Below are 72089 nucleotides of genomic sequence, written 5' to 3'. Positions count from 1 at the left end.
TAGAGACAGTTTCTTCCTTTCCAAACTGCCAATTTTTTTTTTTGCTTTTCCCCCATATTATAATAGTTAGAACTTCCAGTACCGTACAGATTAAGACTAATTACAGCAGACATACTTGTCTTGTCCCTGGTCATAGAGGAAAATGTTACTGGGAAAGTCATTTACCAATTTAGTATGATGTCAGCTGGAAGTTGTTCTTTCTTTCTCCCTCTCTTTCTCTCTCTCTCTCTCTCTTTCTTTCCCTTTCTTTCTTTCTTTCTTTCTTTCTCTCTCTCTCTCTTTCTTTCTCTTTCTTCTTTCTTTCTTTCTTTCTTTCTTTCTTTCTCTCTTTCTTTCTTTCTTTCTCCCTTTCTTTTTTTTTAGATGTTCTTTAGCAAATTACTTTTCTGGGTATTTTTTATGAATGAATTTTGACTTTTATCAAATTTATTTTCTATGTTTATTAATATGATCATCTGCTTTTTCTTCTTTAATCTGTTAATATGATGGGTTATGCATATGGTTTTGAGTGTTGACTCAGAATTGGGATAAAGTACACTTAGTCATGGTGTTAAATTCTTTTTATACATTTGATTTGCTAATCAAGTTAATGCATCTAAGTTAATGAGGGATATTGGTCTGTACTTTGGATTTTTTTTTTTGTATTCTCTTTTCTGGTTTTGGTATCAGGGTGATTCTAGTCTCATAAAGATTATGCAAAATTGCTGTTAATCCTTCTTTAAATGTTTGGTAGTCTGCTCCAGTAAAATCATATGGGCCTGAATATTTCTTTTTCAGGAAACTTTAATTATAAATTCAGTGATTCAATGGTTATGGAACTATGAAGGCTGGTTATTTAATCCTGCTTGAGTTTTGGTCATTTTTGGCTTGCAAAAACCCTACCCATTTCTTCTACATTTTTGAATTTATGAGCATTCAAGGAGTTCAGACATATGAATAGTCTGCTGCGGTAGGTAGCCTCCCAGATGAACCTCAATAATTCCTGCCTCCTGGTAGTCACACCATTGTGTGGGGACTTTGCACATTAGACTAGAGTTGGTCTGGGGACAGAATGTGCCAGAAGTGATAGTATGTCTCTTCCCACATTAAATTGCAAAACACATCACAGCTTCTGACTTGGCCCCCCTCTCTGTACCTACTTCTCTCTCTGTCTCTTTCCCTTTCTCTCAGATTATGGCGTGGAGGCTACACCTTATGAGCAGCTTGATGGAGAGGCTCACATGGCGAAGAAATGAAGAAGACCCTTGCCAACAACACACACGTGTGTGTGCCGTTTTGGACAGAGATCTGGCAGCCCAGTCACGTTTTCAGATGCCTGCAGCCCTGGCCAGTGTCTTCACCGTATCCTTATGGGAGACCCTGAGCCAGAGCTACCCAGCCGATCTGCTGCTGGACTCCCCATTCTCAGAAACTGTGTGGGATAATCCACGCTGTTTGGGTACTAAGTTTTGGAGTAAACTGTTCTGCAACAATAGAAAACTAACTAATGGAATTCCCATTAATGTATTATGATATTCATACCACTGTACTAAAATAGCTTCTTTTCCTCCACATTTATTCATTTACTTATTCATTCATTCACTCATTCATTCATTCTGCCACTTAATAAATTTCTACTATACACCATGGATACATTATGTAAGGTCTGGGGATATAAACAATGTTAACAGAATATTAGTCGTATGTTCATGGGATTTTTCTCCTCTTCTCTCAGCCTCATATTTAGGGACGACAGGTGAGATTGCACACACATTCTATAGATAATTGCTGAAAGTTACAATTGCTCCTTTCCAGGGCTGACTAAAGATAGTACAACCAGTCCTCAAGCCAGTTAGCTTCTAGGGAAGCATTTGTTTTATAACTTTTATAAAACAAGTGCAGAGAACAAAGAGGAATTCATAAATTAGAAAGAGTTGTTAGACTAGAAAGAGCATGGGGGAAACCCTCTGGCTTTGTCTCTCTCCTTCCTGTGGAAGGGGTTTATTCCTCCATCTCAGCCCTACTGGAGACAGCTTCTAAAGAGATGCAGTTGAAGTTCCCCAAGAAGACTGACAACCTGTTCAGCAGCTTGATGAAACTGACTGAGCTGTAGAATTTCGTATGCTTAAGTCAAAGCAGCTGCTGACCTGTGAATGGTCATCTGGATGTGACGTACACGCATTCAGGTTTCGGGGTACATGCTGGTATGGAAACCAACACCTGCTTCTTTTTGGGATTGTTCCTAAGGCAGCAAACTGGCCGGCATGGGCTGCTACTGGAGAGGAGGGGATGCAGCAGGGGCCAGACGGCCTTAGTGCCTGTCCATGAGCTTCTTCCCCTTTTACTTAAACTTTCCTTTCTCTCCCCAAGAAGCCAGAAGAAGCAGACAGGGGAGTAAAAAAATAATGGATAATTAAATACCTGCCCCTGCACACACACACACACACACACACACACGCACACACACACACACGTTCTCTCAACAATAGGTAAGCCTAAATTTGGTCAGAGGGAAAAAGTAAACTGAAAGTTTTAAACAGAGTTTAAAATGCCTGAAAGTGACCATGAGCCCATGAAATATGCTTGAGCTATTTGACTCCTCTGAGAAAAGTTGTTAGAAAAATATTTTCTATCCAAACTCAGTTCTTCAATAAGCAAGTTAATCAAAGATGAATTGAAAGTAGAGACCCTTTTCTTCCAAAAGTCTGAAATATTTTTATGTTGGTTGTGCACTCCCATGAATCCATGACAAGGGAAAAAGGACTTACATAATTCTTTCATGGCTGTGGACTTGATCCAGAGATAGAGCAGAGTTCAGAGAGGGCAGAATATCAGAAGAGGTGGGGGGAAATTGTCAAGGGAAAGAAAGGCCGAGAAGAAAATAGCACTGAAAAATGGGGAGCCAGAAAACCAACCTCTCCTGAGTGTTGTGGGAAGCCACCTCCCAGGAGCTGAGGAGTCCTGTCTCTATTTTCTAGTTCTCAGCTGCCAAGTGATAGACTCCTCCCCCTGCCTTAGCATCAAGACACATCCCTGTCACCCAGGCATTGGAATATTGGGTTTACATCTGTATATCCCTAATGGTTGCCATAGGGGAGGGGAGGGAGAGGGGGAATAGAGGAAATTATTATTTCTTAAATCTTACAACCAAGAACCTGGGGAGAAGCAATTTAGAGCAATTTTACATGATCTCCTTAATACTGCAGAGAGAACTCAGGGTCTGAGTCTCTCTAGCTCGAAAACCTTTTTCACTAACAGAATCCCAGGGGTCCTTTGCATCTTACGTAAGCCCAGAAAAGAGGTTCATATTGCATAGAACCTCATAAGAGGATCAGCTGCCAAGTTGCTATGATGATGAGACATCCCACTTACAAGAAAAGACGTGACCCAGGTCCTAAGAACACAGACGGGGTACACTGATTGTTCACTCAATCCCATTGGCCTGGAGGGAACAAATCGCCTTTATAAATTACTCACTGACTACAAGGGAGTCAAGTCAGCACTGAGTGAGTTTGGCTACGTTTTCACTAGGGCTTCACATGGTGTCTCTGAATCATAAGACCCTGAAATGTACAAGACTGTTTATGACATTGTACCCAGATGTCAACAGATATTTCTTCTGTTTTTTAAAAGTCTCCTCGAAGGTGTCTTATATAATCCTGACTGCTCACTTCTGCCTCTATAATTCAGGAAAAGAGCCACTCTATTTTATTTTTAAAGTTTAGATTTTACAGACTGTTTTAGAGTAAGTCTGACTGGGGGCATTTTGGAACAGGGTGGATTTATTACGCCCAAGGCACACAGAGAGTGAAGAAGATTGGCCTCGGTAGGGACTTACCCATTTACTTTATGTGTAACTTGTAACAAGCCACTGAACCCCTATGGCCCTCACTGTATTCATCTGTGAAATCAGTCAGTAGCATCTCCCTGCTCATTATAAAGGACTGTTACGAAGGTTCATCAGTTAATATATGTACAAAACTTATCATGTCTTGCTGTATGGCTCTGGTGTCCTATTTCTGGTTTCCTGCCCACTTCCCCAGATTAATCATAAACTCTACTTTCATTACATAATCAAAGAAGAGTCACCTCAGGCAGGGAAGGAGACGACATCTGGTCCTCAGAGCATGGTCAGTTGAGAGAAGAATCCAGTTCCCTGACACTTAGACTGCTCATCAAAGAGGAGAAAGCATCCACCCTGCATTCAGCGCTCCTCGTAACAGCCTCAACCTGCCTTTTCCACCCAAGTTTTCTTTGCCCCGCTCTCCCCAACTGAGTGCTGTGGACGCCAGTTGGACACTCAGGATCTGTGTCCCCATCCTGCCCTATGTCCCCGTGGTAAAGAAAGTGCACGTGTTCTCTATACCCTTGAGCATCTGCCATGAGAAGTCACACAGCAATGCCTGTGTCAGTGACTTGGGCTGTATCAGCACCTATCTTGTCTTCCCCTCTCGTATATTGTCTCCCTGATGAAAGAGACCATGTATTATGGTTGGTTGTTTTTTGTTTGATTGGTGTATTTTTCATAACATAAAAAAAACAACATCATGCATATGCTACATGCTTGATAAGTGGTTTTTAAACAAGTGAATGAATGAATGATGATGTGTTTGTTTCTTCCACAAATTCGTATAAATGCAGGATCTGCTATCTGGCCTTCATCTCTCAGGGGGGAAGACATGGAGAGAAGTCTTCTCTCCTTTTCTACCCCAGAAGCTTGCTGAGGAAGCACGTGGCCCAGAACCAACAGGGCTGAGAGGTTCTGGGAAGAGCAAACTTTATCCAAAATGAAGAATTCAGAGGCTTATCCCTCAGCCCTCAGTAATAAACCCTTCAAACCCTGCATTCCTTTTTTATTATAAACAAGAAGTTATTCTCTTAGTATTTGAACATTCTTCAGCTATCAGGAGGTCATGAGAAGCCACGCACAAGTTGTTCCGTGCAGAAATCTGCCTCTGCGTGTTTCGCTGAGAAACCAGTCTCCTGAGCTCAGGGAGATAGATGCCCATCTCTGACTTCATTCAAATAACCACAACGAAACCCCAGGTCGCGAGATTTAACCTCGCTTGTGCTCAAGTAAGCCCTTTGCTGCTCGTGGAATTCAGAGTATTTCTACTTCAGAATGCAGCACGTATCTAAGAGGAAACCGGGTTGAACTTAGCCTAGAAGAAGATGCCACCAAGGAGATCTGAATGGAGAAGGGGGTTCTGACCTTTCCCAACACTCTACATTAACAAGGGAAACAGCAACAGATAGCAACAAGTTATGTGATTCCCTGTTTCCCTTGCGGTTGTCAAAGGTACTGCGTCCTCTTGGTAGTGCAAGTTTGAAGACTTGGAATCTCATTTTTAACATTCGTCTTTACCTCGCTATTAGTCTGTCAGGTTATAATGACTTTTCCTTCAAAGTTGTCCATGAATTCCCGCTTCTCACCTTCCCATCCCCATCCATGGGGATGGCTGCCTAGGTGCACAGAAGCTGGGCACAGACCATTGCATTTCTCTGGCAGGCTTTTCCCCTCACAACGCTGCCCTTCCAATCCATGCCGCGGAGAATATTCATACTGATATTTGTAAAACGTCTTTCACCGTATTTCTTCATATTTAAAATGCTTCAGTCCCACTACCCTTATTAGGGATTCTTACATACTTCCTCCCAAGTATTTCAAATCGCCAGTACAGGAAACCCTTACCTCTGGTTCTGTCCAATACGTCTCTGAACTCTCTTCTTTTAGATTTAACATTTAAATCTAAATTTCAATGCATGCTACCTCAGCATTGGACACTATCATATACCAGTGTGCATTTTACTGTACAAATAATGTCTTAGATTACTTACCAGTTAAAGTAGTTACCTCTCCTCTCAAAAAAATAAAATAAAAAATACACTGAATGAAACTGATGCCAAATGGGATGAGCCATATTTATTTCACAGGTTTATTTTCACCACTGCCACTGTCTTCTTCCTTCTCACGCACTCACAGGATGCAGGAAGAGCCAACCCTGCAGCCAGAGCCTGGGTGCCCCAGCTCAGAGCCAAGCAGCCCTAGCTCCCATCCTCTACCTTCTCCAGCTGTGCTCCCCGCTCCGGCCAAATTCACCCTCTCCCCTTCTTTTAAGGGGGGCCTCAAAATAAGATTGTGCTTGGTCCTTTCACCCCATTTAATGATGACATCTACTGCCCTACCGACCTAGCACCCCATTAGGAGTCTTTCCTCAGCTCCATCTGAGCTTCTTTGCAGAGTGTTCCTCTGTGTGCTGACCCCCAGGGGTTGCATCTCACTCACTGACACGCTGCTCTGGCCGCTGTGGCTGCGGCCTGCAACCCTGTCCTCTGTGATGTCTGCTGCGGGTGAGAGACGGAGTGCTGGCGTCTGCCGAGTTGCTGCCTCTGAATTCTCAGCACAACAGAGACCTGGCTGTGACCGTCACCAAGGCTGGACTACAAACCAGGAGATCACTTATGGCCTCTTAAAAGGTATCCCAACTGCTCCTAGAAACGGCTCTATTCCTAGAGACAGTCCTCAGTTCAGATTTCTTACCATTCCTGCCTGCTTCCAATCTGGAGTCCAGATGTCAGGGATTACTTAACCATAGAACATGGATTTCCAAAGAAAAAATACTTTTCAGACATAGGGCCAGTTTCAGATAGATTTAGGAAAGCAAAAGTCAAACTTAATCACCAGAGCATTTAGATTCTGCTGTTACAAAAAAAAAAGTCACAAGTCACAGTTGGCTATAAGAGTAAAATCTCTCACAAACTGACATAGTAAAATAAAAAGAAAATCAAACACAGCAGAAGTAACCAACACGAAATGAACAACGGGGAAAACACACAGTGAGAATCATTGTGGGTCAAAGCCTGCTAAAAGAATTGCCTTAAACTTTTTACTAGAAAGGAAGTAAATTAAGCTTTGAAGAAATAATTTTATACAAGCAAAAATAAGTAAAATTTCACATAGTGTTGAAAAATCAAAATATCTTCACAAAACAGATTTGGATTTTTTAAATGGGAAATTTGTACTTTGTAGAAATTAAGGCCACAAAAGATAGAACACAATTGCATATGATTAAACTTGATTTAAACAAAAATGAGAACTTCTTTGTAAAATTTACACTAAAAAGAATTTAGGCAGATAAAAACAATTGCAGTAGAGCAAGATAATTTTTTTTAAAATTTGAAGTGATTTAATTCTAAATAGCAAATTGATGAAGGCATAAAGTTCCTTTAGTGCAATTTTACTGTGGAATATTTGACCAGTAAAAAGAAAAAACTGACCAGTGTTAACATATGTAAGCCGAGTGAGAAAATACACTCAGGCTAGATGCAGGCCTGCCCACTGGAGTGAGCACAGGGCTAACCGCAGGCTGCCACCTCAGCGGCTGCTGGGGTCATCCTGTCATCCGGGGCCCATCCCCAGAGAATACCCTCAGATGCCAAGCTTGCATGCTAGTAGATTTGTTTTCAGTTATAACATGCACACACACATAAGCACGCACAAATCCGGTGCGCTGTGTGGGTTAATGCAGCTCAACAATATGACCTGCTGAGATGCAGTGGAGATCCCTTCTTCCTGGAAGTGGAGTCTCATTTGCCGGGTCTCACAGCTCGGCAACTGCAGGCGGCTCCAGTACAACGTGCAGCGAGACAGCTCTTCACCAACTCTCTACACGCAAGAGAAGAGATGGAGACGGGGAAAGACATAGTGGTGCAAAGCCTGGCTTGGCAACTGGAGGAGTGAAGTAGAAACACTGGGTCCTCTGCTAGAGCTTTTGTAAAAAAAAAAAACAAAAACAAAAAAACCCCACAAAAATTGTCATAGTCATTCACTCTTAGCAAGCTCTGAAGGCCAGAGATATTTTTCTGCTGTCTTTCTGTCCACATGTGAAGCTCCCAGTCACTTCTGGGTCTAAGTGACCAGAGTCTCACATCGCACACAGCCCTCACCTTGGCATCCTGCCCAGGCCTTCCTTCAGCGATACTCCCCCCCGCGCCCGGTGACGCCCACGGCTCTCCCGTTTCTCGGGACTATTCCTCACGCAGCTCTCACAGGGCCGCTCAGATCACCTTGCTTTAGATGCATGAGTCCCCGCTGGAGTTCAGACGTCTTCTGCAACATCAGTGCATCACCTCTCTGGATGGATTTGCATTGTAGTAGGGGACTCTGGGGAATATATGTCTTACTGATTTAATTTTGTGTTAATTTAACTGCATAACAGTTTTTGGAATTAACATTAATGGCATGCCGATCATATCTGTAGGAGAGATGAGGTGTGCAGTAATCGCTATGTTTAGATGATAGAATATACAACAAAAATGATTCCGGCAAATATATGTGTATATACATATTCATTCTGTGTGTGTGTGTGTGTGTGCAGAGAGAGAGAGGCAGTACTATTTCACCCCTTGACAACCAACAAAAAATTCAATTCCCAGTGAATTAGATTGTAAACTAAGTGTTAAAGGTAAAAAAAAAAAAATAAACATTTTAGAAAAACATCTTTATCACCTTAGAATAGGCAAATATTTCTTAATCAGGACATAAAAGTGCTCAAGATAAAGGTAAAAATCATAACTTGCACCATAGAAAAATTAAGAAGTTCTGGAGTTAAGATTCATTGAGCTAAGACTTCTCCCAACTTTGATTCTCCCAATTGTAAAATGAAAGGTTATGTTGCATGCCCCCTAAGACCCTTCTATACCCTGAAACTACAGTTTACATTCATCAAGTAATTCTGAAATGTATTAAAAATTAACAAATTCTGAAAATTAAGAAATTAAGACCCAACTAAGTGAAAATGCAATTTACAGACTGAGATCAAATATCTATAAGAAATATATTACGCGAAGTGCAATTTGCCAGTCAGAGAAAGACAAGTGCCATATGATTTCACTCATTTGTGGAATCTAAAAAACAGATTGAACTAACAAGCAACATAGAGACAGACTCATGGATGGAGAGCAGGATGACAGTTCTGGGGAGAGTTGTATAGGGGAAGGGATCAAGAAAAAAAAACAGGAAAAGAAGAGAAAGAACTCATGGACGCATACAACAGCATGGTGATTGAGGGAGAAGGGGGTGAGTAGAGGTGGAAGAGGGTATGGGGCGATAAGTGGTGATGAAAAATAAAATAAAATAAGATAAGATAAATAAATAAGAAAAATGATTTATATCAAGAATATATTAAGGACTCCAACAAGTTGATAAGAAAAAGACAAATTAGCAAACAGAAAAACCCACCAAATTCCTGAATAGACATTTCATGAAAAGAGACATCAACACCACCAATAATCATATCAAAAATTATTTGGCCTCATTAATCATTGGTGAATACTAATTAAAACCACAATGTGATACCACAATGCATATACTACAATGACTAAAATAAAAAGTGTGAAAAATACCAAGGGTGGCAAGGAGATGGAGCAATCAGTTCGCTCACACACATGTGGTGTGAGATTAAGTTGATTCAACAGCATTAGAAAGCTGGGGAGTTGTAGCTGCTGACATTAAACATGCCCACCACTTATTACTTAGCAATATCAGCATTAGCTGCATACCCAAGACAAACGCAGACTGACATTCACCAAAAGACATGCACTATCATGTCCATAGTAGCATTGATCATAAGAGCCAAAGCTGGAAATTATCCAGATGCCCACCAACCGTACAACAGATAAGTGAACTATGGTATACCTTGTGACATGAATATTAAGCAGCAATGAGAATTAATGATCTGTAAATTCATGAAATATGAATGACTTTCATAAACATAACATTGAATAAAGGAAGCATAACCAAATTTGTACATATTGATTATTTCATATATAAGATCTAAAAAAGAGCAAAATCATTGTTGGAAGTCATGATAGAGGTTACCCAAAGGGAAATGGGCATTGACTAACAAGAAGTGCACAAGGACTCCTGGGATGCTGAACATGAACAGGTGTGGTTGATAAAAAGAATTATCAACTTATGTGCTTGGAATACCTTTGTTTATTTATCCTTTTGGTGCTGTAATTCAATAAAATGTTTGCAAATATTAAAATAAATTTAAGCAGGAAAAATATAAAGACCTTTACTTAGGCACAAAAATTCATCACAAACTGAAGAGATATCGGCTTAATGGCAACACATGGGAAAAGGTCTAGGGGTTTTCATTGACTACAATCTCAATTCAAGATTCGAGTGGGATGTGAAGTCCAAAATTACAATAAAATAATCTGGTTCTTTAATACTGGAATTAAAAGCACTTAAAATGCAAATATTCTCACGAACTCTATGATATAACCTTTTAATTGTGCATTTGGGAAAATCAAATCCCAGAGAGGTTGTAGCACAATCCTGTTTAGATGAAGTTTTTAAAAAAGGTGTGGAGCTGTATGTGCACCATGCCTTCTGACTCCCTCGCCCAGAGCACGCACATTCTTTTAGTTTTATGGCTCCCAGACCTTGCTGAGCATAGGAATTATCTTTGGGAAGTTTAGAAAAAGAATTGAGAAGCTCCAGGTCATCCTGATATGTTTTGGGGACCACTGTTCTAGTCTATTCCAGACTGCTGTCCTGGAAAAAGAAATGTCATGGTTTTTACTCATTCCTTTATTCACTGTCATTAATCCCTGGCTGTAGTTTCTATTGCATGCAAGACAGGTTGTTTGGCAGTAGTTAAACAAATGTTAAAAGTACACCATACCAAATTTCTAGTCTGAGTATTCCCTTCCTTCTGCATATTTAATATTCTAAAATTATATCCTAAATGGGAAAACACAAAGCTGTTTTCAAAAAATGAGACAAACAACACTGTGGTAAGAAAGGAACTAGGGTCTTGGTGTTTAGATGTCTGTGTATGGAACGGGAAGGAACCCCGAGTCACTGGCACAGGACTCCTGGGAAGGAAGGGGAGGCTGAAGCCCAGTGCGGTAGTCAGCCAGGCCTGGGCCGCAGCAGACACACTGTTGGGTCACTGATGGGCTGGTCTATGGGCTCAGTGACTGGCTCCTGCTATGTTAGTCACACAGCAGAAACGGAGACAAATAGAAGCCCTATTTCAGGACTGCTGAGAGTGGGAAGGGGGCTTTTAGGGGCGAGGAGGGGAGGGCAAGCCCAGCGAGAGCCACAGACAGAAAAGTTTCCATACAAGGCATGTTTGTCAATAATTCTAAAGCACATGAAGACAATTACTTGGAAAAGAGAGCCAACAAAATGAGTCATTTCAGATGGAAAGTTCAGAAAATCATCAAAAAAATAGAAAAGTGTGTAAAATGATATTAACATCATTAAGATTGTTAAAAAGCTAAAATTTAAAAAATCATTAAATAAAAATAGTATATGGAACAGAATAGATTGGGCACTGACAATATGTGGTGTGAAAACCAACCAACGCAAAATCTTAAAAATGAAAACCATAGTCATTAAAATAAAGACTCCACAGTGGGACTCAAGTCTAAATTAAACATGGATGAAGATACAATTAGTAAACTAAAAGCATGGGTTATTTAATAAATGGCACCCCAGAAGCTGGCTACCCCACATGTATAGCCCACATTCCATTCAATATATAAAGTAGTGGTTGAAAGATACAGATTTTTACTCATAAATAAAATAATTAAACCTTAAATGTTAAAAAAAACTGAAATCTACTAGGAGAAAACATAGGTATATACTGTTAAGATTATAGAGTAGTAAAAGATAAATGAAGCCAAGTATATGAAGTCAAAATGAGAAAGAAGGCTGAGAAACCTGTCCACTTTACATTTAAAACTTCTGCAGAAAGAAAGCAAACAAACTTGGAAAGTCATTGAAAGGAAACGTGTTCAGCATATATAATTCTATCTTGAAAATATAAAGAGAACTCTAAATCGGTAGAGAAAAGAACAAGGAACTTAATAGAAAATGAGCAAAGTCTTTTCATGTGCCATTCACAGAAAATGAAAGCTGAGTGTGCAAAATGCATATGAAAACACACTAGACTCTGCAAGTAATCAGGGAAATTCAGAATATGAGACGCTCCTTGAAACCTACCAACCAGCAAAAACACCAATGTTTGGCCAAGAATGTGGGAAGGTAGGGATTCTTACATCATGACAGTTTAAGTTAGCAGAGTCATCATGAAGGGCAATGACAATATTCAAAACTTACATACCCATGACCTAGTCATCCAAGATGAGAGTATTATATTTGCCCTAGAAACTGAGCACACTTACTCACCAAGAAGAATGTAAAATTATATCTCAGCATGTCTAATATTACATTGTTTTAGCAAAAAAAAAATGAAAGAAATCCAAATGTCAGGAAGTAGCAAAGATGATGATGATAGATAGGTGGATAGATATTAACCAATGATGATGGATGGACTGACAGTGCTGTATTCATACAATAAACACACAGCAGTTAGAGAGTAATAGATTAAATACCATATTTTTGGACTATAAGACGCACCCCCCCACCCAAATTTGGGAGGAATAATGGTTGTTAATTCTGCTATTGAGTTTTGTTTACATTTACATTGGTGAAATATTGTTATTTATGTTATTCTCCATTATTTTTTGCTTCAAAATTTTTCCCCTATTTTCCTCCTCTAAAACCTAAGTGGGTCTTATGGTCCAAAAAATACAGTATGTATTATCATGAATACATAAATATACTATTGAATGAATAAGCATGTTAGAAAACTTTATATATATGTATATTATATTTCATTTAAATAATGCCACAAAGGAATTATATAGCTTTGCTAATATATGTAAACTATACTTACATACATACATACATATGTATACACATACGAGTGTATAATATTATATTTAAAAAGTAAGTATATGAAATTGGAGACACAATTCTTAATAGTTAGCTCTGGAAGGAAGGAAAATACAATTAGGGAGGAAATAATAGACCTCAGCTTTACCTGTATGGTTCTTTTACCTTCAGTCAATTCTCAAGAAATTATTAAAGGACATGAACAGTTATTCCAATTTCGTGATGGATAAGGGGGTATTTATTAATTAACCTTTACTTTCTTTTTAAAAATCTATTGCAGTAACACTGGTTAATAACTATGCGAATTTCATGTGTACAACTGTCTAATACATCTGTATACTCCACTGTGGGTTCACCACCCAAAGTCTAATCTTCCATCACCATATATTTGTCCCCATTTTTAGGGAGTGCCACAGGGTTTTCCAAACTAGAACATGTAGGAGGGACTTTAAGAGTCAGCGTGCATACAAGCAGAACAGCCAGCATGGTGAGGGGTCCCCAGGAGCAGCATACTTTGAACGAAAGAGGGGGAGTCGACACTGGAAGAGCTGTCACGGACTTGTCCTTTTTTGGCTTCAGGGGTTCTAACTTCAATCTACATACAGAAATTAAAGGCAGGCAGATTAGGTTCAAATTGAGAAATGAATTTCTAGCAATCACAACTTTTGAAAATGTATTTGGCACTCTCAGGAGGCAGAAGATCCTACCGTTAGAGTCAGCCAGGTCTAGTGTGGGTGAAACTTGTTATGAACACAGCTCTGAGACACACTAATACAATACACTCCTTGGGTTGAGGTGTGTTTAAGGTGAGGATGACAACAGTGGTGAGGCCGGTGACTTTCGCAACGAGGCCATGTGTGAAGCCCAGGAGACACTACCTCCTCTAATGCTTAAAGTAACCCTAGAAGTTGGCACTGCCTTACTGTCTCCATCCTACAGATGAAGGTAAATATCGCCTCTGAGGCTTTGAATCCAGACTATTTTATCTCTAAGGTCTGAATACTTCATTACATTTCCTGACTCTCATTATAACGTCACGATTTCTGAAACTAAAGAAATGGCTTTGAATGGTGAGATTTAAGGCATCCATGAGAGAGACGTTTGGAAGATGTTTGGGCCTATGCAGGGTCCCTGAAGGCAAACGTCTTATGAGTGCCTTTCAAATAGTCATACTTGGTCTCCTAAAATTTAGTTTTAGTGCTATCAATGCAACTAATTCTACAATATAATGCGAATTTGTGAGAAAAACTGATAAAATGATGGAGGGGTATGTGCAAGAGAAATAGTAGTAAAAATAAATAGATAGAAGAAAAAAGTAAAGTCTAGCCCTGGAGACTTCCAGCATGTGTGTGAGTGTGTCTCTGTGTATGTGTGCACCTGCCTGTGCTCCACCAGTCGATGACCCGATGACCATCGTGGCCCAAATGTTCAATGTCCCCATTCCAGTCTTGTCAGATGCTCATTCTTTATCACTTGCAGCATCTGTTAAATATTCTTCTAGCCTCAAAAAAGCCCTTCCCACGCAGCTAACTGCCAGGCATTCATTTTATCTACATCTGAAAAGAAAGAAGTAGATGACTCAAATATGCCAGTATTTTAATGTGTGGTGTGAAAGAAGTGTGGGTGTCTGCAAAGCTCAGTTTTGCTCCCTCCCCCAGGCTGGGGAACCTGTGGGGGATGACACACAATTTGTCCACTAAGCCTCAGTGTCTACCCTGGTTTAAAAAGCCACTTCCCCGAAGGCCCTGTGTCAAAGCCGAGGAGATGGATTGCGAGGGAATTAAGCCCAGACGAGAAAGTATCTATCATTGGGCCGACATGGCTCTACGCATTCCTCACAGAGAACATGGAGGATTAAATGGGTTCTGGCTCAGAGTTCGGGGTCAGGGGTCATGCCCACAACTAAATCTGAAGTGTGTTGTGGGGTGAGAGATAAAACGGTGGGGAGCGAGGAATGACAGCATGCTGACGTGGTGGCTGTCCTGCCTCAACCGCATCCGGGGGTGAGCCTGAGCTAGTTTTCCAGCAGAGCCTGAAGGAGGACACGATGAGGAGCAAGAACGACGGTCTGAAGCTCCCCGGACAGGCCTGGCCTTCCTCCAGACAGGATGCCCCATCTAGCCCCGTTTCCTGCCTTCTCTCCTCCTTGCCTCTCTCATATCCATCAGGACCGAGAGGTGGAGAATGTCGGAGACCTTTCACGTGACTTTTCTAATAAAGCCATAACCAAAAAATATTTGTATATTTTGTCACTGCTACGTAGGAATGCACAGGTGCATGGAAATATAATCAGGATAGGCACTGGATCTCAATGCTGCTCTCAGAGAAGTACACCTCCTGACACCCATCCAAAGAAGCCCCCTCCCCGGAGCCAAGAGAGGTAGCCATGAAGAAGGTTCAGGAGAATTTGCATGTTTGTGCTGTGTTGGCCCTGGATCAAGCTTTACTGCTCTAATGTTTGAAACGGCCAGTCAGCAGGGATTTCTACTGAGCAGAGAGAGTAATCAGGGCTGAAGGGACTGAGGAAACTTTATGTGTCTGAGCAGGATAAACTAAGAGAGGAAAGACTTCTTGAAGCTTAAATTCCTGAGCCTACAAAAAGGATCTTCTCAAATTTATGAAAACTTTAGAATTGTGAGTAACAAGTTCTATTGAGTCTCTGTTCCCAGATCTTTATTACAACTCATCTCTGAACTCAGTACCCCAGTAAATTCCATTTGAAACCAGCAACAGAGCATTTGCATACAGAAAGTTTGTTCCTAGGCTGGGTACATACTTGTGGCTACCTGGGAAAAGATTTTAGCTACAACAGTCTAGAGCTCCGTAGATCGTCTCCTACATAGTGCTCATCACATGCATGGGGTGTGAACTCAAAGTGTGGAGGAAGGAGAATACTGAGGCTAGGAGAAGCATTGAAAGATACCGGCACTCGTGAGTGTCTCAGAGCAAGGACACTCTGAGCCTTCATGTTCTCATTTGCAAAACTGGGATAGTAGCACCTATGCAATCATCTTGGTAAGGCAATTAATTGATGGAACCAAATAAGGTCATGGTGGTAGTCCACTGAGACTGCTATAACAAAATACCATAGCCTGAGTGGCTTAAACAATAGACACTTATTTCTCATAGTTCTGGGGCCTGGGAAGTCCAAGATCAAGGTGCCTTGTGAGAGCTCTCTTCCTGGCTTGCAGATGGCTGTCTTCTTGCAGTACTGTTGCATGGGGAAAGGGGGGGTAGAGGAGAGAGAGTGAGCCCTGGTTTGTTCTTTTGCTTATAAGGGTACTAATCCCACCTAGGAAGCTCCACCCTCATGACCTCACCTAACCCTGATTACATCCCAAGGGTCCCTCTTGAATATCATCACATCAGAGATTGAGGTTTCAACATATGAATTGGGGGAGCACAAACACTCAGTTTATGGCAGTAATGAAAGGCAAGTTTTGTACATTACATAAAACTGTAGAAATTCATTTTGGTATTATTATCATCACTACTAATATGAGCTCCATGTAACATCTTAGCGCCTGAGATTTTTCCCCTAAAGGTCATGGAGTCAAAAAGAAACTTATAAATATGGCCTGCAACCCCTGCCCTCATCCCTGCTTTACATATGAGGAAAGTGAGCTCATGTCATTCCCAAGGTTGGACAGCAATTGTTAAAGCAGGCTGGTTCAGAGGATAAAAGCTTCGGAAGCGGATAACCTGGCAATAAATTCTATATTCACTGTTTTAATAAGTAGCGTCCTTGGACAAGTTCTTTAATCTCTTTAAGGCTCAATTTCCTCATTTCTAAAAGAGGAATGATAACAACACCTGTTTCTTCAGAGTTGTGATGAGGTTCGAGTCAGAGGATGTATGTTACGCGCACACATTACTCCTTGTTAACACAGTGTAAGGGCTTGATAAATATTGTTAGTATTAAATGCTACTGCATGTTAAATACTTCTGTTGTGTTTTGTCATTTTTAGTATTATTATTAATCACAAAGCTGGAGTAGCACCCAAGTCTCCTGACATATGGTGTTCTTCACAGAAAGTGTTCAAATCTAGCAAACCAGTTAAGGGCAAGAACAATTTTTATTCTTCATAATAAATCTTGTTAGATCTTTTCAGCTGATTGTTGCATCGAAAGAGTAAAGTTGAGTGTGAGGGAAAACCAGCTCCCGGAAATAGTCATCAGAGGCCAATAAGTAGCCAGGACTCAGGCTATCAAGCTCAGTTGGTTTTAGCTAAGCTTTGTTGCTAGGGAACCTGCTTTTCCTGAAAACCAAGGGCAATATACAGTCTGGTTTGAAGCCATGGGTAAAAGGTCTCTGTGCAACAGCACCACTGGATTCGCTTTTCTGCAGATAGCTTGGCTGTGAGGGGAAACTTCTCACACAGCATGTGCTTTCTTTCTGGACTAAATCTATTTTTTGAAATCCTCACACAAGGATATGTTTATTGGTGCCAGAGAGAGAGAGAGGGAGAGAGAGAGAGAGAGAGAGAACAATGTGAGAGAGAAGCACCAACTGGTTACCTCCGGGAAGCATCCTGATTGGGGATCGAACACTCAGTCTAGTCATGTGCCCTGACCGAAGTCAAACCCACAACTCTTTGGTACACAAGACAATGCTCCAACCAGCTGAGCCACCAGGCCAGAGCCTAAATCTCTTTCTTAATGTCTGGAATTACTATTTCACTTTCCTAAATCACTAACAAAAATTAAGAACAACAACACAAGTGTTCAGTTGGAACTGGTAGGGTGTGTCCATGTTCAAGAACCAAGTTCTCTGCCAGCAGGAGGCTGGATGTTTGCCTCATGTCCAAGCTCTCAACTTAAGTAGAAAAAAGTTAATGGATTAGCCCTGGCAGATGACTGATGCTCTCAGCAAGCAAGGGCCCCCGAGCCAGAAATCAACCTTCTGCACAGACAGCAGCCATGTCTGGGGGAGCAGAACGGGGCTGATAACAGGACCGGAAACCCATCAGAGACACCCACCCCCTTACCTCTGGGCCTCATCAAAATTACCTGCCAAAGAGACACTGCTCCAGACCAGCACCTTGTCAGCCTATTCTGTAATAGAAAACAGCTGCTCCTGTTGGGGAGGCGGGTGGGAGGATCCGAAAGAATGAGAAAAAGAACCATTCATAACTTTTCTACTCGTGCAGAACTGTAAGTTGCAACCACAAGGCGAGCAAGAACGGGAAATTCTAGGGACCCTGTGGGAATGCTATTATCCTCCTCCAAAGGGACTGATAGGAAATCAAAGCTACTGAATTTAAATCACAGATGACTGTTAATCCATAGCCGTGAGGTTAGAACAGGGTCTGGATGCTGCTTAGCAGCGTCCGAGGGAGCGCAGAGGCATGAGGTACAGAGGTGGATCGGGCCACTTGGGCAGGGCAGAGTCGCCCTTGCTGTCTGTTCCCATTCATTACTGCACTCTTGTCACTCTTGTGCCTAGCACAGTGCCCGTCACGTGATGTGTGCTCAGCAAACACCTGTCGAGTACATGGCTAACAGGGTTCATGACAGGCATTTTCCAGGGCTGGGTGGGGTGGATTTTCAAGTTGAGTAGATCAGAGTTTGACTCAATGTTCACTTATCAGCTGTGCTGCCCTAGGAACGTTTCTTAATATATCCAAACCTTTGATGCTTTATCTATAAAATGGGGCTCAAACAGCTATATTGTATGATTTTAGGGAATAGTAAATTAAATATGATTGTGTTCTTAAGTTTCTGGCATGAAATAGAAGTTCAGAAAGTGATAGAAGTCACCAGGGACCCTGTGGTCATTAGACCTCACATTAACTATTAATCTGTTTGCAGGACCCCCCACACTTAGCGGGGAAGATGGTGATAATATCACTAATAATGAGAAATGCCCATAGCAAACAGGCTGCTCTCTTGCTAACAGTAGCCAGAGGGGAGGGTCCCAGAATTTCAGTGCTAGCCCGGTCATCCACACCCCGTGCCCATTACACAGAGAAGCTTGCCACGGAGCGGTGGGCTAAAGAGGCCTCATGGAGCTGCTGAAACCAGAGGGCAAGACCACTGAGAAAGCAGACATCCTGGGGAGGGTGGGAGCAATATGGCTGCCACCACCATCACTGTCCGTGCATTCAGGAAGAGGCAACGTAGTCCGCAAATTAGATCCAGTCTTCTTCCTTTGAGTAAGGAAATCACCTCTCTGTCCAAACATATCAATACACGGACACATGCTGGTACACATGTACACACAGAGGGAAAAAAGAGTTCATCAAGAATTTAGTGTTATTCAAATCATTATCCTCAAAATTCAAGTGGAGATATTGCACTTGTTACCAGGAATGGGAAACTGAGCATAAGGAACAACCAGAAAATTAGTAAGGTGTTGGGAACTCAAACACAATTGCCATATACATATAATTTCTCTCTCCTCCCCCTCTCCAACATACACACATATGAGCACATGAATGTATGCACACACAGGTACACATACAAATATCAACCACAACTTGCAAATGTTCTGTAGGAACATTTTTATGTAAGACATTCAGTTCCGGGTGATGGATGACTATGGAATTAGGCCTCTACCCCTTCTATACTCTCCCAGATTGCCCGCCATCTCTTGGAGTGCTTCAGTGTGTACCTGCAGTTCTGTGTGGCTTCCTCAGCGGGGATAGGCCTCCAACTTTCCTGAGGGAGTCTCAAGCTTGATAGGGAAGGTCTTCTGGTGGCCTTGAGTGATGAAATTCTAAGGAAATGCTTCAGTGTTGAGTGACTCACACCAGACCTAGGGAACACCCACCTTCTGTAGGAGGGGAGACACATAGAAGTGTATCAGCACTTTTCCTATGAGTCTCTGCATTTGGAAAGGACAGAGGTGAGTGGAACTGTCCTCACTGTGGGGTCTTAAGTTCATCTGAAGCCCCTTTGAAGTAATAACATGCTCAGTTCTATCTGCCTCACCAAGCCCTGGAATCCATCTTATCAGCTGTAGGACTGAACGGTCTGAAAAGTGCCTCGAGGTGCTTCTGAGTCACACACCCCACCCATCAGCGCTTGGTTAAGAACCATGGGTCAAAGGGCACAGCCAACTGTGAGCACAGCGCTCTCCTCCACCTCACTTCACAGACCTTACAGAAGAGCAGCCCAGGTTGAGAGTCTAAGTCTCCGTGAAATCTTTTTCACCTACAATGAAACAGCTTTTTGCCAATGTCATTTACGGTTCATGGGTCTTTAGTACAATCACTTGGGCAGTACCCCCTCCCTAGTATTTCAATGTGTTGTGGTTTTACCAAACGCAGACCAACATACAGATTTCTGTACTTATTTCTTTTTTAAATTTTTTATTATTATTCTATTACACTCATCCCCATTTTTCCCCTTGCCCTCCTCCACCCAGCCCACGCCCCGCTCCCACAGACAACCCCCACTCTGTTGTCCATGTCTGTGGGTCACTCATACATGTTCTCTGACTACTCCCTTCCCCTTCTTTCCACCACCTCCCCTCCCCTCTGGTCGTGCTCAGTCTGTTCCACGTTTCCATGCCTCTGGTTCTATTTTGTTATTTAGTTTATTTTGTTCATTAGATTCCTCTTATAGGTGAGATCATATGGTGTTTGTCTTTCACCAACAGGCTTATTTCACTTAGCATAATATTCTCCAGTTCCATCCATGCTGTTGCCAAAGGTAAGAGTTCCTTCTCTCTTTCTGCTGTGTAGTATTCCATCGTGTTCTTATTAACTCCAAGTCTCCCAGTCTATGACCGCAAAGGGCATAATGCTGTTAACAGCATGAGAATTAATTTATTTACATTACATGTGTCTAAAATGATAACAAGTACTTACTGTATGATGGCTATTATTAGCTTCTCCTTAAATATAGTCTCATGACTACCTTGTATGGCCAGAATTGAATAATCTATATTGTATCATCAAAGGAAATCTCACATTTACAGTACATTTCTAATATTCTGAAAGCACTTTGTAATTTCTTTAAGATTGGTATGATTCTTGGGTCTGCCTAAAAAAGGTTTAGATCAGATTCACACTATATTGTCTCTTTGTTTTCTCTCCTGTTCAGACTTACCCATGGTCTTCTCCTTAAAGTGAATCTGGTTGCCAGGAACAGTTGGTTGTGCAATGTGTCTCAATATTACATTTACTTGAAGGGCATTCAGCTTTACCCCATGACCTGGCATTGCTCTCTGAGGTCTGGGTAATGCCGAGCGGAGTCACTGGCTCCCTCCTACCTCCAAAGAAAATAGACCAGCCATTCCAAGGAAGCTTTTTTTGTTGTTAGTTTCTCAGTCTCCAGTTTCCTTTCTATCATAAATAGCATCAATTATCTGATGTGTAACTGACAGGGCAGTTAGTTTGCCTCCAACGCATCATTTAGTCCAGCTGATTCAGCAAAACACTTGAGTGGGAATTTGCCTCTGTGTGTGCAGACTTCAATGCCCGATGTCTCACATTAACAGAAAAAGGCCATCTATCTCTAGATTAGTGATAAGTGAAGTTCAGAACAGTGTCTAAATTGTATTTTGCTTGGAGCTTCTCAAGCTGTATTTAGCAGATACTAAGTTACGTTGACTTTTGGGAAATTCACACATTTTCTAGGGGTCCAAGCTAGTAGTTAGTTCTTATTTGCAAAAATAAGGTACTGAAGAACATGGGATCACAGATAATCAAGAATCAGGACTTGCCATGATAAGGGACACATGGTAAATAAGTAAATAAAAGAGTAAGTGAGCCCTGGCTGGGTAGCTCAGTTGGTTAGAGCATCATCATGATATGCCAAGGTTGTGGGTTTGATCCCCAGTCAGGGAACATCAGAATATAAGAATCAACCAATGAATGCATAAATAAGTGGGAAAATAAATTGGTCTCTCTCTTTCTATCTCTCTCTCTGTCTAAAGTCAATTTAAAAAAATAAATAAAGATTAATGTCAGGGTTTTTTGTTTATAATGTTACAAAGGAAATCAAAAGTGTTGTGTTTAAATTTCCACTATGTTTGCATTTTGGCATTGTCAAAAGATATACTGAGTCCTGGCTGGCATAGCTCAGTGGATTGAGCATGGGCTGTGAACCAAAGTGTCGTAGGTTGGATTCCCAGCCAGGGCACATGCCTGGGTTGTAGGCCATAACCCCCAGCAACCGCACATTGATGTTTCTCTGTCTCTCTCTATCTCCCTCCCTTCCCTCTCTAAAAAATAAATAAATAAAATCTTTTTTAAAAAGAGTTTTTAAAAAAAGATATGCTGCCCATTGTCTTTCACTGCAGAGTTCTTGGAAATGCCAAAGCTTAGTGTCTCTCTTGTCAATCATTCAAGGCATGCAAAACTCTTTCAAGTTTTTCCAATGAATGGAAGGTGGCATATGTTTAATTATAATTTGAAAATGTAGCTGGTTGATGAAGTTGTGATACTTTTTTCTGATGTAAAAGTTAACAGGGAAAAGAACTAACTATAATTTTGCCATACTTTGTATGGTTTTTTTAACAAAATCTATAATTGATGAAACAACAACAAAAAATTAAACCCAAAGAGCTAATTTATGATATTCTTAGATATTATACTGTAACACAAACATATCCTTTTCTAACTCAGTAATATCCAATCAAGGGAGAAGGAGATATTAACATCATGTGCAAAACTCCTCTCAGTTTGAATGTCAGTGTTTAAGTTCTCATGTCAATTACAAGGGTCCCTAAGAGGATATTTGAAATGTTTTATATCCATGAATTGAGAAATTACAGAGCTACAGTTGCTGCATATATGTTTATGCAAATTTTACTGCTAAAATGCCAATTTCTAGTTTTCCAATGAAATGGAATGCTACACTAAATAAATAAATCCAGTAACTCACAAAAAAGAATTGTACTACTTGGTGATTGTGTTTTGATAATTGTTGTATGTTGGTATCAACAGAGATGGGACAGATTTTAGCACAGCTCTCCCTAATATTTAAGTACAAAGTAACTGACTATATAATTTGTCTTGTATCAGTATTGAAAGGCCAAAGTGTAATAAATATCATGAACTGATTTATTGAACATTTACCATGTGCCAGTCAATTTATGTTTCTCTCATATAATCTTTTAATATCCCTATAGAGTAAGTAGATTACTTTTTATTTTCACTGACAGATGAAGAAAGTGAGGTTGGGGAGGTTAAAGAAATAAACAAATGAACCCAAGATAAAAGAAAAAAAGGAGGAGTTGCTTACAATTAAGCCAGGTTATATAGGATTCTTTAGGCTATGAGCTTTAACATTTTCAGCATCTTGACTTAGCAAGTTGGCAAAAAGGAAAAGAAAAAGAAAGAAAAAGGAGCAAAACTAAGACAAATCAAAGAGCTAATATGAAAATAAGATGTGCACATAAGCCCTACATTTAAGGAAATCATGTTCTAAAGGGCTGAATATTTCTCTACACTTCTGAAAAAGTTGAAGGAAAAATATTCTTGGAAGGGAATAAGGTATTGCCCCCCCCCCACCATTGCTTCAGTAGCTTGCATTTGAGGAGTGTGTACTGAACCACACCTTTGAGTGGCTGGGTCTGCAAGGTAGATACATACTTACGTCACGGATTCTAAGGAAGCTGCGTGCCAATTTAGTCATCATTCTATGAGCTGTATCAAAGACTATAGCTGTAATTCCTGAAGATGAGTGTGATTTTTTTTTAGCAACCTTGAAGTGTGTAAATGTCGATTATTAGATCAAATTTTCTGAGAATTATCTTTCGTTGTCAGTTTCCCTTGGAGTTTTAAAACACTTTAAAGCAAAGCTTAAACAATTTCACTGAAGTTTGCATATAGGATAAAACCAGTGGCATCACCAACTCATCAAAATGCCCCGACATGTGTAACATTCAACAGTTCTTTCACTTCAAGCTTTCTTCCCTCATGTATTCCAGGAGAAAGCGTTTCTGGGTCATTGATACTTATTGCAACAGTGTGCTACTGAGCAATTCTCTTGGGCTCTATAAGTTACTTCAATGACTGACTTTAAGCCAAGATGCTACAAATTAACAAGTGTTATAAAAATGCAGCTTTCCAAAGATGTCAGCTTTGCTGGATATGCTAAAAGTCACAGGAAGTGCCCTAAATCACATTTCACTTCACAAAGGATATTCAACTAAAAACCTAATAGAGAATGGCCAAGCACCTTTAAAGAAGAGAAGCCAAGGCAATCATTCAGACTTAGGTTCCAATAAGGACTCGCAGCTTCCAAAGATATGGGGAAGCTAAATTTTAGATAATAGATGGAAAATGAGATAATACATGTGAAACCACAGGGTTCACAATAAACAAAATCCACCATTACTATCCACTAGAGTCGTAGATCAGTGGGAAGTGTAATACCGAAACACCCAAATGGGGGTGTGGCACACAGGAGTCGAGTGGCTCTACTAGACAGCTCTAAGCATGCTTCTCAGGAAGCAGCCCTTTGGGTAAGACTCACCACCCACTGAAACCAGCAATTGCTGCTCAGAGGAAGTGGACCCCACCCTCACCACCCCACCAGACTGGTGGCATTTGTGCCCTGGGAGGTATCTAGGCACAGATGAGACGTTCATCTTAAAGCCTAGCTCGTTTGTATCACGTTGAATCCATGTATCACGTGGAGATGGATGTTGTAGTAAATAAGAGAACACATTTTAGGTCCACACAGCCAGGATCCCAGTCGTGACTCTGTCATTCAGTGCCAGCCCTGAGATTTGCAGAGCCCAGCTCAAAGTGAAATGCAGGGTCCCTTGTCCAAAAGTCAGGGCAAATGTGCCATTAAGGATGCTAAAATGTCAACTTTTTTTCTTTCTTCTACTGTCTCTCTCTCACACACACTGTGCTATTTTATTTGCTATTTAATGTCAATATCAATAAAGAAAATTAACATTTTAAATTATCAGCACGATTTATACTGTTCATCTTTCCATTTTGCAATACCAATTTGCAAATATAAGAACATTTTTAAATTGTATGTGAAATTACTGAAATTACCCAATTCATATTCATAGCTCATATATGCATATTATTTTGCTCTTACCAAAACAGCAGAAATGCAGCACAAAACAAACAACTGTTTTTATTTCACTTCTCGTTATGTGAACATTCTGCCAACTCTACCTTTGACTTACTAACGAATGAGGAAAACCTGAAAGAAGGAGGAATTATGGGTAATCCTACCTTTTGTTTTTGTTCTATGTCATCACTTGAGCCTAAGTGGCTGGCTGATACAGGGAAGTACCATGAGGAAGAAGGGATGCGAGGCGGGGCCTGGACATTCCTGGTCTTAGAATGCCATTGCTTTCTTGCTGTGTTCAATGCAAGTTCAGGTTTGAATAGCAAGGGTGGCCTCCTGGGGACGGCAGTGCCCCCACTCTCTTGGCCACTGATATAGCATGCTTACTTTGAACTGGCTTGGAGACTTGAACTCCACGCACTCTGTGTCGGTCCACTGGAACCCCGAGCTCATGCGCCATGACGAGCGCTGTACACTGCATGCGAATTGGGCAGCAAGGAAGGGAAGATTCCTATATTACACAAATCTTCTCTGTTCACACCTACACTCTGTTATCTCGCTGAGTTTTGATTACAAAACACAAGTTTACAGATAAGACAATTAAGAAATTTAAGACAAGTATGACACATCCTGAAAGCAAGAACCTAGCACAAGGCCCTGTGTAATTGTACAGGCTAAATACTCACGCAGCCAACCTTGTACTTACTAGCTGTGTGACCTCAGGGATATTACCAAATCTCTCCGAACAACAGTTTCTTCTTCCGTAAGCTGGGAAAATAACTGTACCTATCTCAAAATTATTGTGAAAAACAGATCTATTAGTATATAAAGTGCTTGAAATAATACCTGGCATATAATGTAATATCATTAATATCTATTATTGCTATTTTATCATCATCAAGTTGTTTGGGGGGTTGGGGGGGGGGACCAGGATTTTAAAGATAATGGTCCTAAAATAAGATTAAAGGATGACCCTTAAATTTGTATATCCATGCCATTTTTGTCCTCAAATTGTCCAAGGATCATACCAGCCTTAATCATATTTTGTCCACGTTGGTGTGATGGACATTTCAGGCCAGACATTCATCATTGTGGGGTGCTATCCCACAGGGTAGGATATTTAGCCTTGTCCTTGGCCTCCACCCATGGAAAGATAGTAACCCCTCCCCATTTATGACAATCAAAAATTATTTTGGACATCCCCAAAGTGTCAAAGTGGGCAAAATCCCCTCCCCGCCAATTGAAAACCACTGCCTCATGATTACATGCTATGCATCAGACCATGTAAAGCTGTCTTGCCAAACAAGGATCAAGAGCCAAATAACCCTCCCCAGGCATGTAGTGCTGGCTCAGCACTCTTAAAGCCCAACATAGCAAAATCCCAAAACGGCATCCTACTTAGATTCACCACAGTCCTATAGCTATTTATTTCTTCCTCTCAGTTCTGAGGAGGGAGGATCAAGCTGTTCAAAAAAAAAAAAAGTGGAAACAAGGTTCATTCAAATCTGGGAACTGTCAAATCTCTGATAAGCTGATCCAAGAGAACAGAAGTGAATTAACTCTGGTTCCCAGGATGGAAAGGCCTAGGAGGTGGGATAGTCCAGACTCTGCACTGGGCCTGCGCCTCCTCCCCCACTGCAGACTCTCCCTGCTCCTTGGCACGCTTCCGCTCAGACAAAGCCCTTATGGAAAGTAACACGAGGACTGTGCTGACTCCAGTGAGTTTGATTTATCAGGACTACTGGCATTTGCAAAAGCAAGTGGTCTGTTTGGATGAGATGTTTCCCAGGCAGAAAGAAAAAAAAAAATCTGGCTTTCTTCTCTCTGGTCTTGGAACTTCTTATTGTCATTGCTTCTTCTCAGCAGGGCAAAAACAATGGGAATCCCGTCTGCAGGAGGCTCTAGGGGTTCCAGGCATGTCTCGCCCCCAGCTCCCATCACCTCCTCAAGCACTTTTATTTCCCTATACAAGGAATGCTAATAAACCGCCACTCTACACTTTTCTAACTCGGCTCGCTCTCTAACCTTCCTCACCACACTTTCCCCATCAGGCCTCCTTGCGTTTCCCCTCCCCCACGCCGAGGTCCACTCCCATCTGTTTTCTGTTAGGAGTTCATTTTCAGAGTGCAGGCTGGTGGAATTCGGAGTTCAGACCCCCTCGAGTGATGAGAGTCCTGGGGCTGCTGAAGGTCCCTTCATGCGGTCCCTGCCACCTCCCCCTCCTTTCCCTCCCTGTGCCCCATTCGCCCTTGTGCAATAACATGCCGGAGCCCACATCTGTTTTCAATTCCATGTTCATTTGAACTGCTCTGGGAAAATGGAAGCTCTCACTAAAGGCTGGGGTCTTAAAGCAACAGCATGAATATAAACAACTTTATTTGGCCAACAAAGAAATATATAAGAGAAAGCCCTTCCTTACCCAAGCTGCCGCTGTCTACTGTGGTTCCAGGATGAGGTAATATATGATCACGATTCTCAGTGCCTTCATTCTGGGTTCTAATGGTCATCTCTTACCCAGTTTCCAACCTGGGAATGTCACCTGAGTTCCACAACCTGAACCAACAGGGTGCATGTTCCCAGGCTCCGACCTCAGTCTTCAGTTTATTATCCGATCAAAACCATAGATTTTCTTCTTATTAAAAACAAATAACATGGGGGATTTGGTTGTCATTTCTTTATCTCTCATTTTATTGCCAAAACGCAAGGTGAGTCATATATGTGTCTCTCAGCAGGGAAGGCTAGTGAAGTGTTCCTTTGCAGGCGAAGCCAACGAGTGGTTTTCAGGAGGTGATGCCATGTCCTCGGCCAAGACTCTGCTGCTTTTTGAGAAAAGTGATTTTGCTCATAATTATGAGGTCATTACCTACAGTTTACAAGTCACTGGTTTTGCTTGTCATCCTAAAAAAAAAAAACTAGTAATGGGAAGTTACCAGAGTAAAGAGCATTTGTCCTTGTACTTGAGAGTATAGATGATTCTGTTGCACTGCCTCTCCGTAAACTGCCTGAATGCACATGTTTGAACCATTTGAAAGACACCAGAGTAACGGGTTCAGGGAAAAGGTGAGAAAAGTACAGGAAGCACCAAGCTAAACTCACTGCAGGAGTTATATGTTCACTCATTCATTCGTTTATTCATTCATTCAATATTACTATTATTTAATAACAAGACAGTAATATCGATTGATTATGCACATACACACTACATATATCACAATATATACTATGTTACCTTGATAAATATTTGTGGAATTATTCTATAATCAGGTACCATATATATTTTTGAATAAATATTGAGTGAATATCATATGTTAGCAACCTTAAGAGAAAGTAAACTACATGTACTATATAGATATTACATGCATAATATAAATAAATACAAGTATGCTGAATTATTGCATGTAGAATGTGCCCATATATAATATATTACTAGCAGACCAGTGATTTTCCACTGTTTTCATCTCACGGCACACACAAACTAACTACTAAAATCTGCAGCACACCAAAAAATATATTTTTTGCTGATCTGACAAAAAATTAGGTATAATTTTGATTCATTCACACTAAATGGCTATTGTTGTGTTGGCTGTTGTCTTTTTTTTATTTGACAGTCTAAGGGAAGAGAGGTCAGTGCCTCTGACTACATAGTCGGGTATTGCATGGTTTAAAAATTCTTCTGAGGGGAAGGGTGGGGTGGGAGGTGTGGTAGGAAATGGAGACAACTGTACTTGGACGACAATAAAAAAATTATAAAAAATAAAATTCTTGTGGCATGCCAATTGAAAATTGCTAATGTAGACTATAGACATTTATTCAACAACTATTTACTGAGGCAGAATAATTTGGTAGTGTCGAGTTTGGACTCCGAGTTTCTGAGTTCAAATGTTGGTCAAATCCACTAGGAAGTTGTGTGACCTTTCAAGTTACTTAACCTCTCTGGGTCTTCATTCCCTCATGTGTAAAATAGCTATTATGATATTACCTTCCTAATAGGGGTCTTAAGAGATTTTGATAAAAGTCTTTGAGAAAAATGCTTAGAAGAGCACTGGCATGTGGTTGGAGCTGACACATATTAGCTATTACTCACACAGCTGGGTGAAGGCAGGAGTCACGTGCCGGTGAGGCAGACCAGTGATAAAGTGAGGGGTAGGGAACTGAGGAGAAAGGACCAAGGAGGAGGGTCCACTGGTGGGAGAAGCAGATGAGATGCCTTCATTCTAGCCCTAGACTCTTTCAAAGAAAGGTCTGAGAAAGGGCCCGTGTTTAGTCTGATACAGCCCCATTTGTTAATTTTTTTCATTTCCTTTGCCCGAGGAGGCATATCCCACGTGTGGCTAAGAGTGATGTCAGAGAGGTAACAGCTTATGTTCCTGTAGGAGTTTTATGGTTTTGGGTCTTACATTTAATTCTTTCACTCATTTTGAGTTTATTTTTTATATATGGTGTGAAAAAGGGGTCTAGTGGTCTAGTTTCATTTTGTTCTGTGTATCTATCCAGTGTTTTCCCCACACTGTTTATTGAAGAGACTGTCTCCACAACACTGTCCATTCAGTTTTTACACAGTGAAGGAAACCATCGCAAAACAGAAAGGCGACCTACCAGATGGGAGAAAATATTGGCCAATGATTCATCTGATATGGGGTTGATATCTCAGATGTATAAAGAACTCATACAGCTCAACACCAAAAAAAATCCAGTTAAAAAATAGGTGGAAGACAGGAATATACATTTATCCAAAGAAGACACACAGATGGCCAACAGACTCATGAAAAGATGCTCAACGTCACTCATCATCAGGGACTTTCAAACTGAAACCACAGTGAGATAGTACCTCACACCTCTTCAGAATGACTATTGTAATAAATCAACAGGCAAGTGTTGGTGGAAATGTGAAGAAAAGGGAAACCTAATGCACTGATGGTGGGAATGCAAACTGGTGCAGCCTCTATGGAAAACAGCATGGAGGGGGATCTTCAAAAGTTAAAAGAATGAATCTGTTCTATGACTCAGCAATTCCACTTCAGGGGTTTATACAAAAAATCCAAAACACTAATTCAAAAAGATATATGTACTCCTATGTTCACTGCAGCATTATTTACAATAGCCAAGATGTGGAAGCAGGCTAAGCATCCATTAATATATGAACAGATAAAGAAGAAGTGGTATGTACATACAAAAGAATATTACTTGGCCATAAAAAAGAATAAAATCTTGCCACATGCAACAACATGAATGGACCTAGAGGGTACTGTGTTAAGTGAACTAAGTCGGACAGAGAAATACAAGTACCATATGCTTTCACTTGTGTGTGAAACCCAAAAAACAAAATAAAATGGAAACAGACTCATAGAACAAATCAATGGTCATAGAATGGGAGGAGGATTGGAGAATAGGTAAAGAAGATAAAAGGGATTGAAAAGTACAAATTTGTAGTTATAAAAAGAGTTATGGGTATGTAAAGTACAGCATGGGGAATATAGTCAGTAATATTATAATAATTATGTATGGCATCAGATGTATACTAGACTTATTGGGGTGATCAGTTTGTAAGGTCTATGATTGTATAATCATTATGTTGTACACCTGAAACTAATATTGTATGTCAACTGTAATTAAAAAATAAATTTAAAAAGGATTCCTATTAACTAAGAAGTAGTGTTATTACTGATTTGACAGCTATAACCAGTGCTATTATCAATTTCCTCTATTTTCCATTTTGTTTTACATCAGTTTTAGAATATGACTAGTTAACATCTTACCCAAAGTTAGTAGGATTTGGGAGAAGGTAGATTTGGGCATCTAAAAATATTACTCCATAGACTCACTACTGTTGCGCGTGGGTCACCGGCCAGCAGTGACCACGGAACGCTGTGGATGGCTCAACAATACTCAAAAACACACATGCACAGAGACAGACTAGTTTCTGTGGGGAAGTAGGGACGGAATGGCCACCCCCCCTAGTGGGGAGCGCGCTGATTTACCGTCCATACCTGCTTTTATTAGGCTCATTTTGTATAATAATTCAGGTAAAAGTATAGTACTCATTAGGGGAAGTAAGGAACTATAGAAAACAAAGAACTCTGCCGGTCTATTGAGTTGGGGGTCAAAGAGCTGTAAGACTGAGGAACAAATTAACTTCCTCCTAAGACCCTTCTCATTCAACTGAGAGCATTCTAAACAAAGAAGGTTTCACAGTAATTTACATGTTCTTTCTTAGGCCTGATCACCCAGGGAATCCGCACTTCTCAGTACCGAGCTGTACCACCCTGTCATTGTTTCAGGCTTAGGTGGAGCAAGGGAACTAAGGCAACTGAGAGATAAGGAGATTTTCTTCCAGACGCTGAGAACTCAGGCTATGTCAAAGCCAAGGAGCGAGGGTCCATCACCCCCTTTTGCTGCAGCCCCCCAACTCCTTCTTTTGGTGGGCCTCCCAAAGTGATCGTGCCTGTCTTAGGTCGTTTCCCCCGTGGGGAATCTTACCCGTCTTTGGCTAACCGACTAAGCTTTTTGGGGTTCAGTTATGAATAAAGCAGCAGAAGCAGCATTCCTGCCAGGGAGATAAGCTTTTATCTCCTTGCCGGCTTACGGTTCCAAGGGCGTTCCCTTAGCCTTAGCCTAGGCGGGGGTTTTAGCCTCTGATACCAGTCAGGGCGGTTCCCAACACACTACTGCAACAAACCCCATATGCTACAAACATATACCATTAACTCTGGAGCCATTAACTTAATTTTACGGTTGATACCAAATTCGAATCCTAAATATTATTGAGAGCCTCTACAACCACCATCTGGCCTTTGATTTGAACTTAGGTTAGATTAAGAGAATTCTTGTTCTTTCTAGTAAGAAGCTTGTTGGGGAGGGTTTATATAAACAGTGGCACTTCATCTCCATGCCCTGACTCTCTCGTCTAACTCTGATATAATTAGATTTGTTAATCCTCTCAATCCTCCTCCACATTAAGTTCCCTTTAACCTGCAATTGAGCAGAAGTGTAAAGAGCACAACGGTTTTCAGATGCGAACCAAAATACATATTTTTACAGCCCATTAGAGCTTTCAAGTGTCTTATCCCAGAACGCATACCTAGACTTAAGAAAAATCCAGTCAACTTTGAAATTTCGAAGGACTTTGGAAGAGTCTTAACCAAGGACAAAATAACTTTAAAGGAATAGTAGTTTTTAATGAGCTCTTCTAAAGAAAAACCTTCCATATAATAATCTTTTCTTTAAAAAGAGAAAGCAAGATTTTTAAAAAAGACAATTCCCATATTAGTGGGAGAGAAAAAATTGGGGGAAAAAAACTACATTAACTCTGCCCAATGAGTTAAGAAAATCAGTTTTTTAGGCGAAAATGTAATGCGCTCGGATGCTAGCTACAGACGGCGGGAAGACTGGAGAAGATGGAATCCGATGGGATGAAAAGATCGTTGACTTGGGTAACGAGCAGCAAAGTGAATGGGAAAGAATGTGCTTTGGAGATCAGACCCGAGTTCAAACATCAGGTCTATCACTTTCCAGTCTTGTAACCAAGAGTAACCTGCTAATAGCTTTGCTATGCATTCCGTGCCTGCCTACAGGATTCTTTGTAAAGACAGGCAACTGTACTCATGACTGCCTTTGTGCCACACCCAGCATTCACGTTGTGAAATGCATGCTCCCCATCCTTTAGGAAATACCTCAGAGTAGAAAGAGGAGGATTTGGAGTCAGGTGAGGGGCGTTTCAGAGACACTTCATGCACTGACTTGCCTGTGTAATCATAGACCCAGCCGCCTCTTTTTAAAAGACAATTACTAATACCCACCGTGCTTTAATTAATATAAATTAAAAATGCATATACAGTCTCTAGCCTGTAGTATGTGCTCAGCAGAGGTGGATGTTTTCCATTCCGGGGATCTGAACAGAGGAGACGTGCCAGTGTTAGCTCTGCTGCGGCCTCATTAAAGCCCAGCGGCATCTGCTTCCCCAGACAGCCGCCCACGTAAGAGTACACCAGGAACAGAAAACCCCCATCAGGTGGAGCGGTAGGAGGCCTTTACAGGGAGCGGAGCTTGAGGACAGAAAACTGCACCAGGTAGTGGCATGTACCAGTACCCTACTCCTTAAAGCAGTCCTGGGCCGAAGCGGGCTACGCCCCCACTCCAGCCGCTCACGGCAGACGGCTGCTGTGGATGTGGACGGGGCAGCAGGGAAATGTGTGTGTCCCCAAGGAATACTTACAAAATAATTGGTGAGGGTAGTCTAGGGTTACTTTGAATGTGTAAACTGTTTACTTTTGCAGTACTGGCTGGAAAGGCAAGGAGAAGGGGTAATTCACTTGGGTTCCGTGTTCATTCCTTCTAGGAAGCGGAGCCCAGGGCGCCTGACGAGGCAGCCGTCGCCTTTCTGGAGCAGACGTTGTTCCCCAGGACAGCACGGACGGACGGGACACAAGGCCATACCATCTCACCCCGCTTCCTGCCTTTCAAACCCAGTGGCTGTACGTGGTAACCCTCATCCCTGAAGCCCGTGAATTCCTGGGAGGAATTTAGGGAGGACTCGCTCAGGAGGAGGGACCGACTCTTTTCAATCAGCTTTGCAATTAAATTGAGCTGACCCCTGCAATTAGGGTTAATGGGGGAGATTTTTTTTCTGAACAAATTCATCATAACTAATTAATAGTCATGACCATAAACATCTGTTCATTTTTGTGAAGCATAAAAATAACATGAAATCTGTCAAATAATGATAATAACAATAGTTCATACTTAATAAATGCTCATTAGGTACCGGGCATTGTTCTGAGAGCTACACAGGGATTAGTGCATTAATTCTCCCAATGGTTACCATATGTGATTAAGGATTACTGTTGCTTTATAGACAAGGTAACAGAAGCACAGAGGGGTTGGGTATTTAGAACAAGGTACTTGAGTGGTGAGGCTAACAAGCAGTTGAAACTGCAGTTTAGAATGCAGACGAGCCTGCCTCACAGCCCGCCTTCTAGACTCTGCTGTAGGAGACCATCTTGTTTTGACGATCAGAATCTCTTAGACGGCGCGGAGCGTTCTAGGCACACTGGAAGCGCTGCACGCCAGTGAGGTCCAGATCTCCGCCCCGGGAGGCTGGGCCCCTCCAGGTTTGCTCCTTCCTGGGGTGCTCTGCTTCAGCACTGGTGGCAGGCCCTGCTCCCTGTGTCCTGCTTCTGTGCTCCTTAGCATTTTCTACCCTAGCAAGTCTCTGCTTGCTCTTCCTCTAACCTCCCGTCATAATTAGTACTTCTTTACATTGAACTTGCCCTGTTCACATCGCTGGTGTTTTCCGTCTGGGGGTAAGGCTGGGACCCACCAATGCACCCCTGGCCTCATTGACAGCTTCCACCTTGGCTTATTGTCCTTCAGCGGCTGTTGACGACTCCTTGCTGCTGCTCAAACGTTACAACTATATCCCACCAGAGCGTTTGTCCTCACTCTTCCCTCACCCGGGAAAGTTCTTCCCCAAGATATGCCTGTGGCTTTCTCCCGTATGTTCTGAGTCACGGACAGATGCTACTTGCTCCTAAGTGCTTGCTTAAATGTCCTTCTCTCTGGGATGACTCTGTGGTTCCCCTAAATCCACAATCCCTTCCCTTCCTTCTTTCATCTTCTAGTATTTTTTTCTCCATAACACTCTTCATCATCTGGAACTCTGTATGTGTTACTCATTTTTGTCATTTATTAGCTACTTACTTCCCCCACTAGAATATAAGTTTCCTGAGGGGTTTTGATGGTTTTGCTCATTGCTGTCTCCTCAGATCCTAGCAGAGCAGCTGACACATAATAAACAGTAAGTAGTTTTTGATAAATGAATGTCTATAAGGTAAAGATAAATCAGTTGGACAGACAAAGCAGAGCTATTTTTGAAATTGCTAATGGACAAAAATTTCCCTGAACCTATAGTTTCTATGACAGAATAAGTTTTATTACCTATTTTAAAATATCTTTAACAATATTTCAGCAAGCACAGCAAGGAATTTCATGCTGTACTTTAATAACATTTCAAAATAAACTGTTGACATCACACAAGTATTAGCCAGTAAACACTACTGAGAACTCCAAGCTAAATTTTAAAATATAATGATACTTTATAATATATCAGTTATTAATAATCTCCTTTGAAACTTTTAAAGTCCTCTTTCCATGAAAACTCAGCAGGACATTTATCAATTTATTTCACTTTGTTTTAGGAATATGCATGATGAAATAGTACACTCACTCTCCCTTCATCAAAATGTGTGATAGTTTTCTGATTTGATTACCTACCATGTTACCTCTTGCATCCTTGAGTTTTTCCGTAGTCCTAGACCACATAGTCACAGCATTCACAAGTGTTTCTCATATCCTTCGTCCGGGGCATGAAGCACTAGCCTTAACTCCACCCCTTCATAACCTTATAGTGTAGCATATTGGACACAAAGGAGCTTTCTCTTTCCCCTGTCTCAGCCCTCCTCCATCAACATGTTAAAATCATACTGAAATCGACTTCTCGTGCCAGTTTTATTTTCTATAGCATCTCTTGGCTATTCCGAGGATGTTTCTTAAAATTCACCTCCTTCTCTCAAATAATTGCCAGCAAAAATGATTCAGATTGGTACATGCATAGGCTAAAATATTTCACAAAAAATATAGAAAAGTAAATTCAATATCCTGAGACACAGTGTAAAGGTAATTTGCATACTATAGTAAGAAATATTATGTTTACTACAGCTACAAAGTATTTTAGGTTGTGGAGAAATAATCCTGACCTTGAAACATGAAAAAGCTTCTTACAGGAGATCATAGAACACTCAACATTTTTTTTTACCACTAAAGCATCTCAGCTTCTACACATCATTATTTTTCCAACTCCCGAGATAAGAGTGTCTCCAAGAAGCCCAGAGAGAGATTGCTTTTGGTTCATACAGCTTCTAATATGAAAGACCAGACAATTTGCTCAATTGAGAAACAGATGGGAAATTTAAAAATGGAGGAAGACAAAATAGCACTATCTTTTGATTAAAGCAGACACCAGTTGTTATGGGATTCATAGAAATTCAAGCAGTGACTGATGCATTCTCCACAGAGATGTCTCACCGAAATTACTTACTTTCTCCACCCAGTGACACTGCCTGGACCCAACAGAAGCACCAACTCACTTGACCCTTTTCTTCTCAGTACATCCTTGCCCTGTGAGCTCAATGTTCCCTTTGATGAATTCCATTCATCACATACAGCTCTATCAACTATAGCACTTTCCCAAGCACACATGCTTCCCACAGCAAACTTCACTAGAAGCATGCATCACTTCTACTGGCTTGTCCCTGAAAAGTTAGGAGACAAGGTGCCGCTGTAGAGGAAGGTGGCACTGACAGAAAGGTCTGAAGCCCAGAGTGAAGACCAATTATTCCAAGGGAACACATCTCTGTGACATTCCCAAACTGTATGGACACTGTGTTAGGTCACCACACTGGCACTGCATCATTACCCTTTTCAGCACTGCCCATCTTGCCAGACAGTTCATAGGAGTATTGACTTTACACAGTAAACATTTTTTTTAACCACACCTGTTCAGGACACTTTATTTAAAGGAGTGTCCAGTAAGCTTGGCAAGTGATGGGTGTAGTTGCTGGCAACTGGTTTGTACTGTGTCGTTGCTGTTTATAATTTTGAGTAGCAGGGATTGGAGGGATTCTATATCTTTAGCGGGGAAAAGACAAAGGACTTAATTATAAAATTGAGATCTCCTAAATCTTTAGGGGGGACAGCAGCTCCAGGGGATTCATCTGAATTATCTTTTATTCCTATTTTCTCCACCATATGGCCCCCAAACAGAAGATGCCTCATCCTATCTCTGTGCTCTCAGTTTTGCCCACCAGGAGCAAACGTAAAACCATAATAGAGGAGTAGCTGAAAAACTCAGGCCACAAAGGATTCTTGTTTTTTAAAAGCAAGACAAGTCTTCTTTAATATGAAATAAAGAATGTATTTAATAAAACATTTATGTTTTATTATGTTTTACTTAAAATGTATTAATAAAAAATGTATTAATGTAGTTAGAAGATTTAGCATTAAAGAAATAAAATGTATAAGAAAATACTAAAAAACAAATTTTTTAAACCTAACAAGCTTGACAAAGAACCAAGTAGAAATTCTAGAAATTAAAAATTATCATAAAAATTTTCAATAAATGGATGAAAAAGCAGATTAGACTAAAAGAAATCTAGAACTAACAAATTATATGATAAATGGCACTGAGAGTCAAAGAGAAAAAACCTGAAAGAAGTTAAGATAGAGTATAAAAAACAGAAAAGTTGAGATAAGAAATCCTAATATATCCTATAGAAATATAAGAAGAAAGTGAAAAGAAAGGGAAAGGGAAAGTATTCATGGAGATAAGGGCAGTGAAATATTTACAAATAAAGAAATATCAACGGGCTGCGAACCAAATCATCGCAGGTTCGATTCCCAGTCAGGGCACATGCCTGGGTTGCAGGCCATGGCCCCCAGCAACCACACATTGATGTTTCTCTCTCTCTTTCTCCCTCCCTTCCCTCTCTAAAAATAAATAAATAAAATCTTAAAAAAATAAAAAAATAAAAAATAAAGAAATACCTAAAAGTGATTCAAAAAGTATAATAAACCTGAATCCCGAGCAAAAAGGTAAATATACACAAAATATGTCAAGGTAAACTCTAATCACCCAAAAATAAAAGTTATAAAAGTAGCCTAAGTGAAAAGACAATTTAGTTAAAAATAAATACATGAATTGAAGACTTCTTCACAATGAAAATATATGCAATATCCAATGTATAATTCTATATCTAGTTATACTATCATTCAAGAGGAAGAATAAAATGAAGTAAATATTAAAAAGAAATGACCTCACTGAGAGTATGTTTGTATGTCAGTATCTCTGTGTGTAAATTTCAAGAAGGAAATTGGACAAGGAAAAAAACAGAGTGAAGAAAATAAGCAATATTATGAGATAAAAAGGTAAAATGTAAATGTGCATAAAGAAAAGATTGACTAAAATTCAATAATTGATAAATAAATAACACCAATTACCAATTTAGATTATGTAAAGCATTGTCAGCAAAGGAGTGGAGCTAGATCAGAGTAAAAGTGTGCTAAAATCTTACATTTAGGAGAAAAGTACTGATAATAATTAACTTTAGATTTTTTAATGTACTATGCATAATAAAATTGAAATGCAATGGCTAACCAAATAGAAATGGAGTGTGTTCCTTCCAAAGTCATAGACAGAATTAGGAAACAAATAGAATAAAAGATAAATGAAAGTATAAGAGTGTTAGATAATGCAATAGTAAATCCAAATATATAATTTATTAAGATAAATTGATTATACTTTCTAGTTTAAAAACAAAGATACTCAGATAAGCGTTTAAATAATCAAGTTAAAAATTCTGCTTCTGTTATATCAAACAGAAGTACCATGTACCATGTAGCGCACAGGTGGCAAACACAAGGCCCAAGGGCTGAATCTGGCCCACCACCTTGTTTTATCCGGCCTGGCACCTTGTTTCTACCTGGCAGTAGTGCCGAGCTCCTTGCCCCTAGTTAAGGAGTAGTTACATTTATACAGTCCTAAAATTACATTCGGCCCTTTCAAGGCAACTGCAAAGCTGATGTGGCCTCAGGTGAAAATGAGTTTGACATGCCTGATCTAGCTTGTAAGAGTTTAAACCTGAAAAGAAGCACAGAAAACAACCATCTGAACGCAAAATTTGAAAGGGGCCAAAATGTGAAGGAATAGACCAACCTGAGGTAGATTTACTATTTGTATTTCTTATGTGTGGGGGTGGCTAAAACTTAGAGATTTACAGAAAAAAATTACTGTGTTTCTGTCCTGAAGAACAAGAAGACAAGAGTTATAAGCAGCTAGTGCCACTGTAAAGTGGGATATTTACAGAAAAGAAAGAGCCAAACAAAAAAAAATTCAGTATATTAATTTTGCCAAGAATCTGGCTTACCTTTTAAGTATGTATTATGCATAGCAGAAAACAAGAAGTTCAACTTATGATAAAAATAAACTGCTATTTGAGCTAAATATCAAAAGGCAATTTTTTATTTTTAATTTAGGTCCACCAAGTAAACTGCTTGGTAAATAAAAATTGTGAAAAGTTTCAAGGTATATATCATAATCCAGAAACCCCACAGTATAACATTCACAATATTCAGGATACAATACAAATTGCTCAACATATAAAGATTAGGTCCAAGCAAGGATGTTCTTTCTCATGATTCCTCTGCAATGTTGTACTGGAAGTCCTAGCTAATATAGAAAGACCCCCCCCCCCAAAAAAAAAGAAAGAAAGAAAAGAAAAGATATACAGCTTGAGAAGAAATAAGTAACTGTTTTTGTTCACAGATAATATAATCATCTATAAAGAAAATCCAAGAGAATTGACATGAAAATTCCTGGAACTAATAAGCAATTATACCAAGGTTGCAGGATGCAAGATTAATATACAAAAGACACTTTTCTATAAAACAGCAATGAACAAGTGAAATTTTAGAAACAAAATACTATTATATTAACATCCCCTAAAATAAAATACTTAGGTATAAATCTAATAAAATAGGGACAAAGTTCTATTTGAGAAAAACTACAGATTCTGATGAAAGAAATCAAAGAAGAACTAGATATTCCATCTCTATGAATAGGATGATGCGATATTGTCAGAATGACACTTCTTCTGACTTGATCTACAGATTTAATGCAATCTAAATCAAAACACCAGTGACTTATTTGGTCAATATCAAAAGCTGACTGTAAAGTGTATATAGGGATGTAAAATAACCAAAATACTCAACATATTATTAAAGAACTGAGTTGAAGGGCTGAACCTACCCAACGTTAATACTTACTAGAAAACTACATTAATCAAGATAGACTACTAATGGCAAAATAATAGGCAAATGGATCAATGGACTAGAATAGAGAACCCAGAAATAGACCAGCATAAATAGAATCAACTGATATTTGACAAAGGAACAATGGCAATACAATGGAAAAAAGGATAGTCTTTCAGCATATGTTGCTAGAACAACTAGACATACACATGCATACAAAAAAGGATCTAGAACAGCTCCTATACCTTTAGAAAAATTAACTCAAAATGGGATCATAAACCTAAATGTAAAATACAAAACTATCAACTCTCAGAGCTAATATAGGAGCCAACCTACATAACATTGGGGTGGCAATGACTTTTAAATTCAACACCACAGCATGATCCATGAAAGAAATAATGAATAAATTAAATTCCATTAAACCTAAAAATGTCTGCTCTGAAAAAGACAATGTCAAGAGAGTAAGAAAACAAGCCAAAAAATGAAAGAAAAATTTGCAAAACACACATATGATAAAGGCTTATTATCCAAAATAGACAAAGAAATCTTTAACTCAATACTAAGAAAACATACTACCCAATTAAAAAAATGAACTAAAGACCTTAACAGACACCTCACCAAAAAAATATGCAGATGGCAAATAAGCATATGAAAATATACCATATGTCATATATCATCAGGGAAATGCAAATTAAAACGATCAGATATCATTATCCATCTATTAGAACAGCCCAAATCCAGAACAATGACAATACCAAATGCTCATAAAATGTAGAGCAACAGAAACTTTCATTCATTGCTGGTGAGAAAGCAAAATGAGACAACCACTTTGGAAAGCAGTTTGGCAGTTTCTCATAAAACTAAACATATGACCCAGCAATTGCACTCTTTCATGTTGACCCAAAGGTGTTGAAAACCTATGTCCATATAAAAACTTGCACTTGGATGTTTACACCAGCTTTATTAATAATTACCAAAACCTGGAAGCAACCAAGATGTCCTTCCGTAGGTGAGTGGATATATTGTGATATTGGAGTGGCTAAAAAGTTCGTTTGTTTTTTTTCCTTAACATGGTTCTGTTAGTGCATTGTTGTCTTTAACTCCATTTGAAACAATTTTGTTAGATTGTATTGTCATATTGGTGTGTACTTTTTTAAAATCATATCAAAATTGGTGAATTTTTTTGTGTAGCCATTTTAATATTGATAATGGAAGAAAATACACATTTTCAGCATATTATGCTTTATTATTTCAAGAAAGGTAAAAATGCAACTGAAATGCATTTGTGCATTTGATTTGTGCAGTGTATGGAGAAGGTGCTGTGATTGATCAAACATGTCAAAAGTGATTTCCGAAGTTCCATGCTAGAGATTTCTCACTGTATGATACTCCACAGTCAAGTAAATCAGTTAAAGTTGGTAGTGATCGAATCAAGACATTAATCAAGAACAATCAATGTTCTATCATGCTGGTGATAGCAAACATACTCAAAATATCCAAATCAATAAAGTTATTGGTGAAAATGAAAAATGTGTCTTCTATTTTACAAAAAAATACTAAACAGACTTTTTGGCCAACCCAATGTATCCAGACAATAGAATATTATTCAGTACTAAAAATAAATGAGCTATCAAGCTATGAAAAGGCATGAAGGAACAATAATTGCATATCACCAAGTAAAATAAGTCAATTGAAAAGGCTGTATGATTATACACTGTATGATCACAACTCTATGAGGCTCTGGAAAAGGCAAAACTATGGAGAACATAAAAAGACTAGTGGATGCCAGGGGTTAGGGGATGAGGAACTGAGGAATGAGTAAATGAAACGGAATTTTTAGGGCAGTGAAAATTCTATCATACTTTGTACTATATTATAACGGTGGCACATTTATCCAAATCCATGAAATGAACACCGCCAAATGTAAACCGTAATGTAAAATAATGATGTTAAATGACTATGATGTGTCATTGTGGGCTCGTCAATTGTAACAAATCTATCACTCTGGTGGGGGATGTGAATAATGGGGGTGACCATGTTTGTATGGGTGCAGGTAGTACGTAGTACCTTCTCAATTTTACTATAAATTTAAAACTACTCTAAAAATATAAGATCTTAAGAGGAAAAGCAAAAGAATAAATAAAAATAATTCCAAAATGAGCAACTTTACTCAGTGGGCTTAACCAAATAGTGAAGATAACAGAAAATCATTAGACTAATTCAATAACAATGATTTCATCTGAAGAATAAAGAGAAAACTGATGGACAAGAAGACTCAGAGATTGGTGGGACAGTATTAAAAGTTCTCATATTGGTGTAGGCATTATAAAACACAGAATGGAGTTCCCCTAAAAAATTAAAACTGTAACTACCATATGATCAAGCATTTCTACTACTGAATATGTATATATGCATGTATATATACACACACATATATATGAGAAATAAAATCATCATCTCGAAACGATATCTGCACTCCCATGAAGCACTATTTACAGCAGCCAAGACCTGTAAACAACCTAAGTATTTGTGGGCAAATGAATAAATTTAAAAAATGAACATATATACATATAATGGAATATTATTCAGCTTTAATAAGAGGAACTTCTGTCATTTATGAAGACACAAACTTGGGAGGCATTATGTTAAGTGAAATAAGATAAGCACAGAAAGAAATAATTTATGATTTCACTTGCATGTGGAATCTAAAAAAAAAGTCAAACTCTGCCCTGGCCATTGTGGCTCAGTTGGTTGAAGCGTTGTCCTGTAACTGAAAGATCACTGGGTCAAAAGGCTCCAGGTTCAATTCCTGGTTGGGACACATGCGCAGGTTGCAGGCATAATCCCCAGTTGGGGCGTGTGCAGGAATCAGCCAATCAGTGTGATCACATTGACATTTCTCTCTGTCTCTCTGTCTCTTTCTCGCCCACCCCCTCTCTCTCAATTGAGAATAAAATCAACCTTAAAAAAAGTAAAACTTATAATGACAGGGGAGAATGGTGGGGGGTGGGCAACAAAGGATAATGTCTCAGGGGGATCTAGGAAAGAAATGAGGCGAGGACTGTGATGAGCCCACCTGCCTTTTTGGAGAGTGCTGGGCTATAATTCAGGGGCGGGTAACCTAGGAGAACTCTGGAAATCTCCCTGAATTGGAGAGACAGAATTGAAAGGCCAGGGTGACCAAGAGGGCTGGTTTCCAGGCTAGAGTGACAGGAGCAAGCCACAGAGAGAAAACTCCAGAGACAACCAGACAATTCTCCTCCAGTATTCAGCGGAGCACTTATCAGTATGTACGTGAGAAACATATTTGATGCAGGGGAAAGAAAAACTCAAAATAATTAAAGGGAATTGTAGCAGACACATACATAGTGTAGGGATTCTACCTGTTATAAAGACTGATGGAAAAATCCCACAATCTGTGAGTCATGAGTCATTGGGTAGAGGACTCAGAAAAGTCTTACCTCAGTGGTGGGAAATAATTAGCCAGAGATTAAATTCTTCTCTGATCCCCCTAACAAATTTTTAAAGCATGGAAGGAAATGATCAAACTGTTTGCAAGTTTCTTCAACTGTCTCAGGACAGACAGAAACTTCGAGAGATAAAAACTGAAGTGCTGCAGATTAAAAATAGACTGAATGAGAATACACTGATTAAACATTAATCTCAAAGGTATAGTAACCAGTCAAATGATTCACAGAAAAAAAATTAATGGAAATTTTAGAAGCATCATTGAGTTCTAGGACAACTTCAAGTAGCTTAATACATGCATTTGAATCCCTAAAAAACAAGAGAGGACCCCTGGGTTCCGCCCAGTGCCCCGTGACAGACAGAGCAAACTGTGGCCTTGAACCATGGCCTGGCCTTGGCCCGTAGGCTGCAGGCTCTGAGGCAGGTTACACAGCAGAAAAACAGAAAAGAAGAAAAGAGGAGCAGGGGACAGAAAAAAACACTTAAAGAAATAATTGGCAAAACTCTTCCAACTTTAGTGAAAAGCATCAACCCACAAGTCTAAGAAGCATTAAGCACAAGAAACATGTAGAATACTCTAGTAAGACTAAATAATTAAATTGATTAAAATTGGTGATGATGAGAAGAAAATCTTAGAAGTGTCTTAAAGAAAAAGAATTATTACAAAAATGAATAAGGATGATGGCAGATTTGTTGTCTGAAACAATTAAAGGAAGAAGGCAGTGTAACACCATCTTTTACGTACTGAAAGAGAAAATGCTAAGCATAGAATACTATACATGGTGAAAATATTTTTTAAATGGTATACAGGAGACCAAACTATAAGAAATGTTATAGGAAGTCCTTAAGGCAGATGAAAATAATACCATGTGGATATATAAACATATCCAAAGGAATGAATTCTACTCATCTTAGTTACTTATAAATACATACGAGTTTTTTTCATTATTTAATTTTCTTCAACAGGTAATTGGCTGTTACAAAAGAGCACTAAAAATGTAACAGTTAAAACATATGAATATGTGAAATATATAATAACAGAAAAGACAGGAAGGGAGAAGCATGAGCGGACTACCACAACCAGGCTCTTACATTGACAGGAAGTGAATAATGTCACTTGAAGGTAGACTGTGGTAAAGGAAAGATGTATATGCACCACAATCTGACAAATATAGTTACTAACCCCAAAAAGAGCTAACATGGAATAGCGACAAATACTCAGTGCAAGCTGGAGCAGGGACAACGAGGGAACAAAAACCAGATGGAACACATGGGAGGCAAGCAGTGGGATGGTGGATGGAAACACGACCTTGTCAGATATCACCTTAAATGAAAGTGGTCTAATCGTCCCTATTTAAAAACCAGGATTGTCAGATTGGATACAAAGCACAGCTCAACTTGATGCTGGCCACAGGAAACATACTTTATACATAAATTAATTAGTAAGTTAAAAGAAAAAATGATGCCATATCATGTCCCAGGCTAAGCTTCATCGAAAGAAAGCAGGAATAGTTGTATTAATAACAGAAAATATATATTGGAGAAGAAGTTATATTACTAGGAGTAAAAAATTATTATTTTATAATAAAATTTTTCATTTCATCAAGAGCACATAACAATCTGAAATGTTTATGCACTAAAAACAGAACTTCAAAACATACAGTGCAAAACTGGTAGAACTGAAAAGAAAAATCAACAAATCCACAATTATAGTAGATTTCAACAGTCTCTTTCAATTATTAACAGAATAGACTGTAAGTCAATAAGAATATAGAAAACTTGAATAATGCTATCATCCAACTTCATGCAAGTGACAATTATAGAGCACTCCACAAAACAACAGTAAAATAAACATTTTTAAATGTATATGGAACATTTACCAAGACAGTCCAAATTTAGGGCTCAAAAAACAAGTCTCAATAACTAAGTAACACACTTCTAATTGACACATGGGACAAAGAAAAAGTAAAAAGATGAATTAGAAAATATTTTCAACTGAGTGAAAATTAAAACATCATTTGAAAATTTGTGGAATGCGGTTAAGCAGTACATAGGAGGAAATTTCTAACACTACCTTTGTTAAAAAAGAAAGTCTCAAATCAGTTACCTCACCTTCTACCTTAAGAAACTAGAGAAAATGAAATTAAATATAAAGTGAGTAGAAGAACAGAAATTAATAAAAGAAAATACAGGAAAACAATAAGGAAAATTAATAAAGCCTACATCTGCTACTTTGAGAAAATCAGTAAGATGGCTATATCTCTAGCCAATTGTATTAATCAAGCTTTTTTATTTTCTGTATTTTCATGATTTGACGCATAAGGCATTGCTGACTCTGGAGAGACGGCCCTCCCAGGTCTATCCAACCCCCAGAGACAGTAAACAACTGCCCATTAGAGCACCTTTCACATGCAAACCAACCGACCCAGACCCCAAGACCCCAGACACCAGACCCCAGCAGGCCATTGCCTAGGGCTCCCACAGGACTCCCATTCTGCCCACTATTTCTCTGCACTGCTCAACCCAGGGCCCCGTTCCCCAGGGCCGGCAGGAATTATGGAAACTATCCGATCCTAAACCTGCTTACACTGCCAGGGAAGGAAGGGAAGGAGGGAAGAAGAGATGACAGGAAAAAAGGAAGGAATGGAGAAAGGAAGGGAGGGAGAGAGGGAAGGAAGGAAGGAAGGGAAGGAGACTTCAATTTATATCTCATACTAGGTACAAAAATCAACGGAAATGAAGGACATTAAAACTTAAAACTATACAACTTCTACAAGAAAATATAGGAGAAAAAAACCTTGACCATGCGTTAGACATCGATTTCTTATAACACCAAAGTGTGGTTCACAAATGGACAAATTAATAAACTGAACTTTGTTAAAATTAAAAAATTTTAAGGCCACTACCTTTTGAAAGTCACTGTAAAAGGAATTAAAAGCAAGCCCCAGATGGGTAGAAATATTTGTGAATCATATATCTGATAAAGCACTTACATTCAGCATATATAAAGAGCTTCTAAATTTAGCATTAAGGGAAAAATCCAGTAAAAAGTGGAAGAATTGAATAGGCACTTTAATAAAACAGATAATATAAATGGAAATAAGCACATGGAAAGACAGTCAACACCACTAGGCACTAGAGAATTGCAAATTAAAACCATGTGAGCTATTACCACATGTCTGTTAGAATGGCTAAAATTAAAATCTTTACCATACTAAGCATTGGCAAGATGTGGAGAAATCAAAATTTGTATACACTGTTGGTGAGAAGATGAAATGGTACAAATGCTTTGAAAAGCAGTTTGGCAATTTCTTAAAAACTTAAACATAAATTAAACATTCCACTCCACAGTATTTACTCTAAAGAACTGAATGTATACGTTCATACAAAGATTTGTCCAAGAATGTTTAGAGGAGCTTAATTTTTAATAGCCAAATACTGGAGTCAACCCTAATCTTGATTGAATAACAGATAAATGGGTGAATAAACTGTGGGTCATACAACAGGATACTAGTGCTCAGCAATTTAAAAAAAAAGACATATTGACTATTGATGCACTTCACATCATGAATGAATATTAAATAATTTTGCTTATTTAAGAACTCAGTAAAGAGCAAATGCTGTATTTTTTCCACTGATACAAAATTCTAGGAAATGCAAACTATGGTGACAGAAAATAAATCAGTGGCCATCTGGGGCCCAGAGTGGGCGAAAGGTGTGCAGGCACCAGAGAGAGGGAATGCATAGGAAACAGAGCGAATTTTGGGAGATTATGGATACTTGTACTATCTAGAGCATGGATGTACATGTGACAAAACTTATCAAATTATACATTTATAAATGAAAATCGACAAACAAAGCCACTATTCTCAGGCTCATAGAAAGTTAAATTAAGCAATCAAATTATATATAGTTTCTATTCTATAAATTGTTTCAGAAAATAGAAATAGAAGGAACAGTTCACAAATCGTTACACAAAGGTAATACAATAGCTCGAAACAATCCTAGAACAAGATAGCGTGAGAAAGGAAAAACATAGGTGATACTGAGCTTTAGGGCAAATCAATAATATCTTGGCTGTGGGTCCTCAGTTGGAAAAAATGTCTGAAAGGACACGGAGCAGCACCTCCCGCGCAGTTAGATTTACAAGGGTCACTGCAACGCACTCTGGCTCCAGGAGCGGGGCGAGCTCGGCTCCCCCAGCTACGCGTGCTCCAGCTGTTCTCCTCTTGATGCTTACCGAGCAACCAACTGTTTAGAGACAATTTAACTGTAACGAGCCCTCATGGCTAAGTGGTCTTTTATTAGCCCAAATGGAGTCCTATGCATCGGGAGGGGCCACTTTCCCCCAAGTCCCCACCAGTCCTTCCCTATTAAAGTGAAATATGGCTTTAATATAGTCACACCTGGGGGAAGTACTCTCTTATTCAGCAGCACGGGATGTCCACCCTCCCCCACATAGGGTGGCCTCTTGTTTCCTTACTCCTTGGGGCTGGGTTTTGCAACTTTTTGAATGATCTGATTAGTTTTAAAGTCAGTAGAAACACAGCATATGGAAAGCAAAAATTATTAGCACTTATGTGCTTTGGAGCTGACTTTAGTCGTAATTTAAGTTTGAAAAAGGGGGGTGGTGAGGTGGGAACAGAAGAAATAACAAGTAGCCCATAAAAACAAGCTTTTGAATTTCTTTATTCAGTGCGTTTGGGGAAATTGCTGAATAAAGACTTCATCCAATTCACGCTTCACTGTGCCCTGGGCTCCTGAGGCAGAGGGGTCTACAATGGATCAGAACATGTTGGTCTCAGTCTGTGGGACTCACGGAGGACAAGGGTGCAGAGGACTGTTAGTAAGAAAAAAGGCCCAAGCCTCAACTTTCGTTCCTGAGGTGAAGAAAACTGCTAGAAGTAGAAAACAACTCATTCACCACACCTATCTTGGATAAAATGTTTCATCAGCTCTCTAAATGACTGCCCAGCACTAGTACACTTGAACACATCTAGCTACATATGAATACACAGAGCTCTGCTGCACTGGAGAGCTACATGATACATTCAAATTCAGAATATTACTTTGTGCTCAGTCACGTTAGCAGAGGCTCAGAGCAGTTAATAACCTTGGGAAGGTCACATTGCATTCGTTTCTTTGACTCCAATGTCTGTTCTCTTTATGGGTATGCTACAGAATATGGTCTTCTTTTTTTTATATGTAATTTCTGGACAAATTCTTAATCTAGAGCCATCTTTGATATTTCCAGCCTCTTCCTGTTTTTGAAAGAAAGTCAAAAGTATGGCCAACTCAATACTTAATAGCAAACACCACCACAGTCAGTTCTAAACACTTCATTACCTCAAGAAAACTCTCTGTAGCCTTGAAATATTACTCCCTTCTCTGCCCCTCCCCACCCCAGTCTCTAAAGACTTTTCTGTTCTGGATTTTCAAAAGAATGAGATCATGTAGTTTACGGTCATTTGTGACTGGTTTGTTTTTACTTAGCATAATGTATTCAAGTTCATTTGCATACTAGTCATCCTAGTGGGTGTCAAGTGGTAACTCACTGTGGAGTTAATTTGCATTTTCTTGACATTGACCTTCATGCACATGTTTATTGCATGGATGCATTGGCCATTTGTGTGTCTTCCTATAGGATGTCTAGTCAGATCTTTTATCCATTTTTAATTGGGTTAATTGTCTTTTTATTGTTGAATTATCAAAGATTTGTATGTATTCTAGATACAAGTCCCTAGTCAAATATGTGATGTGAATATTTTCTTCTATTCTGTGGGGTCTTTAGTTTGCTTTGTGGTATCCTTTGAAGCCTAAATTTTGTTTTGATGAAATTTAATTTATATATTATTTTCTTTTGTGGCCAATGCTTTGGTGTTATACTTAGGAATTCTTTGAAAATCCAATGTAGTAAAGATTTATTCTTGGGTTTTCTTTTAAGAGTTTTATAGTATTTGCTCTTACATTTAGGTCTTTGATCCATTTTGAGTTATGTTTTGCACATGGTGTGAATGGAAGTCCAACTTTATTCTTGTGCATGTGGGTGTCTGGCTGCCCCAGCGCCATTCGTTAAAAAGACTGTTCATTCCGTACTGAACAGTCTTGGCGTCTTGGATGAAAGTCAGTTGACCATAGATGTACAGTCTTGTTTCTGGACTTTTGATTTCACTCTACTAAGATATGTCTAGGTACCACCACCGTCCCGTCTTGGTTACTGTAGCTTTGTATGAATTCTGATATCAGCAAGTGTAAATCCTCTTGCTTTATTCTTTTTTTAAAAAAAAATCGTTTTAGCTTTTATGCACCCTTTGCAATTCCATATGGATTTTAGGACCACTTGACCTGTTTCTACAAAGAAGTCACCTGGGATCACGGTCGTGGTTGGGTCACACCTGCGCATCAGTCTGAGGTGTGCTGGCACGAGAGCAATGCCGTCCTCAGCCTACGGATGCGGTGTGCGTCCCCTTTATTCACACTGCCTGTCATTTTTTAAACAATGTATGATAGTTTTAGAATATCAAATTTGCACTAATTTGTTACATTGATCTTAAGTATTTTATTTTTATACTATTGTTAATGGAATTGATTATTTTATTTTATTGATTTTTCAAAGCAAGTCTACAGAAATGAATTTTTTGTGTGTTTTGGCCTTGTAGCCTTCAACTTTGCTGAATTTATTTATTCATTTTAGTTGTTCTTAGTGTATTCCTTATAATTTTCTATATATAATATCAGGCCACCTATGAGAAGAGATAGTTTTACCTCTTCTTTCATATTTAAATGGCTTTATTTTTCTTGCCTACTTTCTCTGGCTACAGCTTCCAGCACAGTGTCAAATAGAAATGTTGAAGCAGACTTCCTTGGCTCGCTCTTGTTCTTAGGAATAAATCACGCAGTTTTTCACCATCAGGTATGATTTTAGCTGTGAGCTCTTCAGAGATGTTCTTTATCAGGTTGAGGAAACTGACTTAAATTTTTAGTTTATTGTTTTAATCCTGAAAGAGTTTTGGATTTTGTCTTTTTCCCCTGTATCTATTGAAATGATCATGTGAACTCTGATTTTTGAGAAGATATATTGGTCAGATGTACAAAATAGATTTCTCTGACGGTAAACCAGCCTTGCTTGCATCATTAAGATAAACCCCATTGATCGTGAGGATTGCCGTTGAATCAATAATGTGACCTTCATTTCTGCCAGGTTTTGCGTCCTTTATTTTGATGCTCTGTGATTAGGTGCATATGTTTTTCATTGTTATATCTTGCCGATGAATTGACACTTTTCATTATCCCCCTCATCTCTAGCAACATTTTCCCCCCATCTCTAGTAACGTTTTTCATTTTAAAGTCTATTTATCTGATATTAGTGTGTCCTCCGCAGCTTTCCCGTGATTGCTGTTTGTATGACATATATTTTTATACCTTTTAATGTTAAATCTATGTATCTTTGCATCTAAAATGGGTCTCCTGTAGACCGCACACAGTTGAACTTTGTTTTGTGATTTAGTCTAAAAACCCCTGCATTATGAATGGATTGTTATTTACATTTGTATCATTATTTATATAGTTGGATTTATGTCTGCCATTTACTGTTTCCTATACATTGCATGCCTTTCTGTTTCTCTAGTTCTGTTGCTTTATTTTGCACTTAATGAATATTCTCTAATGTAAATTGTGATTCCATTAATAATTTTATATATATTTTGGGGTTTTTTCACTGGTTGCTCTAGAGTTTAGAGGTTACCAAAGACATTTAAGTTATGAGAATAAGCTTTAAATTTATACTGGCTTAATTCCAGTAATATGTTGGTACATTACTTTTACATATCAGTTTCCTCTTCTGCCATTTTGTTGTATTATTGTTATTTGTGTTTATCTATTATATCATTACAAACCAACAATACATTGTTGTAATTATTACTTTAATATCTGTCATCATCACCTTAGTCCATTATCACTTTACTCCTACCTCCTTCCTTTATGTTATTATTCACAAATACATTACATTTCTGTATGTTGCAGGACTAAGAATACATTGCAAACATATTATTTATACAATTGCTTTTCCGATCAGTTAGGATAATAAAAGATAAATATATGCACTCTAGTGTCTTTTATAACCACATAATTACTTTGATCTCTTTGTTTACTTAATTCTTTGTTTACTCCCGTTGTTTAAATTAGCATTAGGAGTCACTTGCTTTCAGCCTGAAGATCTTAATCTTTAGTATTTCCTGTAAGGTGCATCCGTTAGCAAAAACTTCTGTCCGTTTTTACCTGGAAATGTTCATTTATCCTCTATTTTTAACAGAGGATTATGTAACCTTGCTACATAAAGGATTCTTGGTTGACAGATTCTTGTTTGAATGCTTTGTATATTTATTCCACTGCTTTTGTTGAGAAGGTTAAAGTTGAGCAATTATTTGTTAACTTGTATAATCACTAACTTAACATATCTGAGGACAGAAATGCAATATTTTCACCTATTGAAAAAAATCTAAAAAAAATAAAGATAAAAGCTGAACTCCCATTTTTACTTTTCTGGAAAAGTTGCTGAAAATATGATCCATCGAAACAAGTGACTATGTCAAGAAAGTGAATGAACGTGTTCATTCAACATAGATGGGCAGTAAGGCAGAGTCTAAGGACGGTTTTAAAGGGCATCTAAGAGAACTGCTGGGTGACAGCTGGGCAGTGGCACTGAAAACAGCCCGTCCGAATGTGCAGAGAATGACCGGGAGCTTCGTGACGGGGACTCCCAGGAGGGCAACCAGAGCTGCAACACTTCACGACCACGTGGAGTATTTTATAAAGTCACAGTATTTTAAAACACTAGGTATGCACATCTGATAAAGAACTCTTATCTAAAACCACAAAGAACTATTAAAAGTTAATAATAAAGAAAAAACCCCAATTTAAAAAAATGAACCAAAGACCTTAAGACACCTTACCAAAGAACATATGAATGTGGCAACTATGTCATTAGAGAAATGCAAATTGAAACACCAACGAAATACCACTTCACACCAGGAATGGCCAAACTCTGGAACACTGACAAAGTCAAATGCTGTCAAGGATGTGGAACAACAGAAACTCTGAATTGTTGCTGGTGGCGATGCAAATGATGCGGCCACTTTGAAGGACCCTTTGGAGGGTTCTTACAAAATTAAACATAATTTTTACTATACAATCTAGCAGTTGTACTCCTAGATATTTACCCAAAGTTATTGAAAACATACATCCACAAAAAACCCACCCGTGAACATTTTATAGCAGCTTTATTCATAACTGTCAAACCTTGGAAGCAACCAAGATGTTTTTCAGTTTGTGAAGGATGAACTGTGGTGCATCCAGGCAATAGAATATTATATTCCGAGCTGGAAAGGAGTGAGCTGTCAAGCCATGAGAAGACATGGAGAAATCTTAAATGCATATTACTAAGTGAAAGACGCCAGTCTGAACAGTGTACATAATGTATGATCTCAACTACACGACACGCTGGAGAACACAAAACTCTGGAGACCGAGGAAAGGTCAGCAGTTGTCAGGGGCTAGGGTGGGGAGTGGATGGATAAGCAGAGCACAGAGGATTTTAAAGGCAGTGAAAATGCTCTGTATGCTACTGTAAACAGGACATGTAATTATACATTTATGCACACCCACAGAATGTATAACATCAGGAGTGAACTGAAATGTAAAGTATGGACTGTGGGTGACCACAATGTGTCAGAGTAGGGTTATCAGCTGTAACGAATGTCCCACTCTGGTGTGAAATAGTGATAATGGAGGGGGTGAGACATGAGCAGTATCCGGGGTATATGGGAAACATCCATACCTTCTCAATTTTGCTGTGAACCTAAAAATGCTCTTAAATAACAAAGTCATACACACACACACATATGTATACATATGTATATGTATATATTTAAACGCTATAAATTTTCTCTCTAGATTTATGAATAAATAAATGCATTTTACTCCATTTTTTAATAGTAAGTATAATTGAAATGTAGAGAGCACCTATCGTTACTTTCAAAAGAAAGGTGACTTACAAAGTCGTCAATAACCTGGCCACACCCCTTTCTCCAAGTGTAGCCATGTTTAACTTCTCTTTGCCTCTCAAATGCATCATGCTCTTTCATTCTTTGGTCTCTGCATGCAACATTTAAATTTGTCTGCAATGTTTGTGCCCCTTCTGTTCCATATACCCTCCATCCACCCCTTTTACTTGCAGAATTCTTACTTATCCTTGAGATCTTGGCCTAGATAGTCCTTTCTTCCTGGGATTTCTGTTACATGCTTTCATAGCATGCCTTGTCTTTAATCCCATTCACATATTGTTATTACTTGCTTACCTGTCCTCTTCAATGAAATCTTAGAATTGTGAGTGACCAACATTGTCTGGCATATCAAACGTGGACAATAACTAGCTACTGAGTATGTTAACAAATCTTTGAATGACACATAGCATAGTTAGTGCAGCAAGAAGTTAGTTAATAAATGGGACATTTATTCAATAAACATGTATTATATACCAGCAATTTGCAAAGCATGGTAATATAATGAAAAAAAATCATTTTTAAAAGTTTTTCTTCTTTTCCTTCAAGAGGTTTTCATTACTGTGGTGGTGGCGGGGGTGTGAAGAACAGATGTACTCTTATTAAAGATATAAAAATTCAGGTGTGAATTGAGTCAGTACCAGATAACCCTCAAGGTTCTGCATGGGTACATGAATGTTATGATTTATAAACATTCCTTTAATGCTCTTCATGGCTAGCAGCGGCAGCGGCATCCTAAATAGTGGAGTCTGAGGTAGGTGTCCTATATCAGGAGAGGATGTGCACTCTAGAATTGATAGGTAAATGTATTTAGCCTCTGTGCACTCCCCTGGCAGTTAGAGCCTACCCTCATAAAAGAATGAAGCAATATAGTTTAAAGGGCCAGTATTTTAGTAGAAATATTCCTTAGATATTGAGACAGGTCTACAAGCAGCACAAAGCTGGTCTTCTTGCTAAGGTCCTTTAAAGAGAAAGCTGACATGCAAACACCTTCTTGGTCTTTGTCTTTGTTAGAATAAAATTCCTTGCCAGTCAGATGGCAAATTGTTAAATGGCAGGTTAGATTTGGGGCAGATTAATTTATATGGTGTCAACATAAATAGCTGTTGACTTGTAGAAACCCAAATCACTCCAGAACAAAACCCAACTATTTCATTATAGGCAATGTTACTTTCAGATCATATTTCCTGTGTTATTCTTACAGTCTCATTTTTGTTATTACTACCAATATTTGCATGTAAACAGGATCTCTGTTGCCTAGCAATTCATTATTTCTGTTGTTTCTCTTTGCTGAAATTGGGTTAGTTCTCCACCAGGGAAGAGAGTTGTCTCAATTCTCTCCCATCTACAAGGTATACCCCATGTTCAAATCCGAATACAAGTTTGTTTTTCAAACAATTCACTCAAATGTTCTTCGAATTTATATTTGTATTCCAAATCTCGCTGGAGAGGAGTTGAGATCATTGCACTTAGTCATTGTCACTTTCTGTCTCAGTTTGTTTGTCATTACTCTGCCCAACCTGCGGCCCATGGGCCACATGCAGCCCAGGATGGCTATGAATGCGGCCTGACCCAAAATAGTAAATTTATTTAAGATCTTTTTTTTCTCAGCAGTTTTCATTTTTTGTTTGTGTATTTAATCTGTGGCCCAAGACAACTCTTCTTCTTCCAGTGTGGCCCAGAGATGCCAAAAGTTTGGACACCCTCCACCTACTTTAGTCAGTGGAGGTCTCTGAAAGGACATTCACTAAACTATTTTTTGTAATTGAGAGAAATTGGAAGAACATAGATTTCATCCATAGGGGACTTGCTAAGTATATTGTTGAATTTATGACACACATGTACAGTGAAACTGCTGTAGAGCTGTTGACATTGACATAGACCTACATGGAAAAAATGTCTGGAATGTGTATAAAAGTGTGTATCAAGGTGGCGGGGGCAAGTGGAAACACAACATGGAGAATGTAACCTCATTTATAAGTAAAGTTTGGGTTGTGGAAGAGTCTAGGTAGACCTGCTGTCTTTGTTCAGTTTTTTTATACTATGCTAAACCTATATTACTTTTATAATTAAAACCAAAAATATTTCATACACAGACAGGTTCTTCATTACTAATTTTGCAAATTTTTTATAGTTGTTGTGATAACGGTGGCACTATCTCACCATAAAGTTTTGGGAAGGCATTCTTAGCATCCTACAAAGTGACAGACCCACTGAAGATTCCATTTATCTCAACAACTATCACAGACACACCTGTACGTAGTCTGTAAGACCCCCTAGGATATGGGAACCCAGGGTTAAGTGATAACTTCTTACATTATGAATATGCTCCCAAAGCACAGTGAACACTGGCTTTGGGGCCTGCACGGGAAATGCAAGAACAGGACATCTGCATTTTAATGGCCATTTCCCCCTTTCTTGTTCCAATAAAATAATAGTTGTAGGCATTTTAGGTGACATCCACAGATCAATTTCTCAACCACTCCCAAAAATGCCCCTCCAAAAATCAAACATCATATCCACATAGGAAATTTTCCAGTCTATGAAAATAAACTCCGCTCATGGTAAACCTAAATCTTTATTTACCACAATGATCATGCAGATTGACTTTTCACTGCTACCTTCCTCTAAGTGGACCACTTCTGGGTTCTAGGCTGACTTAAGTCCATTAGAGGTTTGAAGAACACCATGACTATTGTACAACTCTCTGTTGGTCTTTGAATTTTGACAAAAGAGGGAAATGAAAAGTGTGGTTATTGTTCACAATTAATAGTTGTTTTAAGATCTACAGAATGAGATTTATATCTTTGGGCATCCACTGGAGAGAAGGAGGCACTGTGGCATTGCACAAAGAAATCTGAACTGAAAGTCAGGAGACTTGAGTTCTAGTCCTGATCTTATCAATGCAAGGGACCATGGGATAGACACTATTTTTCTGGGCCTTAATTATTTTTCATTTTAAAATACATGAAGCTATAGCAAATGGTGTTTTACACTCTTTCCAATTCTGTGAAAACTTGGTTCATAATGATTTCACATGCTTTTTGTTGGCTGCCTCAAATCTCAAATAGGTAGTATGATAGCTCTAGTCTTCCTGGGCAGGGTATCAAGTTCTAAAGTTACCACCCACCCTGTTACTTTCTACCCTTCTTTCTCATCCTCAGTTATGTTCAGTCAATCATCTTGCAGGTTACATCTAGACCAGGTGACCAAAGTTGCTTGCCAGGTTGCCACAGGGTTCCCTCTTCTCTAAAAATATTGAGTTGAAGTGGATCAGTTCTTGAAGGCTCATTTTCCATAAGATAGTATGAATCTACTTACAATCTCTGTATGTCTCAAACCAAAAGAATGAGTAAAAATTAATAGCAGATGTTTGAGGAAGCAGTACAAAACTGAGGCATCACCAAGTCTGCATCATATAACATTAACCCAACTTTGGAGATTAGTATAATTTAAGAGAATTTTAAAATGTTATAGGAAAATTAATCACCTAGAAGCAACACTTGCCAAATGTTGGGGACCACCCTCTTGAGTCAGCCTGATGATTAATTCTGGGTCCAGCTTGTTGTCACTAAGGCCACAACTAGACAATTCACCGCTGCAACAGAGAAGTCCTTTGTGTGTTCAGATTTGGATGAGTGGAGGGGTTCAGTCTTGTTCATGGATTTTGCCTTTTTTCTCTTTTTACTTCAACAGCCTTCATAAGTCTTTCTTCTAGTGAAATAACTCAGAGTTCCTGAAAAGTGGTGAATTCAGTTTTCTCCTCCTTCCTTCTTTGCTTTCTTAAAGGACAAGCATGTGGCTCCCCACTTAGTTCTCTTCCCACCCTTAGGGTAACAGGAGAAAGGAGGTGGTTATTGAATGTTCTGAAGTGGCACCTAAAACCGGATAATAATTTGATAAAGAGCAAACCACTTTTACTCTGCTTTCATCCTTGGCTCACCATAAAAAGTAGTACTTTCTCTCAGGTGGCTTACACAATTTCAGATAGAGATGATTTCCCCTCAGTTGCTTTAGGAAGGGTGAGAGGAATCATCTGAGCACTAGGATATTATGGTAGTTATAGCTATGTAACTACCTATAGAAATTAAAGAGTTATATATCTTCATTCAAGTGTCTGTCCATGTGCATGTCTGTTTGTGTCTGTATTTAACCCTTAGAATGCCAATTCATCATAGATCATCTATTTGGCTATGGGATATCATTGACTTTTAATTTACATGACACCTCTTAATGATCTCTTTATTTAACAGTGCAATCCAGATACTCACCTCCTTGTCCACAAGCTTAAAAGTGGGAAAAATAATTCCTCTGACCACCATAAAAACTAAATTTAGGTTGGATTTTTTTTTTGGAAAAAGAGTGGGAATTATCCCATGACTCATTACATTTCTATCAGAAAACATAGCACTAAATCTATGGTTTTACTTAAGGTTTTATGTTGAATTCATGTTACATTTAAATTTTGGATGTTATGATAGATTGAATGTCTCATAAAATGATCAAACTGATCACAAAATCTCTCCAATAAAATGTTTTATATTTAAAAATGTGCATTATCACATGAATGTTCAACTCTGTGAATTTATATTAGAAGCAGAAAATGTTACAAAATATTCCTTAGGGGTAAGCTCTCTACATATCACAATTAGAATAAATTTGTTATACCCAAAGAAGTCTATAAAGCACAGAGAGTCCCAAACAAGATGAACCCAAAAAGGTCCATACCAAGACACCTTTTAGTTAAAATGGCCAACTTTAAAGACAAAGAGTGAATCTTAAAAGTAGCAAGAAATAAGCAGTTAGTTACCTCAAAGGAAGCTCCCATAAGGCTGTCAGCTGATTTCTCAACAGACATTTCACAGACCAAAGGGATTGGTATGAAATACTCAAAGTGATAAAAAGCAAGCACCAACAACCAAGATTATTCTTCCCAGCAAGGGATTATATCATTTAGAATCAAAAAAGAGATAAAGAGCTTCCCAGACAAGACAAAGCTGAGGAAGACCTCAACAAGACTAAAACAATATGACAAGAAATGTTAAAGGGATTTCATTAAGAAGGAAAAGAAAAAAATAAAACTACAAAAAAGAAAATGTCACCAAAAAAATTCTCACTGACGAAGGGAAACACATATTAAAAGCAGTGGATCAACCCACACTAAGGCTAGTGCAAAGATTAAAAGGCAAAAGTAGGAGTATGTGCAATCACAGCAGTAAATTAAGGAATACACACAAACACACACAAAAGAAGCAAAAAACAATGACCAAAAAATGTGAAGGGAGTGAGTGAAAATGTTAGTGATTTTAGAATGTGTTTCAACTTGTGACCATAAACTTAACATAAACTGTTATTAACATAGTTTGATATATATGAAGCACATTATAACCACAAACCAAAAATATACAAGAGATACTCAAGAAATAAAAAGGACTCCAGACACAACACTACAGAAAGCAATCAAACATACAAGAGAACAGAACAAGAGAATAAGAAACAGAGAACTACAAAAACTAGAACAATTAATAAAATGTCAACAAACATTCTGTACACCGAATCGATAATTACTTCAAATGTAAATGGAATAAGTAATCCAATAAAAAGATGAATGGATAAAGAAGATGTGGTAAAAGAAGAATGATTAAAGAAGAGGGGGGACCCAGAAAGCCCAGGAATTTCTCTATGAAATATTGTGTAGTTATTCTTACATGTTTGAACTTCAGTCACCTTCAAAGTGTTAAGTAAACAAAGAGATAAAACAATGGCTGCTAATACCTGAGTGGGGGTTCACATCCAAAGGCTCTTCGCAGCAGTAGCAATGTTAGGTCACACAGAATGGACATGTTAAGTGGTTTGTCATCACCTGTCCGTAAGCTGGTCCTCTTCAGCAATTTCTCCACTCACTCGGAAAGCACAAAGAGATCTCTGTGAAAGTGCACGTCGCACCGAGTTCTAAAGAATAGCTGCTATGCCAAACAAGACACACTTAGATTTAAAAAGACTGTTGGAACCTGCACATTATAAACTTATAAAAGAAAAATAAAGCATTTATTTTAAAAATAAATCAATTTTAAAGAACACAATCCTAAAAGTCTTGCTCTTCAGAAGAGATCTGGGCTATGGAAGTTCTTCTCACAGCCAGTAGGGATTTTGGGGTGAAAAACAAATGTAAAATCTTTAAAAATCAAATATTCATCAAAGAAAGATGAACTAATGAGCATATCATAGGTCCAACATGACAAAAACTTTTGAACTGTTTAGAGGATAAAAAGAACTTTACATAAACAATACTACTTTCTCTCTAAGTTCCTCCTTGCTTGTAGGAGAAAAATTACTCTCAGTCATTCAAGGAGTGTCCTCCCGCTCCTGGGTTATGCTGAGGCTCCGGGGTCTCACTTAGGGCCAGGCTGTTATAAAAGCCCCCTTACTTACTTACCTATAAGCTTATTTCTAAGACCCAATTGTTTCTCTCTGAATATTGTTTTTGGATTTGTATGTTGTAACTTCTGTGCCAAGTTGGGGCATTTGGATGTTTAGCTGAAAAGAAGCTTATCATTTATTTTACTCGTATGTCTAAAAAGAGTTTTATTCTCCTTCATTTTAAAGCATATTCTTTACTAATTAGAGAATTCTAAAATAGACATTTTTTCTTCACTTTGGTCAATTTAAAGAACTCATTTTATTCTCTTCCAGGTTTTATTGTTTCTCGGACATGTTGGCCATGATTATTATTGCCTTTTTAAAGGGAATATATAATATATATTTGTAATTCCTCCTGTTAAAAATGTCTCTTGATCTTTGGTTGATGGAAGTTTTAATTTCATGTGATTAAAATATTGTGAGTAGTATTTGTTAAAGTTGTTGAATCTGTGGTTCGGTGTCCAGTCAGCTCTTGAAAACCTTGTCTGCCAATATTTCTTGAAATGTTGCTCTGTCTCCTGCTCCCCGTCCTCTGTTCCTGGGATTCGCCGCGCCGGCTGCCAGTCTCCTGCACCACAGCCCACCTTTCTCCCGCGCTCTCTTCTTCGTCTCCGGCACCATCCTCTTGCTGGCATTCCAAGTGTATACTTTCTACCGTCCTGTTTTCTGGTCCAAAAACTATCTGTTTTACTAGGTCTTTTTTTTTTTATCAAACCCGCTTATTGAATTAGTAATTATAGTTGTTATGTATTTAAGTTTTAGAATTTTCATCTGATTCTTACTCATAGGTTCAACTAAATTCTTTGCTGAAATCCTCCATTATTTTTCATTTCCTTAACATAAGAATCATAGTTATTTTATAACTCTGGCCTGATAATTCCAGTATCTGAGTCACTTTGATTATGTTCTTGTTACTCTGGATAGGGCTATTATCATCTTCCAAGAGGTTTTGTTTGTTTGTTGTTGTTATTTTGAAAGGCAAAGAGATAAATTCAGATCTTTTTGTCACTGCCTGGCAAAAAGAGTGTGTTGTGGGAAGTGAAGCTCAGCTGGAGACTGAGCTGCTGGAAGACTTGTTCAATTCCATGAAGCTCATGCACTTCTAGTCCACCTTCCTCTTATGGTGTGACCCTCCAAGGCTTTGTGCTGGGATCTAGTGTTTTCCCAGGGTCCCTTCTTATGTTCTTTGTCTTGTCAAAGTAGGAAAGGTGGAAAATTCTCGTCTTTTAGGGATTGCTGGCTTAGCTCTTTAGCCTCCCAACCCACACAGCTTTAGAACTTAGCAAATACACTAAGGAGCAGACTATGAGTGTGTTTCATTCTCCCCAGCATGTTCCATGCGGTTACTGTAGCCCAGCCTCTGACGATCACTCTGTCCGCAGCAAAACATGGCTTCCTGGAGTCAAGCTTAAGGTTGTCAGGTAAAATACAGAAAACCCACTTAAATTTGAATTTCAGATAAATAATGATTTTATCTGTGTCAGAAACAGAAATTATTTTCCAGAACAAATTAGCTACCTCCATCAGTTCCCTCCTCTCTACAAATATTTGTTTCCTCTCAGCTTTGCTAAATCCACAGCTCCATGGTACTTTGAATAATTTTTTTCATCAGGCTTTTCTAGTTATAATTTATTAGAGATATTACTTTGCCATAACTTACCCCATCTTACTTGGAAGTGAATTTTTACCTTTAAATTTTTAACTTATGCCCTGACTGGCATAGCTCAGTGGATTGAGTGTGAGCTGCAAACCAAAGTGTCGCTGGTTCGATTCCCAGTCAGGGCACATGCCTGGGTTACAAGCCATGACCCCCAGCAACCGCACATTGATGTTTTTCTCTCTCTCTCTTTCTCCCTTCCCTCTCTAAAAATAAAAATAAATAAAATCTTTAAAAAATTTTTAACTTACATGTTCAGCTACACTTCTTTTCTTAGCAAGCTGTTATGGTTGATATGTCTATTGTACAACAAAAGAAAGTAGCAGGCTTCACATTTCCCTTCATCCATCCCATTCTTGCTGTCTAGCCATTTGGGTTTAAGTTCAAGCAGTTCCTTGGAATCCCTCTCAAGAGCTAGCTTTTGTATGATCAGTTCATACCCTCTGTTCCAACATGATATGGATAAAATTTCCAACCTAGTTGGTGAGGCTAGCAAGCAACTTCACTGTGCTCTTAATTCAAAGAGAGTGGGCTACTTTGGAACTAAGAATCTCAAGTCAAATTATAAGCAAAGCTTGGGTGCCCACAATGTATGAAGCAGTTATAATGCCCAATATGCCAAACAAGCTTTAAAAATGATGAAAAAAATGTTTCCTACCCCACCTCATGCCATCACATCCAGCAGGCCAAGAATCTCGGCCCTACTCCCTGCTCATTAGTCTATGTCTTTATTAATGTCTAGGCCCTATTTAAAGATCTTTATTCTGCATTCTTTCTTTCTTGTTACTTTAATTTTATCAGTCAAGTGTTAGTAACACAGCAGTCTCCTCAGATTGTAACATTATACTACATCTTCACCAGAAGTCCAATAGAGTTTTCTTTATTTCTTTATTTTTCCCTATACTTATTTGGATGATATATACTCTATTTCTATTCTGCTGGAGTTTACATTTAAATATTTAACAGTCAGATTTGATAAATTATTTTTTACCTTTCCCATGATGAAGAAAATGACCTTAGAGTGCATTAACTTTCTTACTGAACCCTCTCTGAATCTTGTAAGTTATGTCTGTATAATATTTTAATCTTAACCTGATTTTAAACACTAACCACTATTTTTAGAGTCCGCATGACTTTAGATTCATTAATATGACTTACCAGTACTTTTGTTTACCATTGTTCAATGCAATCTATTTTTTTCTTCTTCACTTATTTCCTTCTTGCTTAACTATGACTTTTATTAGCTGTTTCATTGAAGCATTAAGATTCTTTAGATGTCTAAATATGTCTTATTTTTCTCATTCTTGAAATGTAGACTAGCTAGTTACTACAGTTTAGTTTTACAGCTATTTATATCTTAAATATACCATTTGATTTTCTTTTATTACCTGGAGTTTTTTATAAGAAGTTTTATGTTTTTTACAGGTAACATTTATATTTCTTCATGGTAACTTTTAATACTTTTTTATATTTAATATTCTTTCATTTAATTACAATGTGTGTGATGTGATTTTTAAAATTTGCCTCCATAGTTGGTACACTTTTTAATTCTGAGTATGTATGACTTTTTCAATTCTGGAAAATCTCATTAATTTTCTTTTCAAATATTACCTTTCCCCCAATCTCTGTAGTCTCACTGTCTGGAACTTCTGTGAAATATTGCTGCATCTTCTATACTACATATTTCTTCTCTTGCATTTAAATTTTGTATGTGTAGTTTTGATGACTTACTAAAGTCTATATATTTAACTCTCTTTTTACTATTTATATTATTTCCTATTTTTCTAATCCATCTGTTAATCTTATTTTCAGTGATACCATTTTTCAAATTTAACATCTTTTTTTTGCTCTTTAAAGTTATTTCCTTTTTTTATAATTGTTTACTTGTCACATGAGTTCCAATTCTTCCCATATTGTTAAACATGTCATAAAATCTTGTATCTCTGGGTCTTTGAATATAAATTATTACATTTATTGGATCAGTGGGGTGCATTTTTAAGTATATCCAGTCCTTGTTATCGGAAGATGCTATATTTGCAACCTCACCTACTTGCTAAAATTCATTTGCAACACCAAGTCAATACTGAGGCTGCATTGCATCCTTTGCCACGCAAAGGGCAGAAAACATTTGAGCCTCCCAACTGCACCTTCCCAGAGGAGGTGGGGCAAGGTAGCACTCTGCCTCCTCGTTTTGGCTTTCACACCACAAACAAATGTCTTTTTGTGGCATATTTAGTCCCACTTTTTCACATTTTTGTGATTTTTTTCAGAGACTTCCCTGTTTAAAATAGTCCCCAGTGTGTACTGAAATGCTGCCCCATGCCCACAAGTACAAGAAGGCCGCTATGTGCCTTCAGGAGAAATACGTGTGAAGTAAGTTCGTCAGGCAAGAGTTATACGAGCTGTTGGCTATGAGCTCAATGTCAAAGAATTAACAATAAATGAGCACACCTCATTTTACTGCCCTTTGCTTTACTGTGCTTTGCAGATACTGTGCTTTTTCAGAAATTGAAGGCTGTGGCAACTCCGCCTCAAGCAAGTCAGTTGATACCATTTTTCCAATAGCCTTTGCCCACTTCTTATCTCTGTATCATAATTTGGTAATTGTCACAATATTTCAAAATTTTTGTTATTATTGTATTTTTAGGGTTATCTGTGGTCAGTGGTCTCTGATGCTACTATTGTAGTTGTGTTGGGGCACAACAAACCACACCCAAACAAGACAACACACCTAATTAACAAGTGTTCTGTGTGTTCTGACTGCTCCACCAACCAGTTGTTTTCCTGTCTTCCTCTCCTCAGGCCTCCCTATTTCAGGAGACACACCAATATTGCAATTAGGCCAATTAGTAATCGTATCATGGAGTTATTAGTTTAAATGAACCTTGAAATGATTAGGCTGAGTGGGGAAAGAATGTCAAAAACCAAGCGAGTCCAAAAGCTCAGCCTCCAGCACCAAACAGTTAGCTAAGGTGTCAGTGCAAAGGAAAAGTTCTTCAAGGAAATTAAAAGTGCTAGTAAACATGTGAATGAGAAAACGAAACAGCCTTATTTCTGATATGGAGAAAGTTTTAGTGGTCTGGATGGAAGATCAAACCAGCCACAAACATTCTTTTAAGTCAAAGTCTAATCCAGAGGAAGGCCTTCATTTTCTTCAATTCTACAAAGGCTGAGAGAGGTGTAGAAGCTACAGAAGAGTCTGAAGCCAGCAGATATGCTGATGTAGCAAGTTATCTAGAAAATCAAGCTATGATGATAATAAAAGTGGCTACATGGAATGGCTTATTTTCAGTATAAACTAAACAGCTTTATATTGGAAGGAGTTGCCATCTTGGACTTTCATAAGCAGAGAGGAGAATTTGGTGTCTGGCTGCAAAGCTTCAAAGGACAGGCTGACTCTCTTGTTAGGGGCTAATGCAGCCGGTGACGTTAAGTTGAAGCCAATGCTCATTTACCATTCTGAAAATACTAAGACCTGTAAGAATGATGCTTTCTGTTTTGCCTGTGCTGTATAAATAGAACAACATAGACTAGATGACATTTACCACCTGGTTTACTGACTATTTTAAGCCAACTGTTGAGACTTACAACTCAGAAAAAGAATTCTTTTTCTTTCAAAGTATCACTGTTCCTTGACAATGCACCTGGTCACCCAAGAGCTCTGATGAAGATGTACAATGACATTAATGTTGTTTTCATGCCCACTAACATGACATCTATCCTACAGCCCATGGGTCAAGGAGTAATTCTGACTTTCAAGTCTTATTATTTAAGAAATATACTTTGTAAGGCTAGTTGCCATAGTGATTCTTGTGTGGACCCAGACAAAGTAAATTTAAAACCTTCTGGAAGGATTGGCCACTCTAGATTACATTAAAAACATTCTGCCCTTGCAATGGCATGGATGGAACTGTAGAGCATTGTGCTGGGTGAAGTGGGCCAGGAGGTGAAGGGCAAATAACATAATACCTTACCGGTAAGTGGAACCTAATGAACAAAATGAGCAGATGAGCAGAATGGAACCAGAGACTTGGAAATAAAGAATGGGCTGATAGTGACCGGAGGGGAGGAGGAAAGAGGGGGAGGGAGCAAACAAAGGAACACAAAGAGAGGAGTCATGGGCATGAACAATGAGGGGGGATTGACTGTGGGAGTGGGGAGGGATGGGGTAAGGGTGAACAAAAATGGCAGGACAACTGTAACTGAACAACAATACATTTTTTAAAAATTGTGTTTCATGAGAAGAGATCAAAATACCAACATTAACAAGTTTAGAAGAAGTTGATTCCAACCCACATGGATGACTTAGAGATGTTCAAGGCTTCAGCAGAGGAAGTAACTGCAGATGTGGTGGACATAGCAAGAGATAGAGTTAGAAGTGAATCCTGAAGATGTGACTGAAGCACTTCATTCTCATGATAAAATTTTAATGAATGAGGGGGTGCTTCTTATGAATGGACAAAGAAAATGGTTTCGTAAGACAGAATCTACTCCTGGTGAAGATACTATGAAAAACATTGGAATAACAACAAAAGATTTAGGATAGTACATACACTTATTTAATAAAGCAGCAACAGCATTCGAGAAGATTGACTTCAATTGTGATAGTTCTTCTCTGGGTAAAATGTTATGAAACAGTACTGCCAACTACAGAGAATTGTTCGTAAAAGTATGAGTCAATCTATGTGTCAAACTTCACTTCTGTCTTATTTTAACAAATTGCCACAGCCACTCCATTCTTCATCAATTGCCACCATGATCAGTCCACAGCCACCAGCACTGAGGCAGGGTCCTCCACTAGCAAAAGTATTAGGATTATCTGAAGGCTCAGATGATGGTTAGCAACTTTTGCCAATAAAGTAGTTTTTAATTGAGGTATATACATTCTTTTCTTAAACATAAGGCTATGGTATACTTAATAGACTATAGTACAGTATAAATATGACTTTTACATGCACTAGAAAACAAAAACAATTATGTTACTCACTTTATGCAATACTCACTTATTGCAATGGTCTGGAACCAAACCTACAATATTTCTGAGATATTCCTGTATTTTAAAGAATTGCCTCTAAACAGAAATATATATAAAATAAGTTTATTAACTGATCAGTTGGCGCAGTGCTGTCACCAGAGGCTTACAGGAGCCCCAGAAGTTCCCCTAGGAGTAATAATTCAGTATTCACTATTTAGTGTCTGTAGCAGCTTTCTAAAACATAACTATGGTGAATAACAAGAATCAACTGTGTTAGATTCCTCTATATGTTTATGATTTTCAAGTATTGATCTTCTACCAATACCATCTTTCATAGGAGTCAACCTGTGATGAAATCCCAGTTTTATTGAGATAGAATTGACACATGTCAATTACATTTCAATTGCATAAATTTAAGGTGTACAATGTGATAATTTGATATATGTATTATTGTAAGATAATTTCCACAGTAAGGTTGGTTAACACACACATCACTAGGCCTAATTACAGTTTTGTGTGTGAGAGAGAACATCAAAGATCTACTCTCTGAACAGCTCTCAAGCACCAAACACAGGATTATTAGCTATAGTCACCATGCTGGGCATCAGATCTCCAGAATTTATTCATCTAATCAGAAGTTTATGCAAGTTGACTGATATCTCCCTACTTTTCAACACTGCAGCTCCTGGAAGCCACCATGCTAGTCTCTATTTCTAGGAGTTTGGCTTGTTTTTTAAGACTCCACAAATAAATGAAATTATACAATATCTGTCTTTCTCTGTCTGACCTATTTCATTCAGCATAATGCCAACTCCATTCATTTTGTTGCAAATGGCAGAATTTCCCTCTTTATGGTTGAATAACATACTATTATTCTTTTGCTATTGAGTTATGTGATATTTTTGTTATTAACATATATTTTAGACATTTTAGATGTTAACATTTTATCCAAAATATGGTTTGCACATATTTTCTTTTATTCTGTAAGCTGTTTCAACATTCTTTTAATTGCTTATTTTGCTGCACAGAAGCCTTTTAGTTTGGTGTACTCCTACTTTTTTATGTTTACATTCATTTTTGCTACATTAATAGAGGTATGAGTTTGGACAAATTGAAGTTTTCACAGAATATTAGCTTTCTCATCTGCAGAATGAGACTACTGTGACTCATGGTGTGTGGTTATAAGTCTGTAAAACAGTCACCACTGGCCCCTGCTTGATATTCATACCCTTGTGCACCCTCTTTCTCTCTGGTGTTGGGTGGAGTTATCGACTTGTTTCTAAAGGATAGAATACTGTAGCAATGGTGGAATGTCACTTCCAAGATTAGGTGATAAGTAGACCGTGGCTTCTGTCTTAGGTTCTCTTTCATCTCTCTTTAATCACTCACCTCAGGTGCTACCCAGCTACCCTCACCAGCTACCACCAGACGGCAACATGGAAAGGCCACACAGAGGGACCGAGCTCTGGCAGCAGCCACACATACAGTCTTGGAAGTGGGTCCCCCCTGAGTTGCAGCTTCGTGACAAACCTTGTGTCATGACCACAAAGCTAAGTCACTTCCACAGACCTGACACACAGAATCTCACAGAAAAGGCTTTTTGTTGTTTTCAGCAGCTGGGTTTTGGGGTGATTTGTCATAGAACAAACAATAACTAATATACTTTGCCAGTGGTATTATTATTTAAAACCTACATGTTAAGCTTTTGAGAGAGATTGAAAAAAAGGGAAGGCCTTAAGAAACAATATCAGGAAAGGATACAAATACAGACATGCAAATTGTGAAAAATATTTATTACAATTTGCTTATAGTTCACCAGTTAGTGAGGTGCCCTCTACCCTATGTGGGGTTTTTATTCCAAAATATGTAAAGAACTCATACAACTCAACACCAGGAAGACAAACAATCTGGTTAAAAACTGGGCAGGGGACCTAAATAGATATTACTTCAAAAAGGACATACAGGTGGCCAATAGACATATGAAAAAATTCTCAGTGTTGCTAATGATGCAAATTAAAACCACAATGAGATATTATCACCTCACACCTGTCAGGATGGCTATCATCAGGAAATCGACAAACAACAAGTGCTGGCGAGGATGTGGGGGAAAGGGGGACCCTAGTGCACTGTTGGTTGAGACCCAGGCTGGTGCAGCCACTGTGGAAAACAGTATGGAATTTCCTCAAAAAAGTTAAAAATGGAACTGCCTTTTGACCCATTGATCCAACTTCTGGGGATATATCCTAAGAATCCTGAAACACCAATGTGAAAGAATATATGCATCCCTAATACCACAGCAGCATTATTTGCAATAGCCAAAATCTGGAAACAGCCCAGGTGCTCATCAGTAGACGAATGGATAAAAAAGCTGTGGTACATTTACACAATGGAATACTATATGATATAAAAAAGAAAGAACTCTTACCTTTTGTGGCAGAATGGATGGGTATGGAGACTATTATGCTAAGTGAAATGAGCCTATCAGTGAAAGACAAATACCAGCTGATCCCACTTATATATGGAATCTAATGAACAAAATAGAGACAGAGGCATAGATACATGGAAGAGACTGACAGCTGTCAGAGGGTGAAGGGGTTAACCACAGAACATATATGCATAAGCCACAGACACAGACAACAGTGTGGTGATGGCCCGAGGGAAGGGAGAGCAAGGGCTGGGTGGAGGTGGGCAAAGTGGGGATGATGAGGACATCTGCAATAGTGTAAACCATCAAAATGAAGTTCAAAAAAAGAAGAAGAAATGATAGATTTCTCTGTTAGAAAGCTTTCCAGGAGAAACTAAGCTAGGAAGAGTGAATCGTCCCATTCACGGAAAGAACTGATTACCCCTAAGGGTTACCCAGTAGGTTATCTGAGGTCCCTATTGAATCTCTCTTAATTTTATTTCCACTTTTAAACTTGCATGAATAGTTCTGATGATAATTACCAAATGTTGATATGCATGGAAAATCAGCACTCTACAAATATCCAACTTGGCCAGATTTTATACACGTGTGGCAGCTTGAAAATTCAGCAAATTTCATTAGAATCACATGTTTGCTTAGAAAAATAATAGCCAAAAACTGTGCCAAGAAGACACACAAACACACACACACACACAAGCATTCCTGCACGCAAGCAGACAAAGAGAAAATCCTAGGCTGAACTTGTAAGAATTTTAAGCTCAAAGTTGGATCTTCTGAGATTCCTTTCTGCTACTACTACTATATCCTGAATATATCTCTTCATAGCTACTCCGCCTCAGTAGATTGCTATGTTTAATGAGATGACAATATTGTCACACATTGCAGAAGTGTTCACCACCTACATTTTAATTATTCTTTTATGTATTCTGTGCTAACCAGCCTCTTTGCTAAAATATTATTGTAACTATTATCAAGTAAAAATACAAGGTGGGGCAAAAGTAGGTTTACAGTTGTTCACACGGAAAATAATGCAATAATTGATAAATAATAACACAAGAATAAACTCTGTGTTTCACGTAGATGTCCTTTTGCCCCACTCTGTGCCACCCCTCCATCAATTACCACTTTCAACTGCTTTATGTTATATACGTGTGTCCTTCCCCCCATCCCCCAGCCTGTAGAGTGTTATCAAGAAAACGTGCTCTCATTGCTTACGATTTCAGTTCCTTCTACAAGTATTTTTTTCCTCAGCCTATTCTGCTTTTATCTGTAATAATCTCAAGGATATTTAACAAGAATCAGATTTACGACCCATATTGGAGTCTAAGGTCCTTTACTCTTAATACTCTTTCGCCTTCCAAACATCTCTCGACCTTAACTTACACTCTCTTCATGCTTTGAGCTTCTCCACATTCAGGACCACCATCTGCCTTCTTAAACTCATGGTGGCAGCGGAGAATTGGTTTTCTGCCAACCCTAATCCCCTTCAGAACCCACTCCTCGGTGGTCCTTCCCATCTTAGTAAAAAGATCTTACTTCTTGCTTGATCCAAACATTAATAGTTAGCTGTGATGCATCTCTTTCTTTTTATTTTATTTTTTTAACATTTTATATTGTTCAAGTACAGTTTTCTGCCTGGAGAGGAGAGGGGATTATAGGGGAAAAGGGTGAAGGGTTTGTGTCTCTTTCTTTTATTTCCTACTTCATGAACACAAGCAGGTATTGTCAACTTAGCACATGGCTGCCTCTATCTAATTATTCAGATCTTGGCTTAAATGGTCTTTCCTCGGAATCCTCCCTTCCCCACTCAGTGTGCAGTAACCACAGCCACTTGCAGTCACATCGCTCTGTTTAAATCATGGTCGACACCTGAATTTCCCCCATGTTTTTGTTCTTCTGTTTTCTATGGCTTTCTGCCTTCTGCCCTCACTACTCAATGTAACTACAATATAACTCTATGACAGCAGGGACCTTCTACATCTTATTAACCATAAAGGTCAGGCACATAGTTGATGAACAGAGCATTGTTGTGGAATGACTATTGATCTTGGGCCTCCTCCTTTCTGACTACAGTGGAGCTACAACAAGGCTCCTTGCTGAAATCCCTTGCACATGCACTTCCCTGCATTGTCACCTGATGCCCTTCAACACGCCCCTGATTCCCCAGTTGTCCCAGTTGTCCTGAGTCTGATGTGGGCCTGTCAATGCTTCTCCATCTATGATGCTTGACATCTCAAATCTTTGCCTTTTCTGCTTAGTTCTAGCGCTAATTTCTGACTCCATGTTTTTCCTACACCCCAGCAGCCAAGAGTACACCAAGAAATTTATAACATGGTGCTGATTTAATTCACTACCAAAGAAGCTATCTAAAGTCAACTCACCCCTCACTCCTTCTTAGTTTTGTTTTTTTCAGCTTGTCACTTATCAGCTACTTACCAAACTCCCACAAATCTGTAACACAATGTTTTCACTCTTTATAATGCTAGTCCCTCTTATTTCTTACAACAGATGGTTAGAGTCATCTAGGAGGGCTTCTTCCCCATCTTTTCTCTTCACTTGTGACCATTCTTCTCTTGTGGCTTTGCTATCTCATCATCTTCATGCATGAAACCCCCCTTCCTTCTCTAAAGACTAGGGCATCCCCTTTACCTTCAGAATGTATCCCATCACATCCACCAAGGTTGCCCTGGCATTGTATTGTATTGATGACTTTTTCCTCATGCAGTATCAGTTTTCCCCTCCCTATAAACATGTCCAGATCTTTATCATTCTAAAGGAACCATCTTCCCTTTATCTTACTAACATATGAAATATCCTCAGTCCTTCCTTTCACATTTAAAAAGATGATATCTGTAGTTTTGACCTCAATTTTCTAAGAACCAATTTACTCAAGTACCTGGTTCCTCTGCTTTATTAATCTTCTTGACAACTTGGGGTTCCTCGATCCTTTGAGTTCTGGCTAATTTCTGCCTGACCACTTTCTCCAATGCTCTGGCTTTATTCCACTCTCCTTCCTCCTTCCTCCCTCGGGGCCTGGGCCCACCCCAAAAGCTTCAGTTATTTTCATCTGAAAAATAACAAAATCTATACTTGTGGTCCTGACTCATAACCTTAACCTCAATAACGCAACCATTTGCCGACATTTTATCAGGGAAGCACCTTAAACATCTTAAATTTACCAGATTTCAATCCAGACTTGCTGTCAAACCCACTTCCCATTCTTCCTAATTTTTCAGTTATTTCCTCAAACACTTGTGCACCCAAGGACAAAATTTAGGAGTGGCCTTTTACACCCTTCTTTTTTCCTTCCAGCCTCATGGACTGTCATGGTTTCAGGTAAGCCTGGAGCCCACAGCTATAAAACACCAGCCTCAGAACAATATTGGTTACTGGTCTGTGATACAATGGGAAAAATCAGACAGTCCAGTTAGTTACACACAAAATTAAAATTCAACCCAGGAACTGCCTGAGATTATGTTTTTTCTACCTTTCCATATGTTAACA

Source organism: Phyllostomus hastatus, unplaced genomic scaffold, assembly GCF_019186645.2.
Source record: "Phyllostomus hastatus isolate PE091 unplaced genomic scaffold, TTU_PhHast_1.1 phas_scaffold_193, whole genome shotgun sequence".
Taxonomy (NCBI): Eukaryota; Metazoa; Chordata; class Mammalia; order Chiroptera; family Phyllostomidae; genus Phyllostomus; species Phyllostomus hastatus.
This window is presented reverse-complemented; position numbering follows the sequence as displayed.